The sequence below is a fragment of the Argiope bruennichi genome, chromosome X2 (assembly GCF_947563725.1).
Source record: "Argiope bruennichi chromosome X2, qqArgBrue1.1, whole genome shotgun sequence".
NCBI lineage: Eukaryota > Metazoa > Arthropoda > Arachnida > Araneae > Araneidae > Argiope > Argiope bruennichi.
The window spans coordinates 66,858,220-66,930,308 of NC_079163.1; the positions used below are offsets into that span (position 1 = coordinate 66,858,220).

Genomic DNA, 72,089 nt, shown 5'->3' on the forward strand with positions numbered 1-72,089 from the left:
GGCACACCTAGTACAAAACGTATTCAAGAAAATGAGAAAACTTGATTCTTTTGAAATCAGTTATGTTTTCGTCTTAAACCATTTCAAGAATCACTCTTATAAAAAGCAAAATACGATTATACATATTTCAACCGTGGCTCCTTCCGAATGAAAAATAATAGTTGAATCTTAGTAGATGGTTAAAGGTAATTGAGGAATTCGAGACATGCATTCATAAAAAGAGATTAGCATTTTTGAATGATATCATCAATTCATAAAAAGAGATTAACATTTTTGAATGATAACAACATTACAACATTTAAGTCTAAAGAAAGATTTTATACAGATCACTGAAGATATATATCACACCCTCAATGGCAGAAAAGTATAATTTATTTCATCAGTTATTCTACTTTTATGGAAAAGTGGCATGAAAATGTTTAGAAGAGGTACAGAAATTAGTCTCTTGATGGATTCATTCATTTTAAGTAAAAAAGTAGTCTTTTTCTTCAAAACAAAGAAGCAAAACTTTCTGCCATAAATCAAATTATAAGAAGAAAAAAGGGTTAAAGATAAAGGAAAATGCCATCGTATACAAATCGTATACAAAATACATCGTATGGATCAATTTTCATCATTTACAGAGAATGTAAATTTACAGTTTTTCTGATTCAGAATAAGGGAAAAAAAATCTCAAAAATGTTACTATCTGATATGACAATTGCTTATTTAGATTTGTTTTTACTTTCCGTAACTGTATATTTTTTGTTTGCACACTTATGTCCATTTAAGTTTATTATGAAATCTTGGTATTTAAATCTTAAGCTGGTTAGAGGACCCAAGACGTTGAAATTTTAGGTAATAGAAAGAATCACGCATGCAAATTCCAGATGTTGTGTTTGAATATAGTTCAGTTTTGTACACTATTTATCAGTGAGACTATAATTGCATTAATAATTATTACTATCGTGTTTACAAACTTCTAGATAGAGTAGATCATTCAAATATGAATCGAAATCTGACTGACCGAACGTAATTCTACTTTTTCTTTTCTGGAAAAGTGTGTATAAATATTTAATGAAAATTTGTTCAATTTTTCTTACTTCCATAGCAATCGAACTTCAAAAACAACTTTTATATACCCTTTGAAATTCCAATCTAATTTTATAGTTTATGACATCAAGACAAAAATCTCGAGAAAAAAATACGATAATTTTTCCTAATATGCAGCAAATAATTGTTTTCTTTTCTGTGAAACAAGATATGAAATAGATTATTTTTCTGATGATAGAGAAAAATATAGTCATTAATAGATGCATTACTTCCAACTCAAAACATATATTTATGCGTTTAAAAAGTAATAAAACAAATATGTTTATTGTGAAGCGAAAAACAAATTACCATATTTTCATCGTTTATTGGAAATAATTTGATGGAGAAAAAGACATTCATATTTTCCCTTCAAATAAACTATCATAAAACCAACAAAATTTCAGATTATGCCCTTGATAAATTTCAGATTAATGCCCTTCAGATAATGATAGTCTTAAAAAATGATTTGAAAAGCCTTGCTTCTCAATTACTTTCTGAGTTTCAGAAGCCTGTACCATAGTTTATAAAGTTGGAGAACAAAGTTGAGAGAACAGAATCATAAATTGATTAAAAGGAGAAACTTTTATAACGCATAATTCTTTTATCACATTTGATGTTGTTAAGCTGTAATTCAATATTTATGCAATTATTTAATATTTGCTTTTAACCATATTAAGAAACTGAAAAATTCCATAACTTTATAGAAAAACTCCATCCTTTGGAAAAAAGTCAATGAAAAAAAAACCCGAAGAAATATAAAAAATTAGAAAAGGAATAAAAATTCTCTGAACACTTAACTTGAATTTTAAAACTGAAAATCACAAATTTTGTTCTAAAAAAAATTACATAAAAACAACCTTTTGGAGCAAACTGGAATTTTTTTTCTAATCGTAATGAAAAAAAAATCACATTTGTTTGCATATGGGAAATGAAATTTAGTGTATTTGAGATCGCTGTAGCTTTTCCAAGAAGGAGCCCCCCATATTTTTGTAGATGCCCTAATCAAGCATATACTCAAGCAAGGAAGCATTTTTCTCTTAAAATTTAAAAGAAAAGAACAAGATGAAGCACTAGACCGACAGAAAAAAATTTTATGCATTGAAACAAAATTGTCTGCTATTACTTGAGATTTCTGTAGCTTTCGTCATCTTCAAAGTTTCTGTCATTGCTTTTCAAAAACTCGTACTTCTTTTAACTGCAGTTTGCTTGAAAATACAAAAATAATATCCTAAAAATTTCGATTTCTCAAGAATCTTGTCTGTTTTGTCTTACATAACACCTGCTTATCCTTAATTAGGAAATGAAATGGCTTGAGAATCCCGAAGTTCCTTTTGTCATAGGATATTGTTTTATAAAAAAAAAATATAAATCGGGATTTGATATATCAGACTTACGTCCAAAGAGAAAGGTTCTAACAAAAACATGAATTTGATCCAAATGATTAAAATGATGTTACATGTTGAGGCTTGAGGTCCTCGAACCTTCTGTTACAAGATAAAAAAGAAAAAAATATTTGGGATTTGACATACTAAACTTACATCCAAAGGGCAGGGTTCTAAAAACAGCATTAATTTGGTCCAAATTATTAAAATCATGTTACAATTATCATGTAATAAGGCTGGACATTTCTTGTTTCGAAAGAAGAGCATTTTTTAGAAGAAAAGTTTATTAGAAATAAGGTGTCGAACAGATGCAGCTCGGAAAGTCAAATATGAACAGCATCGCAAAAGATCTAAAAATATCTTGTAATTTCTCTTTAAAAAAAAAGTTTATGTTTGGGTGATAAAATTTTTTGCATTTTAACACTAATAAATAAGTAGAATTTATAACATATTCAATTCGTCCCTTTTCCATTTAATAACCAACCAAGAGTATTGGTTTAAAAATGATTTCCGAAATGCTTACTTTTCTTTCTGAAAAAAAATTATCTTCATTTATATATATTTATTTATAGCAAGAACGAAGAAGAAAAAAATTTAACTTCATCGAAAAAAAAAAGACGAAGGTTAAAGTAAGAAAGGGAAAAAAGAAAGTAAGAAAATACGATTATTACAGCGAAATGATTAAAAAATAAATTCGAAGAAAGTGAAACACTGCATCCAAATATTAAACAAAAAAAAAAGATAACTTTTATGTAAATACATTGCAAGAAGAAAGAAGTAAGAATGCTAAAGCGAAATGAGTTTTAAAGAAGCCTAAAAAACTTAAGGAGAAGGGAAAAAATCATTCACAAAGGAAGAATACCTATGACTGAACTTACCTGTGACGAAGGATAGTACATGACAGAAGTCATCCGATACAATCAACAGGCCATTACGAAGCAATAAAAGCTGTAGAACAAAAGCTCGAATAAAACCAAAGGTCACGAAAAGATAAACCAAGACCATCAACCGACGCTTTCACATCTAACTCCTCCAGATCAACAGTTTGAAAGATTCATCTGCCAGAAAAGCAAGCTTGGTTCAACAACTCGTCAGAGGACTGCCAACCCCATCGGTGATACTTTATTTCTATTTCAATTTTGTGAAAACAACAGTCCAAAACTATGCATGTACTTGGAAAACAATCATAAATTTTAAAAAGGGAAAGAAAACAATATAGAATTATAAATTAGAAAAATAGTAAATACAATGATTAAGATGATTAAATGCAAAGAGGTTGAAAAGATTAAAGACAGATGGAAGTTCAAAAAAACTAAAATATAGGTATCTGTACTTAAAATCCCTGCATATAATTTCCTCACATTTTTACATGCGCTATAATTAAGTGTCAGATATTTTATGTCTTTACTTTTCTAATCTTTATGCAGGGACAATTTTATGTTCTTCCAAAAACTCATTCTTTGATATAACTCATATAAAATCACACATAATAAACATACATAAAAAGAAGAAGATAATAGGTTCTCTCTTTTCAAAAGCTTCTTCTTCGAGATATTCATTTGATTATAATGCAATTTTTATTTCATTCTAACATATTCTTTTATTATTTCATTGTTGATTATGCTATTGAAAAAAGTATAAAATCTCATAAAAATAAGTTTTATGATGTAGATCCTCTTAAGTATAAAAAATAGTTTAAGATTATAGATACTCTTTACTCGCACTAGAAAATAGCGAATTCATTAACGAAATTAAGCAGAAAAAGAAAAAAAAAGAAAAAAACACTCAATTATAGTGGAAAAGAGTTCATCCGGAATTCCTTGGAAATGCTGATGAGCTTGCCAGTAAATAAAAAAAAATGCTAGTAAACAAAGAAAACCGGCAATAAATGATGACGAAATAAATCACATTCACATATATTAAGTGTCAGCTTAAGAATGAAGCTGATAGGAAAATTATATTAAATGATTCAGCATTGGACTTTGATTTTTTAAAATTTATAATATAATTCTGTTTATTATTACTCTAGATATCTCTTCTTTGTTTATTACAAAGTAGAAAATTACAGAAATCGGTTTCATTTTTCTATCAACTCCTTCTTTATTATATATATGCGTAATTTCTGTAATTACCGTTTCCTGTTATATTTTCTGTTAATATCCAGGTTTTAGTAAATTTCTTGTAGCATAATCATCAAACCACTCAGTGACCGAAGTGGTTATGGATACAGAGGTATGATACGGTGTTCTGTTCTTTTGGGTACCCATAGAATTTATATAAGAAAATTGCCGGTACTAGACCACTTCACAACAAACCTATAATCCTTTTTAATTTTATGTATTAATAACAAAATGTGAAGAAACAGTAAGTGCAACGTTGTTCAAATGAAAACAATTATAGTTAACAATTCGCACCGGATCTGACAGACTGAAATTAAAATATTTTCACATTAAGAAATAATGTGGTGGATTTGTGGAAAGTGGAATTCAATTTGTGGAAAGTGGATTCAATCATACTAAAGTTATTGATATAAGCATTCATATTTCAGCCAACAAAAAATCATATTCACTCAATTTTTAATCTTTATACAAATGTTTGACACCTAAAATTGCTTATTGCTATGAGAAATTTAAAATTTTATTTATATCATGTTGAGTGACTAATTTAATATATAACAAATCTGAGATTTGTGTAAAATGCGAAAAAAAAAATCTTCATGTATTAAAACATAAAGATTTCAATCAAAAAACACGAACAAATTTTCTGAATGCGGGACTTCTTATTCAACTTTACATCAACAGTGACAGCTCCTGTGAAATTGTAAGTGAAAATTAATCTTTCTTGATACGACACATTAAACTAAAATTTTACAAATTCGTGTATTATTATATTGTATTTCATTTACTTCTTTTGTTTTTCTTCATCTGGCATGAGAGAAAAAAAATTTCGCTCATGTGTGCAGTCCGATGAAAGCAGCGAATTGAAAAGTACCCCTTTTTTTAACAGTCTGAATTCGCTACGAAAAAGTTTGCTTTCTCCCGATTGGACGCTTTTCAACGAGTGGCTCGTTTTAATGCGAGTTCTTTATCTGCTAGCAGGCAGACAAAGAGAAAGATGCGAGAAGTGTGCGGCATGGATCTAAGCAAAGCCGTTTTAGCCGAGTTTCTAGGCACAGGCGTTTTGGTTTTGGTGGGATGCGGCTCATGCATCGGTGGTTGGGGAGAACCTACTATTGTCCAGATAGCCTTAGCTTTCGGAATCACTGTAGCCACTGTAGCTCAGTGCATAGGAGGGGTGAGTGGGGGTCACATTAATCCAGCAGTCACCTGTGCCATGATGATTACAGGACGATGTTCTTTCCTTCGATCTGGTCTATACATTGCTGCCCAGTGCTGTGGAGCTATTGCTGGTGCTGCCCTTTTGAAAGCTGTAACGCCCGAACTACAGCGCGGTGCTCTCGGATCCACACAGGTGAGCGATGGTCTCACTTCACTTCAGGGCCTGGGAATCGAATTTTCCATTACTTTTATCTTAGTTCTCACTGTCTTCGCTGCATGCGATGAGCATCGTCTAGATGTGCAAGGATCAGTTCCTCTAGCAATTGGATTATCGATAACAGCTTGTCACTGCTTTGCGGTGAGTACACAAATTTCATAATTTTATTAGATGATACAAAAATTTTGCTTCAATATATAAAAGATGCATTTCTTATTTTAAAAAGAAACCATTTTTTTATTATTTTTATTAGTTTTATTTGAATGTTTAAATACCAAATGAAATCTGATTCTGTCTACTATAATTTTAAATATTTGCAATTTTTATTCCAATCTGCAGATTTTCTTTGAGAATTTTTCTAGGAAGCTGAGAAGAAATAAGACAAGACGTAAATTATTTTTATAAATGAAAATTTCTGAATAAAATTTCTTCAAAAAATTTATTCTTGCTATAAACTATACCGAACATACTCTTAATATTAATTGTATGCGATGACATTTCCAAAGTCACAAAGAAGAGATCTCTTATATAGGTTTAGAAATTCTTTTGCGTAATATAGTGCAACATTCTTAGTTTAATTTCTTCTTGTAAATCACATAAGTCTATCCAATGTCATCATTTCAATTACCATAAAACGTTATTTCTGGTGAAATGTTCTTTAGAAAGAAATTGATGGTTGAAAAGAAAAAAAGAAGCGAGAAAAAGGTTAAGACCGAGACCCTAATAAGCATATTCAATGTGAGACTTTTTTACTGAAATGCAATGCATTAAAAGACTTGGAATCCGTTGTTTTTAGAGAATTATCATGAATGTAAAAAAAAAAAAAAAAATGCAAGAATAAAACTCACATACAAATATATTTTTTTATCAAACGAAGTACAGATTTATTCAATATGGTTTATAAATTAATTCAAACATTTTTATGGTAAATATATGATGGGAATGAAATAATTGAATTATCGAATACAAATTATCGATTGCATTTCCTCCCGCCCGATGCTGTTTCAATGTAGAAAGGAAAAACTGTTTTCCATGAAATTTCAGACCAGTTTCTAAAGTGTGTCATACAGAGTGACAGATTCATTCTGAATTTTTTTTTTCTAAAAATTCAGAATGAAAGCTAAACAAAATTTGAAATATTTGTTTGTTATATTAATGTTTCGATAATCTTAATGGATATTCATGTTTATCGAATAAGCATTAAGGTTTTTATCCAATATCTATGGAAGAAAGAAATGTCAAAAACTTATTTTTAAGCATGTGAGGAAAATATTTATCGTTAAAAGCATTAAATGAATTAATTTAAAGCGATTGATAACAAAAAAAAGCTTTCATTTACTAGAAAAAAATTATTTGATATGATTCAAAAATAGGAGAAAACTGGAAAAAAGTCTGTCTTAAATCAGATACCTTATCTTCTTCTAGTTTGTTTTAGAAGTTTTTATCTGTTTCATGAAAGAGAACTATCTTCTACTGCAAATACTTAAATGATAACGGGTTATAATGTCACCGATTTATGAGGCTAATAGTATTTTTAAAAGCAAATATGGATGATAAATATATACTGAGAATTTTCAATGTTCCTGCTATCAGTTGTCCAGTACTTTCTCTCACAAATTATACTTTTTAATTCTTTTCTGATAAAAAGAAATTGACTGATTCAGACTTATTGAGAACAAAAGTTATCTTTTGCATGAAATGAATCGAGCTTAAAGGAAAGGAAAGGAAAAGCTATTAGAGTGAATACACATTTCCCTTAATAAAATGATACAAGAAACAATATTTTAACTTTATCTTCTCTTCAAAAGATCTTAACAAGAACTATATAAGAACGAATCTCGATATTTGGAACCATGATCATGAGCCATGACAAGACATGACACGTCACTCTCTAAACTTCGCCACCATGTCAACTTCCAGGACATTTGAACGTGAGTTAGATCCTCGCCTTCTCTTCCATGGAATCAGAATTTGAAACAGTTATAATAACATCATGCATCCGATATCTTACCAACCGGTCACTATTATGGATGAATTGGGGTCTAAAATGTTTAAAAGAAAAGAAGCACTTCTTTTCATAAAAAAAACATAAAACTATATATATATATATATATATATATATATAAAATAGGTGAAAAGAGTATAGATTGTACATTATATTGTTTCCATCAAAATCTCTTTATTTTGACAGAATTGTAGTTTTTAAATGGATTAAATATTTCTAAGTATTTGGTATTAGTATTTTGTATTGCAATTGGAAAACTGAAATGAAAATAAAATTTTTGAAAGACCAACGAAAGATATTTTTTAATAATGTTGCAAAAAGATTACATTGCAATTCTGGATAGAAGAAAACATCTTCAAACTTCATCAAGTCGATTAAGGGCAAAGAATCCTTTCAAGCGGTGCAAAGTTACTCTTCATAAGAAAAAAAAAATACAAATTTGGAAATAAGCATAATTGGCATTCAGTGCAGCAGAGTGGAAGCTAGGTTTATCATCTTTCACAGTGAAATGCACTTATTTTCAAGAGCTTCACCAGAGGCAGATTTTTCAACACCTTTTTTGCAAAGCTGATTCAAAGTTGATTCCATTTTAGCATCCTAAATTACTTTTAAGCATGTTTAAGCAAGGAAATATTCTCGTTGATATTTCTATACTATCGCTTAGATTTTTGAAATTAGATTTATAATTGGTTTCTATAAACTATATTCAATACTTCTGAATTTTGATAGTCCTTAAGAAGGTTTAGTAACAAAAAACAAAAGTATTGATTCGCAACGTTTTCCGTGATTTCTTTTTTATTTCAAAAAAAAAAAAAAACCCGACTTAGTATGTTCCAAAATCTTTTCAAAACTTTTAAAGAAATACAAACACACACACACATACACACAAACACACACATATATATATTGCTTATTATAATCCGCTTCACATAAGAATTTCTTTCACCTTCTAATAATAAATTATGTTTGGAAATGCATTTTCATCCCGTTACACTCTAAACAATAAGTGAAATGTGTCCACGTAATTTTAATTAGTTGCTAAATTATGTAATAACAGCTATCGGTGTCAATATTCTCTTCTGGCATATGATGAATGGCGAATAAGTTATTCATTTTCAGGAAAAGAAATTCTGGAAAAAGTTCTCTTTGTAATATTATAAATTTCTCATATTTAATTATAAATAATTGTTTGAATCTTCGTTTTGGAAAAATGTTCGAATACAGTAACTTTTATCAATTGAAGATTGGGAATATTGAATGAATCTTGAGATTAAAAAATGTATTTATTACTATAAAAGAAAGCAAAAATATTGAAAAATTAATCAAAAACCTTTTAATAAGGTGTAGTAATGATGGCCAGTTTTATATAGAATAGAATTTTAAAAATAAGAAGAAAAAAAATGAAAAGATTAAAATAACTTCCTCATGGTATCCAAATAATATTTTATTGTTAATATTTAAAAAAGAAATGCCATTTTGTTACCTAAACAAACATCCAGCAGTAGAGCTCCTTTAAGATAAAGCAAACCACCATAAACAGAACAGAAATTTGCTGTTCTAGAAAACCAGCACCATAATGTATATTCGTAGTATTAAATAGGGACTATGAAAACTACTGAAATAAATGAAAGTTGTGGTTAATTGCATTATAATAATATCAACGACCTTTTAACAAATTTCCATAGCGCGCACGCAGAGGATTACCGCCAATGCTAAGACCGGATGATAAACTGTCCCAAAAACAATTCTCAGTGGCCCTCGTTTTTCCGAGCAATAGCAACTGGCTCCTGGAAACGATATAAGTTTGTGGTTCAATTTAATACTTTATGACAGAGCTATCTGCAAATTAATTCCAGTAAAAAAAGAGATAAAATAACAGAAATTTTATCTTCCATATTTATTTTAAGATTAAATTTACACCTCTGATTCGTTATTGCTATCATTACGTTTCTGTTCCTTCTACTAAAAATAATCTCCACAGGAGAATTAGGAAGGAACTTATTTAAATACTGCCTTTAGCATATTCCTATCCTTCTTAGCCGGTTGGTAAGCTAGATCATCCTAAATTCTACTATACAGTGAAGGAATGAAAGTATAATTGATATCGGCAGAGATATCGAATTTAAATATTCTCGTATAATAAATACATCCGTTTATACATCCACTGCAGTTTTTCAGACTTCTCCATTTTATCTCTTTCTTTATGTAAACTTTTTTGCCGTACGCTCCGTCCTTAACTTGGACAATATCAGGGGTTGGCAGACTTTTCCAGGATTCAGGCTACTTCTAATTTTTTCAATGTGTTGCGGTCCACCCAGTGGCGTAAGTGTAAAGGTCTACATTATTTATTATAACTTAATAATAAACACGGAATATGTATTTGACTACATAACTACAAACATAATAATAATTGCAAGATACAAACATAATAATAATAACTACAAATATAATAACATCAAATGATGCATTTCATATCAAACAATTCAAAATACATTGAAAAAATAAATCAATTTCATCTAAAATTAGTTCTCGAAGTTATAGTTAGTAGAAAACTACATACTGTCCACCAATCTTGAATAATATCTCGGTATATAATTACTAACTGCTAATCTTACACTGGCTTCGAAATGATCGTCTGTGTGAGCGGAACATTATGTTGTCTTAAATATAATCATCTTTGAAAATGCAGATTCACACAAGTAGGTAAAGCCACAGAACGATGTTAAATGATACACAACTTTTTGAAAATTAGTGTACTTAGCTTCGTTCATTAGATTTCAAAAGTTATTCTTAGATTCTGAACTACTTGCTTTTAAAATTATGTCATTTTGAAGGAGAAAAACTTCGTTTTCTCAAGAGATAAAAAGAATATATAATTTATATTTTCAGTTATTTTTTCCAAATCAATATTGCCAAATGGGTAACACATGAATGTAACAATTGGTTCTAGTCTAGTAAATTCTTGAAAACGTCCCTTAAATTGTGAAGTTTTATTATTTCATCATAAAATTTCTCTTCGTTTAATGTACCACCGTTTTTAAACAACTCATCAGAAATATTTTTGAAATTTTCCGTCGGTGTTCCATAAATATGTTTTTTTTAGTATGCGCGTCTTATGTCTTAGTAAAGACGGTTACCCCAAAATGTCTTGGTGGTCCACCGGTCGATCGCGATCGACTAAATGCCTACCCCTGCACTATATCATATCTCCATAGATCAAATTATCAGTAAAGCAGAATTTCAGTAAATCAGACTCTATCAATCAAGATCTCTGTTAGCAGAGATGATAGCAGGTAATCGAAATTTACTTTTCTTTCCTTGATAAATTCACCAAAAGTTTTAGAAAGAGTGTCAACGTTAACACTGGAACTAATTTTCACAAAACTGCTTTTGAGGTGACTTTCCTTTTACATATTTTCTAACAATGTAACAAAATTAAAAAATTTAACAATTGCTGTTTTGTTTGTAATTAAAAAAATTGACTGCAACAGATATCAAACGAAATATTGTTCTTTGCAATTTTTTTAAAATGGGAATAGCAATTGTTGTTTTCTGGATTTGATTATTTAGGTATCTAATGTGGATAGAATTAGTAATATTTTGACGTCTTAAATTATTTTGGAATTTTTTCATTCCTTTGAAAATTTGCTTAATGGCAACTTTAAAATGCTTCAAAGCCTTTTGCTAAACCAAAAAAATAAAAGAAATAATCCTTCCCATGCCTTCTACTAAGACAAATTAAGAGCAAGATCCGAATTGCTTTTTGAACAGTGTCCATTTTAAGAGTACAATGAAATTATTTTCGAATTATTATCCAGATTCGCCACAAATTTTTGTTTTATATTTTAGATGAATCATTATAAGGACAAAGAATGAAAAATATTATGCGTTTTTGTATATGAATATACCACTCGATAATAAATGTAGGGGACAAAAGTTGTTTTTATGTATATCGCAAAAAATATTTCAAATGATTAATCATATTCCAGTATGTTTATTTCACTTTGAAACGGCGAAATTTCACATAAAAATAACTAAGATAACTCAAAACAACTGGTCCATCCTTGCAATGCAAATAATCGTTTCTTTTCGTGATATACGAGTTTTTATGTTTAAGATTCCCTTTTGTGTTGTTGGAATTTATATCCATCTCAAACATCAAAAACTGTAATAAAAATACCAGAGAATAAAATTGAAGGGAGGGCACTTAAGTCTTTGTCAAGGTGATTCATGATAATGTCCTTTTTACGGAAGGATGATTTTACAAGGTATAGGTAAGATTGATTTCAGTTTTCTGGCAGCGTGATATATTGAAAGATGAGACTAAAATTCACCATGATTCACCATGCTCTATTCGCAAAATAGTAAATACATTACGATATGAGCATTTCGATTGTGTTAGAATAAAACTTAAAATAGCATATAATACGCCACTATATAAACAGAACCACTAAATTAATTTTATTAGCGAAAGACTTTTACAAAAATTTATAACACTTTCTAAAAAATGCAGAAAATGACATTAGGACACTTTCATGAAACATAACACTGGTGAAATGTCACTAATTTCTAATAAGAATTATTTTCAGCTTTGCTTAATTCAGAAACATTTAACAGCAGGCTTTATAAACATATTTTAAGTGTACTTTGCATTGATTTGCATAGAACATCATTCTTATCGTAACATCGCCGTTAGTGTAGATTCGAATAAATTTTCAATTAGCAATTGTAATTATGAAAACATTTTTTATCAATTTATGATTTCTGCATTTATTGAAGTGTTCGATAACTGACAGTTTAGGCTCTTTCTCGGTCATTGTTTGTCATTTCTCTCTTCTGTATCACCACGAGTAGTTGCTTATATCCAAATACACTTGAAATACTTCTCTTAGTTATTGCAGACAGAATAGTTAGATCTGTGAAACTGCATAAGTTTTTAGTAAACATTTTTTTTTCTGGTTTGCAATTTCAACATCTCAGTTACTTTATCGTAATTCGAATTTTATTTGTCGGGTAATGTAAAAAAATGTTCAAAAAATTATACTAATTTTTCCTGAGATCTCGTATGCCTTTCACATACATAATCCAGTAACTTGATCATTTTTCTAAAGAATAATTTTCAGCCAAGATTATTCTTCACAGATACCATATTTGTGTCATAATGCCACAGAACGTTTCCCCGTGCCGAAAACGGCATCTTAACAATCTATGCACAGACTTGCGACTGGTAATTTAAAGCAGGAAAAAAAAGGATGATTAATACACAAATTATTATTAAACCTTATTGCTTGAACTATTTCAGCTAGAATCCAGTATAGATTGCCTTCAATGCATGCCTCCGACGAGGCGAGCTTTGGCTGCAAATTAAAATTAGTGGGTATCCACGAAATTTTCTTGCATACTCTCCAATAAAAATCTTATCCTCCCACTACCACCACTACACGAAATTGTAAACTTGGCGAACAAAAGTTAAGAAATATAGATCGTTAGTGTGAATCCGGAAATTTTACTGATTCTATCATGCGTTTTGAATGACTTTTTGCAATCATACACCATGGTAATATCAGTTAACTTTTCTTTTCTTTTCTTCAGCGTTATCTGAGTCATCACCTTCCTCATTCAGTTGAAGCATTTTGCAGTGATACGATCACCATCTCTTGTAATGATCTTTAAAAAAATTTCAGGAGGAGCGTTAGTGCCTTTGCAGTTCTCATAATTCATTGAACGATTCTTTTAAGTCCAAATGGAGTGACACTTTTCGGGGCATTTGCAGAATGAGGCCATCAAAAATAACTTTGGAGAAACAACCATATTTGATATTTCGATATCCTCATTCCAGCGGGTTAATCGCGTTGCCTAACCACGTTTGAACCTGCAGATATATTCAGTTCTGACGTTGCAGGTAATGAAGCTTAGTTTTTCAAAGCCTTTTTGTGAGAAAACGAAATTTCAAGTCATTCTAGACATTCCTTACATCCATATAATGTTACCATAATTTTTTACCTTGGGTGTACTATGTTCGATTAGGCATATTTGTTGAAGAAAACTTGAAAGATTTGCAAAAGTTTTTCATTACAAAGAATCAACTTAACAAGTTTCTTCTTTCCCAGCTTATAAACAGATCATATCAGAATCACTATAAGCGCGAAAGACAGAAGAACGCCTTCTTACATACACTCAAGAGCCAAAACATTATGACCACCCCTATATTTTGCAATGAATTAGCCTGGATGACGTGGAAGTCACGTGATCAGGTGGAAGTGGCATTTAACTGCTGCTGGAGAGTCTGAAGAATCATTCTTTCACTTACTTCTGTGTGTGATGGGAAAGGCTGCGGATCTAAGCTACTTTGATAGAGGGCAGATTGTAATGACTCGAAGGCTCGGAACAAATATTTCCGAAACTGCACGACTTGTGGGTTGTGCGCGATATACAGTTGTTAGTACTTATGAAAAGTGGATGAATGACGGTGAAAGCAGCAGTAGGCGACATGGTGTTGTACGTCCACACGCTATCAAAGAAAAAGGTCGTTGGAGACTGTCTCGCATGGTGAAGCAAAACCGGAGCCAGACAGTGGCTCAGCTGACAGCCCAATACAATGCAGGGCCAAGTAGAATAGTATCGGAGCACACTGTTCAGCTTACACTGTTGGATATGGGGCCACGCAGCAAACGCCCCACTCCTGTGCCTTTGCTGACCAAGCGTCATCGCCAACTGCGCCTGCGCTGGGCCCGGGAACATCGTGACTGGTCCATGAATCAGTGGAAGAGAGTTGCCTGGTCAGATGAATCACGGTTTGTCATGCATCACGCAGATGGCCGTGTCAAGAAACGCCGTCTTCCAGGCGAACAGTTGCTCCCTCAATGTACAGTAGGTCATACACAGACCGGTGGTGGCGGTATTATGCTTTGGGGGACGTTCTCTTGGGCGTCTCTGGGACCCGTAGTTGTGGTAGAGCATACCATGAATGCTACAGGGTATCTGAACATCATTGCGAACCAGTTGCACCCTTACATGGCCTCTGTTTTTCCAGCTGGAAATGGAATGTTCCAACAGGACAACGCCCCGTGTTACAAGGCTAAAATTGTCTTGGAGTGGTTCCAGGAACATGATGCTGAATTCCAGTTAATGTCCTGGCCGCCTAACTGACCGGATCTCAATCCGATAGAACACCTTTGGGATGACATGGGATGGCAGCTCAGAGTTCAAAGACCACCAATTCGCAATATCTCGGATTTGCGTGATCGTTGCTTAAACATTTGGTACAATCTGTCTCCGGCCATCTACCAAGGACTTGTGGCATCCATGCCAAGGTGGGTTGAAGCTGTGTTGCGCGCCAAAGGTGGGCCAACTCGTTATTGACAGGTGGTCATAATGTTTTGGCTCTTGAGTGTAGTTTGAAACTGTTGTTCAATATTTGAACTGCTGGAAGAGAGAAATTGCTCTAAAGGCATAGTCACTATTATCAACTCTTTCATTGATTGAATTATGCCTCCTAAGAAGACTGATAGATCTTCTATATATGGATTAAAAAAACACGACACTGGTGACTTTTTGAATGTAATTTTGCGTCTCTCTCTCTCTCTCTCTCTCTTTCTGTGTGTGTGTGTGCATATGCAACATATTTGTTTAGAATTGCTGAAACAATCTCACCAATAACGGTGATTTTCTCCTTAACCAAATTATAGGGTAACGAAAAAAAAACCACCAGCTATAACGTAGGTTTCCCCGCTTAATGGATTTTTCATTTAATGAGGTGAATAAATCGTTAAAAAATTAAGAATTTTTCTCATACAGCATTCATGAATAGTTAAAGGGCAAAAGTAGTTAATTCATAATCAAAGTAATCCTGTTTCTCAATAACTGATTTCTCCAAGAAAGTTATCTTGCAAAATAGCGTTGTTGGATTCGCAGGCATTTTTTTTTTTTTTTTCATTACCGTTTTTTACTTGAATTTGAGTCCTTAGAGTGAATACGCCCGCTTATTTTCATATGTTTCTCTATGTCTATATAATTGCAAAATAATTCTATTGAGTGAGGAAGATCATGACGCTGATGATTCTGAAGAAAAGGAAAGTTTACTCATATTATCTTGGTGCACGAATGAATTGATAATAAATGTTCAACGAATGAATGGTGCACGAATGAATTGTTTTCCAACTTTCTCAATTTCTTTTATCTTACTCATATTTGTTCATCATTTATTACTTAATTTGAGCTTACTTAATATACAATTACTATACCAAGCGAAAGAGAAAAAATCTTGCGAAAAAGCGTTTTATGATTTACAGAAATTTCTTCATTACAGATTTTTATTTTAATTCGAGTCTTCGGAGCAAATACGCACACTTGTTTTCTTATATTCTCTTACATGTACTAACTTATTTTGCATATTCTTATCTTGTATACTCCTCATAAGTAATTATAATATCTATTGCACAAAGCTAACCAATTGCCTAATGTAATGGCAACGTTTCATGAGCCATAACTTCCTGTTTTCTCCTTTCCTTCAATTCAAGTTGATATCAGTAAAGGATAACGAGTTTTTTTTATACAGATTCAATCTACTGAACTTAACTTCTGCTGTGGGAGGTACATGAAAACCATTTTGGCATGAATCTCATTATTATGAGTCGTGGTCAAATAAGCCATGTTTACTGAAACGCCAAAGTTCCATACCTCACTTGCGCTCTGGTAGTTTTGCCCTAACAAAGATATATATGCATATAATTTTTTTTTTATTAAAATCTTTATTTAAACAACTTTTTTGACTGTATGTGTCATTTCTTGAAAGAAAAGCGAATTATTTTATTTGTTTATTTACTTTTTGAAAACTGGAAAATCATTACAATTTTAATAAGAGCTCTGATGCTTATTCTTTTGCAGCAAAATATACAATGTTGATATTCATTTTAAACTGATTTTTATGCTCTATAACTTTTGTGTAAGTCATTTTAGAATTGATTTCATTGCTTTAGAAACATATAAGAAAAATTGAAAAAATATTTTTCTTCACTTCCGGCTTTTATTTATTTTTTATTTAGCAACCAAAACTCAGCTGACCGGAAAACTTAAAATATTCAAACTGGATTTTTAAGACCTTTGGCATATTTTTTCCCGAGTGAATTATTCAGTCACAGGCCTGTGCCCATATTGCTAAAGGCAGTTCTCGCCACCCTCCAAAAACATGAAAAGTGTCCACAAAATATCGAAGACTTTAGAGATATTTATAATGATATAAATAAGGCTTATGTCATTAATTCTGAACGATTTGCGTATATTACTACGAGAAATCTTCTTGAAAATCTTACTGTATAACATACAGAACCAAACTCTTTTTCATTCATATTCTTGATTGATTAATGCACTTAGGATAAATAAACAAGTTGGCAGATTTGAACCTTTTAAAAAAAAGACAATACCTGCTTTGACAGATCTTTCTACGGTAAGAGCTGCTCTCTCTTCCAGTCATTTACGTAACAAAAAGTAATTGTTGTTTACTTGTGTTCAAATGAAAGTAATTCTAATGAATAGCAAGTTTGTAGTTTTAAGTCGCCGTAGGGAAAGATCAAAAGAAAAATATACAAAAAGAAAAGCAAAGATGTCATTTTTTTCTATAAATAAATTCATTTTAATGCAATTTGAGACGATACAAGTGGACGATATAAATTATATTATGTAAATGTGTAGAAATTCTCAGTACTAAAAGGACGCAAAATAACTCATTTTTTTAATATTCAGGCGTTGAAAATATAAATAATAAATGCCAATTAATTTCCTTATTTTAGCATTAATTGACTTACTGAATGATAAGAAATGGTGAGGATTTCTTTAGATTATTATTTCATTGACTTTACAAACGATAACTGCTAGAAAAGATTAAAAATTGACTATGTGTTCCTACGGTAAATCATCCAGCAGTCAACTTTTATATCGTTTTTATTGGGGGAAAAGCCTTAATTTTCTTTAAAAGAAAGCAAAATGCATCGTAAATGAAAATTTTTTGGTCTGAAAATAAATTTAATATTTAGCCGTGATATTATAATGGGCTTTGAAACTCGTGTTTCACGCAGAGTAGATCCATAAAATTAAAAAAAAAAATAATATATGGTCTTGTAAGAAGTGGGCGTTGCAAATCCATTATGGGAATTATTTAACTTTATTAACTTTTCACATATTTCGAAAACTATTTAGGGTATGCTCACAATTTTTTTTGGATTCCAACATTTTAGCATGTCAGCTTTGTTTCCATGCAAACATTTTGCTATACTACAATTCACTTTTTTTCTGCATTCGTGTTTAAAAATTCCTTGAAAAATATTAAATTAGTGTTATTTATTCATTTATTTTATGGTTTAATGAAATACAATAATATTCAAGTTGATGTCCGCGATTTGAATGTCTTCCTCTCATATCAAAAGGTGAATATTTTACAATTTAATCAAGCGTTGAACGGCTTAGAAACAGTTAAGTACACTAATACAGACACTGCGACACATTTTTACTGTACGTGAACCTTTCGTAGAAAAGTATTTGAAAGAAGACATATATTCCTTAGATTCGGCTGACGAAGAACGATGTCTGGCAACGTCGTGTCTCTCTCTTAATCCGATAAGGTACGTATCTTTTTCATTTTTCGGACGTTCACCCTAAATGGTTTCAACGATAGAACGGCAAAATTCGCCGTCCGTGCATTTTTTATACAACTGCAATCCAGGCCGGCTATTTCAGCTTTAACTAATTACCGTTATGTGTAACAAACTCTTCCCCTTTTGTTTTGCCAATTTTTCCATTCCCCCTCCTTTTTTTTTTTTTTTTGTAAAGTTCCTTATTTAATTTTTCCTTTTTTAAAAAATGTGAATTGATGCTATTCTTCTAAATTTAAAACTTCTAAAATCAAGTTTATAATACAATATTTATTTAACAATCACTAAAAACTAACTTCCCATATCCTTTGTGCAAAACTTTTAAAAACTAATACTAATAAGTTTTAAGCCTTGTGTTAACATGACAAAACTGTAAGATAAATAGGTTTGCTGCTGTTTCAGACGCTGAAGTTTGTAGGGTGTGAATAGAATAAAGATAATACTCCGTGAATATCATTCTTTTTCCACTCGACGACAGAAATATTACTGCAATATTACATGAAGATATTTTAAGCTACTTGTGTACCGCAAGTATTGGTCAAAAGGCTGTCTTTCTTTATTTTTGGAATCTTACTTTATGTCCAATCAGTTATTTCTTTTAAATATATTCATAACATAAATCTGGAAGAAATTTCATTTTTTTTTCAAATTGCTCTTCTTTAACTATCTCGCAGATCACTCTACCGTTAATTAATGAATCGAACTTCAAACCTACATCGTCTTCGATTTGCCAGATTTCTGGGAAAATATGAGCTCCATTGACTGCTAAATAGCCTATATACAAGGATAACTGCTAAATAGCCTATATACAAGGAAAATATGAGCTCCATTGAGTGCTAAATAGCCTATATACAAGGAAAATATGAGCTCCACTGAGTGCTAAATAGCCTATATACAAGGAAAATATGAGCTCCATTGAGTGCTAAATAGCCTATATACAAGGAAAATATGAGCTCTATTGACTGCTAAATAGCCTATTTACAAGGATAACCATATTAAAGTAGCACCGCGCTGGTAAAAAGTACAAAGGCAGGAAGGAATTAACGATAATTGCTATCCGTATGAAATACGGCTCTATCATAAAAGGGGACTAACTCGACTTTAATGTATACACTCGAGAAGGTTAACTATCAGAAACTCTACAAATTATTTAATAACGTCTGCAGTGAAATTTTAGATTCTTAATTACTGTCAGTGACAGAAAACAGCCAAATACTACTATTTGTTTCTAAGATTGTAATCAGCATTCAATAGATATAATGAGGTAAAAAATATGGTATTTTAACATTTAAAAATTGCAAATACATAGATTCAAATATTTGTGCTCTAATACTTATGCATATTAATTAGTTAATGTGCAACCTATATACACACCCTAAGTATAATTATTGCCTATTGAAATTTTATGAAACAAGCTTTATACCTTTAAACACATTAATAAAAATGCCGAAAACGAATTTATTAAACAAGATGAAGACAGAAAGGAAATCTTTCATGAAAACACTTTATTAAAAATCTAAAAAATGAAATTAAATAAAAAGCTTAAGGCGCCACATAAAACTACTTGGTGAGAAAAGATGTTTTCAACAAAAACGTTCGTATACGTTTATATGTCTTTATTCCACGCTTATACTGATCGTAACTACACCGCAAAGGTAAAAAATAAATAAATGAAACATTGTATACGAAAATTATTTCCTTTTTTGTTCGTAAGAAGTATTTTATGGTTTAATTAAAATTTAAAAAATAGGTATAACCGAAAGCTATAAATTAAAGCTATGTTAAAATTAAATCTTTCTGTAAAATAAATTTTCTTAGCGAGCCATTGGTGTAGTGGGTTAAAAATTCGTGCATACTGCTTCTCGTGCTCAGCCCTGAAAAAGGGCACTTTGTTATGAAGGGGATCTCTTCCAATTTCTGCAGAAAATATGCGTCTAGTGTTCAAATTTCCCAAAGGTACGTCTATAGATATTTCCCTCTCTAAAGAGTGTGTCAAAGTGAGTGTTAATAGCTGCGTTAAGTTATTGATAATGGATTGGGGAAAATTAAAACAGGGACTGAATTAAGTTAATGATTAAATTAATTAATTGATAAACTGAAAAAAAGCTGAGAATGCTGCAATTTCACAGTTCTTGTTTATAAATAACTTTCTTTGACCAAAATATTCAAAAGAATAGGAAAACCTAACTCCCATGAATATATTATATATATATAGCAAATCCAAAGTTTTATTGTTGGATAATGAATTAAAGAAATTATAAGATATTGGACTAACTATTCAATGCAGAAATATTCCCACCAAAACAAATGGATCCCTTTATAAATTCATTAAGTTACTTAAAATAAGAAGGTTAACTATAAATGTTACTACATTTTTTTCCTACCATGTAATGAATTCTATTTCATAATGTGAGATCCGAATGAGCAGAAAACGGTTTTTATTTCTTTGTTTGAAATGACTACTTCAGATGACAAAGAGAAATGGAAGTATAATAAGGATGTAATTAAAGTTATTCTTGCTCATTGTAGGAAGGAACATCTCATGAAATATCATAATATGTGAATTTTTCATCTCTTGTTAAAAACGTTTCAGAAAAGAGGTGTTGTAAAAACTATCCGAAAAATGCCTTCTGTTATCGTGAAATGTTAATATTCAGAGCAAAATTTCAAATTCTTTTACGTTTTAATATTTTTCAATTAGAAAGTTTTAATGTCTGTCTAACATGCTCCATTCCCAGGTCTGGGTTTCAGGGTCGCAAGGCTCCAAGTAACATTGAAAGATCGACATATAAATGAATTTGGTGCCCGTTAAATACGTCAAAGCCAAATATCTTCCTACAAGTACAGCGCAGGAGTTTGAAGATAGGCTGGTGGCTCAGATATCGTTCTCCTCTTCTAGCCACGGTTCAAAATTACTAGATGCAACTCAAAATTGCCTTCGTATTACTTTAAAATGGGACACAAATCGAAACCCAGGTGTCACACCGAAGACCTGGTTTCTCTCTGGAATTAATTTTCTTTTTTTTGATTAACTGTTTTATAACAAGTGAAATGTTATATTTTAACAACATCGCAAGAATATTATTGCGAATTTATTAAAAAATAGACAAACAGATATTGAAAGATTGCCAATTTTTGAATTGCCCTGTGATTAGAGAAATATGCACAGATTTTACTCTCAAGCACCGTATTCCCCTATTTAAGCATAATTTCTACACGCGGCAACTGATTTTTAGGTGCATTCCAAAGCTACAATCGAGAAAACATTTGACGCTAAGTGGTATTTTTCAGAACGCCCACTAAACTAAGTTTATAGGATGTGATTAGAAGATTATTGCTTTTTTTTTCTTTCATCCCTTAAGAAATCTTCAGGAAATAAAGGATTTATCAATAACATTGATAAATATAGATTACTGATATATGCAGGGTGTCTCAAAAACCTTGACCGCGACTTTTATTCCTTAAATATTGATCACAGACATATACTATAAATTACAAAGTTGCGTAAAAAAAGTGCAAAATGTTATGAAATCGATTAAAATTTTCAGGGGATTAAAGTTTTAAAAAATACAAAATTTAAATTTTTATACAGATTCCGTACAAAAAAATTCCCAATGAGTAAAATGTGCCCCATCCTCTAATAAGGTCATGTACATAATTTCAGAATTTTATCATAAAAACTCTCAAAGATATGTTAAAACAAAGTTGGTGAAGGGTCAATCACAAATTAAAATGCAAATATTTACAGCTTCAGTGTAGATGACGCAACACAGGAATGCATCATAAGGAAATAAAATATGCTTTATATCTTTAGTTTTAAATACAAATTTTAAAATATATGCTTCCTGAAAAATACTTTAAAATTTTATATCATGAATTACAGAATATAACTTAAAAATAGCACAGTCATTGAACTTGTAAAAAAAAACTTATGTAATCTTTCCTTGTGTAATCTTTCCTTTATGTAATCTTTCCTTTAAGTTATTATTTCTACAAATTTTTAATACTTTTGAACCAATAAATAGCAAAATTATTATTTATTTATTCAATCATGACTTTCTTTGTTAATTTGTGTACGGCCCTTAAAACACGAACATCCGACAGGATTTTTCCTCTCTGCGAACTCATTATCCAGGCATCGAAAAGTGGTTTAATTCAGCATTTATGTAGTTTCATATCTTTGAGAGTTTTTGTGATAAATTGCTGAAATTTTTTACATGACCTTATTAGAGAACGAAACACATTTTACTTACTGGGAATTTTTTTGTACGGGGTCCGAATAAAAATTTAAAGTTTGTATTTTTTTAAATTTAATCCCGTAAAAATTTTAATAGATTTCATAACATTTTGCACCTTTTTTTACGCAACTTTGTAATTTACAGTATATGTCTATGATCAATATTTAAGGAATAAAAGCCGCGGTCAAGGTTTTTGAGACACCCTGTATATAGATTATTGATAAATATATAGATTATTGACATGGGTTATTGATAAATATAGATATAATTGTCTAAATCTATATAGACTATTTTATAGATTCCTATTTTAGCGCCTCATAGAATGGGGACGTCAAAAATGTTCTAAGATCTAGAGCAGAAAACTCTGACGCTCTTTTCATAGTTTGAATGAGATTAAATAAATAATTTCCGTATTAAACTGCAATAAGGGAGTCGATCCATGATGAAGTTATAAACGCAACGCAGGTTCGAATCGTTTTATCATATTTCGCAACTACTATTGGTAAAATAAATAAAAAGAATTAAAAAAAGTTTAAGAAATATATTTTGTTTTTGTTTTTTTCAATAGAAATTTGCTTTAATGAAATATTTTAGCGTAATCCCTTACTTCTTAAACTTTGTCAAACTGTTCATTATTTTTTTTTCATACTAATTCGTACTCGTTAAATTTGTTAGAATAAGTCTCGTCTCAACTAGAATGATGTTTTCTCTCTTTATTATGTAACAGTTGATATACCCATCCTTGCTTGGAGTTAAAACATTTTCATATCTTTTATTCGTAAAAAAAATAACTAATTAATTAATTATTACGAAACCCACCTCTTGCTTTAGTATTTGAGCAAAATTTCTTCTGAAGTACTTCTAAAATAATAAAGATTATAGTGATCAGATATAAATCAGTTTCTAACGAGCATATAGAGTATAATGCCAAAAAATAAAAAAATATGTATTATATAAATACTCAATGAAATGCTGATGCATTCATAAATAAATACATTTTTAATATATATATATATATATATATATATATATATATTTAAATATATATATATATATATATATATATATATATATATATATATATATATATATATATATATATATATATATATATATATCATATTTTAATTCAAATAATTCTTTTATATAAAATATTTTACTACTCAAAATCGACTTCAAGTTTGTTTTTGGTTAGAATGGGAATATCAGTTGCATTAAACATCTTGCATCTACTCAAAAAAAATCTTTACCGTAAAACTTCACCATTATTTGCACAGAATAATTAATTTTATTGAAATCCTTTGTTAGATCAATTTTTATTCTTTATAATTTAGTTAATAAGTATGCACTAACTAGTGTGACATCTAAAAGGACTAATCCTCAACGAAATATAGATTAAAAAACTTCCTCCTCAAGTTTTCATAGATCGTTCTTTTTATAACTCAGATTTAAAACGGTCTATGAAAAAATGTTTTCATGTTACAATCCTCGTTTTATTTTTATTTCGACTTTTTTTGCATTATGACAACCAAATGCTAAATAGTAAAGTCTGTTTTTAGAAACAGTGCATAAAATGTAGACATTGCATAAGACTTATTATGTTAATGACGATGAATATAAAATATGAACGACAAACGTGTGAGCAACATTTAGTTCCATGTTTAGAGGACATGAGCAATTGTTTTTGACATAAGACTGGATATCTCGTGAATTTTTTCCATTTGATTCTTCAAACTTTGTTCATTATACTCATCCAAATATTTAAAAGTAGTAAAAAAAAATTTTGTTCGTATACGGAAATATGATTTTAGATTTTTAAGGACAAAACCTTACTTTGCTTATGGCCAAACTTTCAGTCAATTATTTTCCTATATTTAGAATATTAACGTAGAGAGTTACAGTTTTTTGTGTCTATAGACTAGGGCTGAAGTTTATGTTACAATGCTGGAGAAAGAAAATGTTGGAAATGAAAACTTTCCATCGATGAAAAGTGAGAATGTGTAAATCATAATAATTCATTGCTTAATCAATAAAAACTGAAACTCTCAAGGATCGTGAAATAATATTCTGTGATATTTGGAAATTAATCATTACAAAGTTTCAGGTCTAATACTAAAAGAAAGAAATTAGTTATTCTATGTACTTTTCTGCATATTTCATATGACAATAATTACAAATATCAACCTAATTCACATCAATAATTTTTACTAAAGTATTTTAGGAAGCATTCTATATAAAACGCGAAACAAATGCTATACGTTTCGAGCGTTACAGCAGTTACGTTGCGAATGTTTCTGATTACCTAAGCATTTCGTAAATAACAAAAAAGTTATAATTATTTTGTAGCATTTATTTGACATTCTTCCAAATTCAACACAAAAAAATATAATTCGACCACAAATTAGTCAATATTTCTTCATGTTGCATCTCTTCTAGTTACAGTAAAAACAAATGCAAGGCAATTTAAAATTCATAAGCAATATGTGAAGAGGTAGTAGTTTGCACAATAATCTCTCTCTCTCCTTTTTTGTTATATGTACGGACTAAGCGACCTGTTAAGTCAGAAATACAAGAACCACAGATATGAAAACCAAATTTTCAGTTATGCTATAAGGAGACAAATAGTTATTTTTAGGTTCCTTTCAAAACTGCATCCACATACTTGGAAGTGTCCATCGCTCGAATATTCAATGCGGCTGCAGGTTCACGAGAAATGTCAATTGGCTGCTATTTGGTAGACAGACTTTCGTAAAAAATTACTGTAAATAAACATCTGCAATAATTTCATTTAAAACTTTACTTGAAAACTTACCGCTATAGTATAAACTACCAGCCTATAAAGTTTTAAATATAAATTCTAAATCAGTCTATACAGTAGGGGACGCTGGGGCTCTTTGGCATCAGGGGCAAGATAGCAGTCGGCTAATAGCAGAGTTAAAAGCCAGTAGATGGCAGTAGAACAGAGTTGGAAGGAAGTATGACTTCATGCGTTCAGAAATTTTTAATAGGTTCCATATGGATCTACAGACGTTAGAGGTCAAATTGTTTGTTTATATATATATAGTATATGAGAAGTAAGTACTTAACAGTCACTTGATCTTCTTCTAGAGTAGAAAATATTAGCAATGAAGATTATTACGTGTTACATTTAATATTTTGACGTTCATGAATATATTCGTGACAATACGTCCTTTAATCAGTTTAAGATTGCTGAAAAAATGGAATTAATAAAATGGCATGAGGGGGTATGTTGGCACTAAGCTAAACGGGTAGGTTGGCCTTGTATTTTGAATTAAGTCGCCGATTTAGTCTAATATTTTTTTTCAAAGCCATGACTAGAAACAGAAAGAGGACGACAAACCGAGCTTCAACTACCGGGGACGTCACTGTTGAAGCAGTAAAAGCAATTTCATAAATACTCGTCATATTCAAAGGCTGCTGAAAAATATGGAGCACCTTTGCGTTCCCTAAAAGCTTCAAAAGCCGGGGATGCCTATACTTTGACTTTCAACTACCTGCCAACACGAAAATTTTTCAGCTGTCAGGGAATAGCAGATATTGCAGAATATGTAAAACAAGCATCAGATGTTTATTTTGGTCTCGGTTTGAAAGAAATACGCAAATTTGCTTACAAATTTGCTATTTCATTAAAACTGAAAGTGCCTAATTCATGGGAGGAAAATCAATAAGCAAACGAGGATTGGTTGAGTTTATTTTTAAAAAGAAACTCTTCCTTATCCTTTAGAATACCTGAAGCAACGGGTCTCAGTCGGGCTACCTCATTTAATAAAACAAACGTTGCGGCATTTTTTAAACTTTTGATGCAGTCTTACGACAAATACAGTTTTGGACCTGCAGATATATGGAATATGGATAAGACAGGGATCTCAACTATTCAAAAACTCAACCAAATGGTAGCTCGGCGGGAATTTAAACCGATTAGCAAAATGACTTCTGCTGAAAAAGGAAGTCTTGTCATTTTGGCTGTTGCTATATCTGCTATAAAAAACAAGATCCCTCCTTTTTTTATTTTCCCACGTACTAATTTCAGAGGGGAATGGAACATTTGCGCTCGATAAATTATTCCCTACCCCTGTTGCATCGTAGGTTTACTGGGATTTGGACCTTTGGCAAGAAAACTTGGCGCGGGTGACGGTTTTTAGTCTTCCATAGCTGCATTTCCGGTCGGGCAAATTGGTGATAATGGAATGGTGATAATTTTTGTAAAAATTTTATTTGATCTTGTATTTATGAGATCTTGTACATACATTTATCTTATTCATATATCTTGCAATAAATGATAATTAATTCTATTATTAATAGAAAAGTAAGGCTGTTTTTATCAGAAAAATAAATAGCGGAATTAAATGCATTTATTTCTGCTTTATTAACTTTATTTATTCTGCTTTATTTGTTAAGATAATTTATATCTGCTTTATTAACTAATATTTAAACAATCTCATATTTCTAAATGAATTTTCTTGAAAATCGCTATTATCTATACTCATAAATGGGGAAAAAATGTATGTGTATGTATTTCACTTAGCAATATCTTTATTAAGAAACTAGCCGCCTTTGGTGATTGCAAAATATTTAGCTATCAAAGTTTCAGAGTTTGATAGTTATATAATTCAGTCATACTACTAAGTAGGCCTTAAACAGTTCTGTTCATTGTATTACTTACTAATTTCTGTCAGAGTTCATAAAATGTGCACATTAAATTAGAGTGGAAATGTTAAACTGCAATTAATATAAAAACATTTTTTACTGAAAACAAGCACATCTTTTTTTGAATATGAAAATTGAATGTAGAGTCGCTCAGCATTGAAGTTGTATATGCAATGCTGAATAATTTTTGTAATTCATACAATATCTTAAAGAATTACTCAACAAAAATTTCTCTAATTCATCGTAAAATTCAGTTTTTATTTTTACTTTCAAAACATTTAAATGATGCAAATGAAAATATTTTATTTGACTTCAGTCAATAAATGTTCTTATGAAAAAATTATGAAGTTTAAATTTTACACAGACCTTTTGTCCTAAGGAGTCATATTCTGCGAAATATTGACACTTCAACTCTTAACTCAAGTTCAATAAATAAACTTTCCATCTTCTGCGATCAAATCTGTCAGTTTTTACATATCAATATTAGAACAATCAATATTTTCATAATCATAAGCCAATCATTGTTGAGATATCCTGGTAAAAGATTGGCGTATCTACTTTGAAACGGATTATGAAGTTTTCTAAAATCGCCAATTTTCTATAAAAATTGGCGATTTTAGAAAACTTCATAGTCCATTTAAAAGTACTAAATAGTACTAAATAATTTATGAAATTTGAATATCACTCTTCTATAAATTTCATAAATTATTTAGTTTTAATGAATGATTTAGTTGATTGAAGTTCAAAGATTTTTATTTAACCCTTAGCGCTCCGAAAAGTAATTAAATGCATAAATACTTGCCGAATAAGAGAACTTGTTCATTGTTCCGAAAAATTAATATATATGAATTTTCCCAGATAATTAATCTACATATTTTTACCACTCGTAAGTATTTTTACCAGTCAAAATTCATTAAAATAATTAAATAAAACGCCAAAATGATGCATTGCCTTGAATGGTTCCTGAGAGGAGAGATCGAAGTTCTAAGTATTGAAATATTGATGTCCCAAAAAAATTTGTTAAATAAGATTCAAAGGTTAATGTAAAAGGGTAAACATGTAAAAGGATTACAAAGGGTAATGTAAAGGACCTATGTAAAAATTTTAAATTCTTAATTGATCGGAGCATTTATTGACTCAAGTAATATAAAATGTAATTGTTTAGCTCATTTAGACCATTTTGTTAGTAGATGCGTGCCCCTGATTAAAATTAACTGATGGGCGCTGATTACAGTGATTATCCAATAGATATATTAAACCATGTTTGCCTTAAATTTAATTATTTGATTTAATTAATACTATAGATATTGTAAAATGTCATAGAAATCTTTTCCTCCATTTAATTTTTAGAAAATATATTTCAAATTTTTTCGCTTCACACAGACACTTGCTGAAATTTACACTTTTATATATTTAATTTACAATAATAGTTGATTTATTTTTTTTAAATTTGAACTTCTGTCAATGTGATGGCAACAGGTTTATAAAAGCTAATTTTTTCCCATTGACGTGCTCTTGCAGATTAAATTTTATTTTTATTTTGTGCGAAATACATTGTTGAAAAATATAGTTAAAATATTTCTTTAAAAGCTTGTTAAACATCGAAACTTAATTTGTAGATTAAAGCATTGATATCATTAAAAAGAAAATTTTTTGAGTTTTATCTTAATGCAAAAATCAATTTTGTGCTGTAATTTTTCGGAAGTTATAGCGTTGTAATTTTTAGAAAGTGTATCCATTTTTAAATCCTGTTACTCCTTAATGCAGTAAATTATTGTTTTTATAAAGATCAATGTTAGTGAAATTAATTAATATTAGATAAGACTGTTATCTGTAATGCGCATAAACAATGCTGAATGAGAAAGTTTTTGTATTAGTTGAAATTTAAACATTTTCGTTTTTCAAGTTCCCATTTTTGTTGAGATTACAGAAAATTAAAAGAGATGCATTGCATAAAAAGAGGAGTAGTTATAAGGTTTTTAGAACAGTAGTAAATGTTACGTCCAATAGAATTTGAAGTTAGATATGCTTTTGTGAGTAAGCGAACAAGAAGAAGTAAGTAAATTTAGCAACCATAAATCTGAATTATAAAATTAAATTGGTTACTACTTTCATAAAACTTTTAAAAAATGCTTTTTAATGTGTATTAGCATTTGTGTAACAATATATTTTACAACTATTTTTCTTCAATTCATGGTTATATAGGAGTAATCATAATTTCTATTTTGAAAAAAGTAACATTCCTACTAAGTTATTTAATTGAATCTCTCAAAACTTATTTTTTTAATTTTAGTTATATGCAAATGAACAAAAATTGCGAATAAGCTTTCAGAAATGCGGAACAGTCTTCACTATGCTGAATGTCAGAGACAGAAATGTTTGTAGTTAGTTTATTCTTTTTGTTTGTTAAATGTAAGTGACCATATAATGCATATTGTGAAATATTGAAAAAGAATTATTTAGAAATTATATTCATTTTTTAAAAAATTTCTAACGCCTTTTTATTATTTTCATATTATTTTTTTATGTAGCCATTTAGATGTTGCATTTAAATGTGGTTTCCAGTACATTGGATTATGTATAGTAAAATCTGACAGTAAATAAGCTAGAAAATGAAGTAATATATTTCAGATTTGAAGGAATTTCAGTAGTTATCAAGATTTTCTGATTGAAAATATGCTTTTTTTTTTTTCCTACTGAGAATTAACCAGCAGCTGTTTTTAAAATTATTAATATGATTTCTATAATTTATTTTAGTCAGCCAAAAAGCTTATTATTTTGCAATATATATAAATATATATTAACAGCTTTAACGTAAACAATACATTAGTTCATTTCAAGTATCAGCTTGTGGAATATATATACATAAAAGCATACATACATATAGAAAGAACTATACATTATTGATATCCATTTAAATTTGAATTTAAAGCCCTTTCTATGTATTTTTTTTTTTTTCATTTTGTTAAATAAAGTTAAAACGTAAGAGATATAAAGATTAAATCCTCATAAAAGTAAAATTTATAATTCATTTTATTAGATTAAATTTGTATTATGCACATCAGAATTATAATTTTTATAAATGTCTTCCGTGTGGGAAAATTATAAACGTATTCCTTTTAATAAATACATTTTTAAAGCAAATTTCTCACACTTTATATTTATTATATTCAACACTCGTTTGAAACGTGGTAAGGGTCATCAGCATTTTTCTCAAGGAAGTTTCGTTTCGTTATCAGAGACAAGGAGTATCTTTCTCATTCATAGTGAGTTGATTACCATTTGGCGTACATTGTAAAATCGCCAAATCTTACATGCAAAGATAAAGTTTATAATGTGGAAGTCTTTCTTGACACTTGAGCGGAAAAGGGGAAATTTATCGAGCGCAAGTGACATAGAACCGAAACGATCCTGGAAAAATAATGACGATTTACGGTACCCCAAGTATTGTAGCGACTGCTCTCCCACTGGCTACCACCGAAGGCAATATAACAGCCGGTTTTGCAGCTGCTGGAATAAGTACAATGAACCCGATTCGGAATTTCTTCCCAGTTGCGTAACGGGTCGTTCTCAAGCCACATCTAATGTATCTCAGAGTGATTCTTCGTTTTTGGATTGCTTTTGCTGTAATCTGATGTCCATTGATACCGCAGCAAAGCATAAAAGAAATGGCCCTGAACTACTGCAGGTGTTACCATCTCCAGATCCTGAAATTTTGATCCCACATACATGTTTCATCGTTGGAAGAATTGTGGCTGTTACCAAAGGCTGGCACAAGACAAGGAATAAGAAAATGACGAAGGAAGAGGAAGGCTGCTGTTTTGACAGTTACACCCGTAAAGTTTGCACTGCAGGCAGAAAAAGAAGCCATTGCGATAAAAAGATTAAAAAATAACTACGAAACAAAGACAAAAATCTTACACTCTAAAAATGAAGAAGGCAAACTAAAAAATAGGAAAGTGGTAAAAAAATCAAAGGAAGGAAATGAAATTCAGAAGACAAATCTTGCATTTTGAGATTCGAGAAGAATGAGTGCCTCCCGATGATAAAGACGATTTTGATATCAATTGTGATTTGAGGACTCGGATTATTTGAATTTAGAAAAAGATTCAGTGGTTAATAATTTTCTATTAGTGAAACTGTTAATTGAAGACAAAAAAAAAATTCAAAATTTTTTGTGCTTAAAGTTTTGAGCTAAAAGAGTTCCCAAAAATGGAAGATCGGGGGAAAAAATGTGCAATTTTTAATAAATTCAATTATTTAAACTTTAGTTCAATAAAAGTTCCTACTTAAAAACATTTTTATTTCCTTTTTAGATAAGTACCTACACTATAATTAAGAAAAATACAGTGTCAACCTGCCCCGCGCATGGCACCAATGAACCCCGGCCCAGGAGCAAGTTGACACTGGTGTAATTATTTCATTCAATTCAATTTTGTTCTCTTATTTTTCAATCAAACTGTTATTTTCTACGCTTTGTACTAGCTAAAGGATGTAAGAATGTGTTGAAACGCATATCAGCAGTTTAATCATCACCAATTTTTTTTAAAAAATTCGCAATCAAAATTGGTGTCAACCAGCCCTGGTCTCCCCTACAACTAACTCCATCTAACTAGATGTATTTTTAAAAATGTTGAAGGGAATCTTGAATCTGTTTTATACTATATGTTTCTAGATTGACTCTTCAATTTTAATAAAATGAAATTTAAATATTTATATATGCTTTCTTTATCGCAGATCCGTTATACAGGTTCCAGTATGAATACCGCTCGCTCTTTTGGTCCAGCTGTAATGACAGGAATTTGGGAAAACCACTGGGTGAGTGCAGAAGAAATCTGACATTATAAAATTCTTAAATTCCTGAAAAAATAAGGTATTAAGATATTCTACTCATAAACTCAGAGGAAACACGTTTCAAAAGGAGCAGGTAAAATCACATGAAACAAAAATAATATAGTAATAATATAAAGAATTTCACTGATGAAAATCACGAAAGTATGGACACTGATTCTAACATCACACAAGGGCGTCAAAAAGTATAATAATAGCAACAAAAAAATAATTTTCAGCATTTAATAATTTAAAATGTCTGTAAATGAAATTATTATAAAAGTTGTTGGGAGAGGCGGTCGTGAACATTCTTCAACATCGTTAAAACTATTGTCGAATGTACACGAGATTACTGAATTATACCCTCCAATATGTTCGTCAGCGTTTCATAAATGCGCATTTTATTCTTTCAAGATAGCCTGAACGCGTACGTCCCGTTAAATTTAAAAGATGCTAATGGTCATGATCTACCATTTTTTTAATTAGTTCATTTAAAAGCATGGCAAATGTAGTTTTTTATTTCATTAATATTAAAATATCTCGGAACCGTTAAAATAATCAAGAACAAATAGTCCAGAGGACTGGATTTGGTGAACGCGGAAGCCAAATAACGGGTCCTGGACGTCTAGACTCCACCTTGAGAATGTAGAATCAATGCAATTACGTAATCTGGAAGAAAATGTGCCGAGGCATCATAATGCACAAATCAAACGTCTTACAGCGCTGCGATTGGCACAATCTGTAGCAAATGAACAAAGACGTGTTGAAGGAAATCAAATTACGTCCATCGTCTGATCAGTAAGTATCGATCAGTAAGACTGATCAATCACGCTAAACAAATCCGCCTTTTCTGGGCCAAAACAGATCATCATTGGGGAAACTGTTCAGAATTGAAGTGATGTAGAACACAATTCAATCCGTCAGAAATATCATCGCTCTGTCTCTTTAAAATGGATGCTCGGTAAAAGCTGGGGAGGGGGGGGGAGTGAATATGAGTAATGGTGTCGCAAGGAAAGTGCTATGAAAGGTTTTGATTGAAGCTGACGTGGTGTTCCTGAATTACTGACCTAAATGGAAGGTCATTCATAATCATTTCACCACATCTACTCTTCAACTCCCTAGGTAACAGCTTAGATAGAGAACACAGTAAGCTTCCTCCTATTCACCTTCATTCAATGAGAGCCCACTCCAAATGGCGTGTGCATTTCTATTTCGCCTACTTGTTCTTTCGTGTGGCTTGGAGAGATCGTGAATGTCCAGCACATTATGATGTCTCAGCACATTTTCTTCTAGATTACGTAATTGCATTGATTCTACAGCTTAAGAGATAATCATTTAGGATTCTTACTCGCACATCAACATTTTAAACTTTTTTTGAGTATCAATATATTCCGAGTTGTAGAAGTACTAGTTTTAATGAATGTCACTCTCTAAACATTTGTGTTCCTAAAACCTTTGTTCCTTTTAACGTCTAACAACCTTTTGTCACTGGAGTATCTGAAGATTCCGAATGTACAAGGGATATTTAAATAAAAAGGTACGAAACGACACTGTGGGTATAAATGAAGACTTTATTCAAAGCATACATCATAGGAATGAATACAATGATCCCATTGAGTAACGAGCCGAAGGATTCCTTGTTCCCAGAATCCCTGTGGCGGTGACGAGACCCAGTCCTTCGCAGCATCCTTGAGTTCACCGTCCGAGTTGAAGCGCTTCCCTTTCATATTTTTTTTCAAGGGACCAAACGCATGAAAATCGCAGGGCGACATGTCCGGGCTGTAGGGCGGATGGTCGAGCTGCTGGCCACTTGAACTTGGCCAGTTCCGCTTATGTGACCCTGGAGACGTGTGGACACGCGTTATCATGGAGCAGAACCACACCCTCCGTGAGTAGCCCCGATCTTTTGTTCTCTATGGACCTGCATATTCTTCGGAGTGTCTCACAGTACACATCAGAGTTAATGGTTCTTCTGTGCTCGAGGAATTCAACAAGTAGCAGACCTTGGACGGCGAACTCAAGGACGCTGTGAAGGACTGGGTCTCGTCACGACCACAGGAATTCTGGGAACAAGGAATCCTTCGGCTCATTAATCAATGGGACTGTTGTGCTCAGACCTATGATGTATACTTTGAATAAAGTCTTCATTTATACTCACAGTGTCGTTTCGTACCTTTTCATTTGAACACCCCTTGTACAATCAAATTTTCCGACATATTATTGAATCTGGAAAAATCGACCAAGTGATCTGTAGTAAATTAATATATAATGTGCCTTTCAAATGTAAATTCGAGTAACTGATAACAGAAATTAGGGAAACTTTCTTTGGAAATTTTACAAGACAGTGTGCTTTGAAACAAAATTACATTTTATCGTCATTTTGTAATGAATTTAGTTGCATTAACTTCCTGTTTTTTGGCTAATTTGGATGAAGCAGAGTCGTTTTGAATTCTATGTGATCAGATAAAGAAGACACATTAACCTGAGAATATCATCAGATTCCAAAACAGTGAAGATTAATTTTACGAAAGTACAAAATGCCTAAAAGATAATCTATATCTTACCGTTTCCCATTACTTATGGAAATTATGCACACTTCCTTATACATAGAGAAATTTCCTAAATAAGAAAAAAATATTCTACCTTTGCAAATAAAAATTATTAAATAGAAGTGCATTGTTTTGGATACAAATAAAGTGTGAAATTTAATTTCAAATCAACACTTCATTTTCATTGGTTTTTGTATTTAACCTTTCTTTTAACCAGGTCTATTGGATCGGACCTATCTTAGGAGGTATAACAGCTGGTCTCCTGTATCAACACGTCTTTGCTTGCGCTCCGCCCGAGCCACAAAGTATTGAGCGGTTGAAATTACTCAGGATGAAAGAAAGAGAAATTATCACAGACCGAACAACATGCATTTAAGAAAGCATTTATCTTTGTTTTTATCCATGAAAAAATTTATGAGCTATTTTTCATAAAATGAATATCATGACATCAGAAGAATCGAACTCAAGTGTCTTTTTTACATATTTATTCTTGTGTAAACATTATCATGTTTTTCTTAACTGATTTTTCTTTATTTTCTTGAAGTATTTATAAAATGGATTAGAAATGATATGTGAAACACAAAGACAAATAGAATTATTTTTGTATCATTTATCATTTAAATGTTTCTTTATTACTTACTAGAACTTACAAAATCACCTTCTTTTATTAAGATTATTTACACACTACCAATCCTTCATCAAAAACAATTCGATAGAAATGTTCAAGATAATTGTTTAGAAAATATAGCAATAAATTAGAACTTGTTTCATGTTCTGAGTAATGTGTGTCCACTCAAATTGTATAATTTCTAAACCTTAGCGAAAGGCATATACTTCCAGTATATGCCTTTTAAAAAAAAATTCTCTAAATGCCATAAAAAACTTAATTTTGTGGTATTATAGTCGATATATATATACTACTAAAAAATTACAAAGACTAAATTTTTATATAGTGCCTCAATTCTATTAGTCATATTTCATAAAATAATTTTGACATGCTAAAATGTTAAATTAAAAGTTTTACTCTTCTTTGACCAAAACTACCCGAGTAATGAAGCTTTGAATATTACTATTTTAGAATATTTTAATAACATTTCAACAGCTGCCTCTAGGAAGATTATCGAATCAAACAGAATTGTGGTGGTTGTTAATTGGTCAATTTTCAGACGAATCCTTGAGAGCATTTTTAAGACAGAGGCTCTGATGTAAAAAATCGTTTAAAAATTCTGAAATTCGAAGATATTCAAAGCACCATAATTTAGTTAGTTTTAGTAACATAAGAGTGGAACTTTTTTCCTTAAATTGTTAGTGTGCAAAAATTATTTTAAGGACTAAATATCTATATAAAAATTTAGATTTCAACTTTTTTCAGCAATACTTCCATTGACTGAAATAACGCAAAATATTATTCTTCAAGTCATTTAAAGCATTTTTTCAATTGGAACTATATACTTACCATAAATGGCATGGAAATCAGCTGTTAGGTAAAGCTGACCTTCCTATATATATCATGGCTATTTTGAAGTACGAAGAGTTGAGCTCAAAGCAATCGGATGTATTGATTTATGACTCTCAGTAGGCAATAAAATAACTATCGGATTTCAGAACTTTGTAGCACCAAACCAAATGTTCTTATCCTATTTTGAAAAATTATTAAACTAAAGAATTGCACTTAGCTAAAACTCTAAAATTTGCAGAATTACAGAAAAAAATTACATTTCCCTCCTATTCCGTAATTTAAATGAGAAATAAATTTTAATTTGAATAACGGACGGTTTTTTTTAAGAATATAAATAATGAGTAGTTTTTTCTTTTCTTTACTTAACTAGAATCAAACAAAAATGAAAACATTTCTACGAATAATTTCGAATAAATGTAAACAGAATAAATTGCTATGCATAATATTATTAATTTTATGGATAACTGTGTAGTTGAATACTTATATTAAATCATTAATATATTTGTAAACACCTACAATATCGTGAATAAACCATAAATGAAACTAAATCTATATAATACTTTTAAACCTGCGTTGAGTTATGGAATTAAATATCCGCACTTATCTATTTGAAATCTTCAATCTTATGAAACATCTAGCAACTGCATTCTGTTACATTTAAAAAAAAATCCAATTCTGAGAAGAGCTATCTATTCAGACCAAGTATCTGAATGCTAAGCAAATATAAATATTTCTCCCGTGAAGGCAACGTTTCAAACCTTGTTCCCTTGGCATAAGACGACATTTCCTGTGAAATGCGCAGACATCAAAGACTAGAGATAAATCTCAGTATTGCTTGTTCCAACGTCCACTTGTGAATTGTGTAGATGAAATTAATTGTCATGTAATTTCCATCTGGGAGACGATTTTGAAAAACTCCTTCATTTTGTGACAAATTTCGTTTCAAAAGATCAAACTTTTGTTTCATTCAAATAAAACTAACACATAAGTGAACTACAGATTTAAGATTGGAAAATGTACTAGAATTTTAAAATTAGAGTTAAAAAAAATACGGATTTTAAACCAAATCGAACAATTATCACCAGATTTTAAACAAATTTTCAATGTTACTTTTGAAATAAAAGGCAATAATGTAAAATATATTCATATATATAAATTATTCTAATGTACATGGAAGAATTAATCCCATTGGAGGCTTTTCAAAGAAGTACTTTAGAAATGCCACCCAAAGCGAATACAAGAACTGGGTCCTCTTTTCAAAAATTTGAACCCACATTTTAAGGTGAGATTTCTCTTACTTAAATTAGTGAAGTCTTATTGCTTGATAATTCTAAATATTCCGAGGTAATAGAAGGTTTTTCAGAACATGAACCATCTCTTCGTGATATGCGTGTTTAGGAAGATTTTTAAAGCCTATAAATGTCATATGCCAGCTTCAATTCCCAAAAGAAAAGCAACTTATTGCATCATTCATTTGGTTATTTTCACACAAAAACCTTCCAGAAATGCAAACGGGTCTTCCTAAAATCTGAAGTCTTCGAAATTTTTATAAAAAATAAATAACTGAAATTTTTTTTAATTAAATTAATTTTTTAAATATTAAATTGCTACGTTTCGGAAATGCAGGCTACAGCTATATACATAGATACAGCTTTACTGGAGTTAAGTTAAAGTTTCGCTTCGAAGATATTTCGGACCTGACTGCCTTGACCATGATATGATGACGAAGACGGCGTCTCAGCTGGCACCTAAACTCCAAACTCCTAATCCCTACCAGAGGAATGATGTTTGACTTAGAGAAATATAATGTTCATCTTCAGTTATATTTTGGAATTGGGTATCTAAACTGTGAACTTCAAATCTTGAATCTAAGATTGCCACAAGGTCACATATCGGCCCAAATTTTTCACTATTGAAAATTTTTGTATTAATTATAGAATTAAAAATGCTCGAAACTCTATTTTAAATCGACAACGTTTGGAAAACGAATATGTAATAGAAATACATATTCATTATCTTAGCGTTATCGATTTAAAAATTTGTTTCACTAATTTACATTACATAGATACAAAACTCTGATCAACCTTTTCGCATACTTACACACCTTTTGTATTAAGTATCGTTACGATTAACTTGGTTTTCTAGAATTTTTGGTGATCAACTGATTGGATACAGTTATGAAATTTTGATCTTAACACTTCATACTGAAATTCTCCCATCTAAGTTGTTCTTTTTTGGAGTTGTTTCATTCACAAACATATTGTGAATATCATAAAAATTTCTAGGTCGAATTTTATGATAAATATAATATTTTCGCTTTGCGTATTTCGCTTACGAAAGAATAGAAAGTTGTTAAAGAAAAAACTAGTGTCCCAATCGTTTTAATATTTGTACCATGAGATTTAATTATTAAAAAATGAATCTCTAGCTACATCTGAAAAGTTTCTAAGTACATGTTATTGAAAGTTGCCAACAATATTCGTCACAGTCTGATTTACAGATTCCATTTGCGTTCTAGTCTTGTCCACCAATGCCCGTCACCGCCCGTCCTCAACTGACAGGTACACAAACATTAATGAAGAATGTGGAACAAGGTTCAACTGAGACTCCGATAGGAAGTAAAAATAAGTCTGGAGTGCCTGAATTTTACAATTATCAGCCAGACAGGTTTGATAACATTAGAATTTCTAATGTGAAATTATTGCAATGTTTTATAGCATTTACTGTTGCGGACAGGTTTTTAGAACTTAGAAAGGAAATAAAGTTATTACTGTAATGCAACTGAGGTCAATTTTTAAAATAAATGTTCAGAATAAAATTATACCCAGTGTTGAAATTGGGTACTCATCTACTTGTGTTTGTGGAATTTTAGACAGATGAGATTTATAGTACAGGCATACCAAATAAGCACAGATAATCAATCCTCTTATAACATAATGATAACAAAGAACAAATTCTGATGAATAAAAATGTTGATTAACAGAAAAGAACACATTTCAAAAAAGAATAGTTGCTGCAAGAATAAATAAAAGATTTCAGAATGAAAAGCTACAAAAATACTCAGTTTTAAATAAAGAGAATGTCCAGCACATATGAAAGAGAGTGATAAATTTGCCCCTCTAAAATTAGGTGTTAAATTAAATTATGGATGACACATAGAGAGACCATCATTCCCATGCTCCAGTGGAGAAAAATTGTAAGAATCTGCTTTCATGGACTCTGATAAGTCATATCACTGACTCTCAGCCCCGCCCGAAGGCACACGGAACTGTGGTTGAGTCCTAAAGGCCATCGCCGGCCACAGAACCTTCCATCTCTCCCCTAAGGAAGTACGTCCCGTCATCAATGGGAATCAGTTAAAATAGATTCGTCTTATCCACAAAATGATTCCTGAAGCATTTAAAAATGCAAACTCAGCTTCCACACAAATCATTAAAATGAAAGTTTCGTCATAAAATATTTACATCCTCAATTCCTAGAAAGTAAACCTCTAAAAATTTAGGTTTGATTTCACACTAGCCAATCGGAAATATGTTTTTATTTTGTTATATAAAAATGATTTCGGGATAACTGAATTTATATATATATTTTTTTAATTTTCATTCCAGGGCACTCTTTCAGACTGAGGTCTTTTCTTTTAATCTATCCTCGCTAACACATTCTCTATAAAATTATTAGAAGACATTTTGATGATATTTCAAATCAAACTATCAAGTAAATCTTGAATTATCAAGTTGATAATAAATTTATTTATAAAATCCAAAATGCATTTTTTACAAGTAATATGATGAGTCTCCACTCAACAACAAATAACCTGTTGCAGCACAAGATACTTCCTCGTCACTGTCCATTCCAAAGCTTCATTCAATTTTACTGAATATTATTTCCAACAAAAAATAAGACACCGAGGAACTAAACAAATTAAATTCTAGCAGAGCGTCTAACAATGGTGTATTGATCGAGATTTACTAAATAAACGTACCATGGGAACGGCAAGACTGTTCGGATTCCTCAAGTCCCTAAATACAATCTCGAACAATTCAAAAGAATCTACCGAAAAAAAAGCTGTAGCTACATGACTTCATAGACTTTTTATTAGGGTGTCCCAACAGTTTCTTTCTCATTGCACTATGAATGGCCTCATCTGGCTCTGCTTGTGCAAACATGCAGGTTTATCTACTAGCCGTCTATGTGCAGACAATAGGTATTCAACTGTCGCAAAGCTGGGACTACACCCCAAAAAAGTTCTTTTGTCCATTTGGTGGGATTGGAAAAGCATAATTTTCTACAAGTTCCTTCCTCAAAGTGAAACAATAAATACTACAAAATACTATCATTAATTAGATCAATTAAAAGCTGCAATAGCAAAAAAAAAAAAAAAAAAGCCGGAATTAATGAAACGACGAGGCGTTGTTTTTCTTCATGACAACGCGAGACCACATATTGCATTAGTCGTAAGAGAGAAGCTCTTACAGTTTGATTGGGATGTTTTATCTCATCCTTCATACTCTCCAGATCTCGCTGCATTTGATTATTACTTCTTTCTGTCCTTAAAAAATTCTCTTCGCGATAAGCACTTTAAATCCATCAGCGAAATAAAAGCGCAGTTCCAGGTTTATTTCTTATCCAAAACACAACAATTTTGGAAAGAAGTCATAATGAGGCTTCCTTGAGATGGAAGAGCAAATAGCAAATAGGAATAGAGCAAAAGGGTTCTTATATAACAAAATAAATAATGTTTTAAACATTAACTATTGTGTATTCGTTTCATATTAGAAATAGGAAAGAAACTTATGGGACACCCTAATACTTCGTGTGGGGGAGGGAGAGAAGAGTATCTATCATAATCTAATCTTTTGAACTTATAGATATTAACTATTTTTATAACCCAGGAAACTTTTTCTTAAGCCTTGAATAAAATGTAATTTTTCCTTTACAAAATACAGAATAAATTGTTTAAAAAGAGTGCTTGCCGAAAATTCACATATTTAAATTTTATATTGGCGAGTGAAAAAATATATATATAAATAAGAGATTGAGATCTCTTTGAAAGGAAATCGAACCATAATATTTGGAATAATATTTATTAAAAACAAAATTCCTTAACACGAAATTATGAGTAGGAAAAATCATTGTGATAAAAGATGGTATATACGCAATACTAAGGTACTAATCTTTCTGTTTTTAAACTTAGTTTCAATAGCTCTTATCTTTAAATTTTAATAGTGCAAAATAATAGAAAACAAGTTTAATGCTCTCAGAGAGGCATAATACACTAAAAAAGTTGCTTTCTTATTAGGCAGATTTCTGAATATTCCTTCGGAGAAAACAGTTAGAGGAAAATGTAGCATTTCTATTTTTTAGTGAGCAAACTAAGATATACGCAACCTGCAGGAGAAAATATTTTTGTTGCAGAGGTGAGCTGAAATTCTCTATTTTTACTTTGCTTTTGTTGAATCAAACATTGGCCGCCTTCGGTGACAGCTAAGTTGCCCATTTTTATTAATGGTGATAATTTAATTATATCAATTAACTTCGCCATCAATTATATTCGCTAACTTAATGCAACATAAGTTCAAATAATTAAATGAAAAATTAATTAGTTACACACACACAATGAAAAAAAAGAAAGTGCATTAGTACTTGAACTAAATTTTTTTATGCAGAATAAAACATACTAAAAATCAAGATATTCATTGATGATTATTTTTATTTTCTTTAAGCATAAAACGAATATAAATTACAATTATATAAATTATTTATCTAAAGTTAATATTATCTCTATTATTAATAAAGATGAATGTCTGTGTGTGTTATGTTGCTCTACAGGACATAACTTTAGACCATAATTTCCCAATGAGACCGGTACCGCTAACCATGAGGCGTGGGAGGAGTCAATGAATACAGCTGCGGGTCCAGAGGCAAAAATATCTTAATAGTTGATATGATTAACAATCATATAAGAGGGCTATTTGAAATATTGTTCTCTTGTTAAGACGATGACAGACTAGAAAAGTATGAGAACCTCTGTGTTGGATTAAGAGTTTCCAAATTTAGCCCAGATATAGATTGGAAAGTGCAAATGTACACATTATAAACATTTTTTTATTCTAATGAGAATTTTAATTAATTAAAAATTGAATGAAATTTTTGACACTTTCCTCTAAAATCTGCCAAAAGTCATAAAAAAATAAAAGAAAAAGAATTTCACACCATCTTGAACTTCAAAGAATTATTTTTTCAATGATACTCATTTAACTCTTTATTTATTGAAGGTACTTAAAATTACAATTAAAATAAGGCTGATATCTTCGTAATATGACAATTTTTACTGACGGTATTCAAAAGAACACGAAGAGCATAGCTCTGATAGCAAGTAGCAAATATTAGCTAAAAGCAGAAATTAAATTATTTTAATTAATTCAAAAGTTATTTCCTCGGGTTTATTCTGCACCAAAACTTAACTTATGATACAAAAATAAAATTGAAAAATAGATGGTAAAATAATTCGGTAAATAAAGGTTTGATTGTTGTGCAATTCTTTGTCTATTTTTAATTGAATTTTTCAAATATTTTAAAATATATTTTATAACAATATATTCCATTGTTATAAAGAAACTCGTATTGCTTTTATTTTTGCTACAAATATTTCATCCAGGAATTTTCTTTCATTGTTGATGATGAAGGTACGCAAATATGTTTTAATTTTCCATCATGAGTAGGTATCTAACTAGTTTTTAAATAACTTTTTGAAATTTCCTTATACATACAACCAAGTTTAACTTTAAAAATAAGCAATGACGAAAATTTCTGATAGGGCTCCCATTTTTAACTAGCTTCTGCAAGAAAATATTTTGTATTAATCACAATTTAATCATTTTCCTTTCAAATTAAAATTCAAATTTCAAGTAAGATGATAAAAAGTTAAGGTATAGCATAATAAGCAAAACGTTTCAAGACTTCTTAAATAGAACATGCTATATGTCTAGCAAAATTTGAAGTTTAAAAATAATTTGCTGAAGAAATCATTAACAGGAAGCAACATAAAATAATTAATTGAAAATTTAGCAATCATCAATTCCTGTTCCAAAATATTAGTACACTATATACCTATCAAAAACAAATTTAAAATTCAATATAAATTTGCATTTATATTTGATATTCCTTACTTCCGTAAAGGTATATAATATTTATATACTGTAATTGGTAATATATCTAACACATTTTTTTAGACTAAGAATAAATTATGTTAATTTATCGATTTTATTCATACATATCAGGGTAATCTGAGGGGAAATATCCGTGTTTTCCCTGCATGTATATGCAGTATAAGAGGAAATGCACGAACGGCATTCATGTGCTAGTTAGAATAACAATACCTTAGTTTTTATCAATAAAAAAAAGTAAGCAACAATTCAATATTACCTGAAATAATAGTATAATAAATGGAATTTATATTTACACACAAAAAGACAATTTCTTTTTATTACTGCTTAGAATTCAGCAAGATAAATTCACATATTAAGACAGAGAAAAAAAGTTATTGATCACTTCCTTATGTTATAACTTTAAACCAGCAATTCTTGTATACAGAAATTTATTTCGTGTATCTCGGAAACGGCTCTAACGAGTTAAATCAAATTTTATATTTAGATAAGATTTTACTTTTTAAGTTTATCTATCTACATAGGTGTCTTTTCAGAAAAAAAAGGGGGGGGGATTTTACACACACACAAAAAAAATTATAACTAAATCGTGACATATGGTATCAGAGATGGAGTAGTGGTTAGAGCTTCGGATAATCATGCATTTTTCTAATGCTCTATCCCGCGTTTGCAATTCAATTAGATTTCGCATATAATTTTAAACGAGCCATAGGACAAAATTTTATTTACGATTTTTCAAAAGCTCTGTTTCTTAGGTGCAGCTCTCTAATTTAAAATTACGCAAAATTAGGGATTTAAGTGAAATTAAATACAAAAGAACATTCTTTATTTATACAAACCATTTAAATGCTAACAAAAAGAAAAAGAAAAAAAATATTACAAAGCACCCTCCCCCTTCACATATTTGAGCATCGATTTTGACAAAAGTAACATCTGTTGATTTTTCAGTCTTCAGTTTCCTTTCCCCCTACCACCACCACCTTTTGCAACTGAAATTGTTGCAAAAGGTGGTGGTGGTGTTTTGCGCCTGTTGGGCTCTTTTTTTCCCTTGGACTTTCTTCTGCTTTTTTAAAGCTTCATAGTGCTTTTATATATGCTAAATTTGCACACTGTAGCAAATCTCATGAGATCGGAACATTTAAGACACCTCCATAAAATTTATAGCATCATACACAGTTCTTAGACATTAAAGAATCTGATTTCAGAATTTCAAAGCAGAATATCCTTCTTGATACTAAATCCACTTTCCACAAACGCACTGCAATATGACAATACAAGAAATATTTTTGCGATTTTCTAAAAATCAGAAAATTCTGTGGACCTTAAAACATTAGAAAAGAAATCATCTAAACGAATTTCTTCATTAAATGAATCAAACTGTTCTTGTATTCACTTTTTAGTTTTGTTCAAGAAAATTTCAAAATGGATCCTTGCACGTTCTGAACATACAATAGAAATTTGTGCTTTGGAATTAAGAAGTTGAAGTAAATCAGCCAATCGCTTTCCACAAAATTCTGCATTGCTTTTTAATAAAAGTGGATTTCTTTAAATATAAAACACTCTGCTAAAAAGTGTCTTTTCAAAGTTTCAGTTACTCCCATTAGTATTTTAGAAGCTGTAATCACTATTACATTATCGATATTTTTTTCCCATTCTTGGAAATTGGACAGATCTATGCAGAAGAAAAGGGATGAGCTTGGTTAACCAAGCAATACCATTCGCGATTTAGCAGTCGCGAATGGTGTTGCTTGGTTTTTACAGTTATAGCGATTATCTTTTATTCTTTTAGTGTTTAAAGAGACCGGCACTTTTTAGATGAAAAATCCAAGAAATTTAAAATTCCCTGTATTTCCACGGTTTTTAAGAAATTTTCAAAATTCCCTGCCTTATTCCTGTTTTATATATGATTTTTAAATTCCCTGTTTTCCTGATGCCGTGGCAGTCTTGATATATATATATATATATGAATGAATGTCACACCCCCCTGTTGCCTCCTGGCAACCACTATTTTCAGTTCTAATTTGCCACTGGCAGTAGGGTCATTTTAGGATGGACCTCGTAATTCTAAATCACGGTTAAATGTCGAAGACAATACTGTGCTAGCATTCATTCTCCAAACTTCCTAGCGGAAGCCCATTTGGTTCGACCAATTTAAAAACATCTAAATTCGCTTACATGGTGGGTCTTCAAAGAAATTGTGTTCCGAACCTGGAACCCTCCTTTCTCAAGATCTTGCCAACACACAACAGCGAGCTTAAATCATCGTGGATTAAAAAATTGCAATAAAATATCATTAACAGCCACATTTAATTACGTTCCCTTGTAATTATCTCTATGTAATACTTAATTTCTTCGTTTATTTTCCAATATCGGGGTGTTGGCATGAATTTTGCTCATGAAAATGGAGTCACAATAAATTCTTCCATCCGGAAAAGAGTCGGGGGAAAAAAACATTTTTTAAAAGATGCTCTTATTAGCGCATTAAAAAGGAGAAGCAATTTCTTTATCAAAAATCTGGAAGTCTAAACAAAATCATAAAAACGTGAGACACACAAGAAAGCATGAAAGAAAAGTTTCCAGTAAACTGAAACCACAGTCACATTTATAATGTATTTTAATAATCGCATAATGAATAATTGGGATTTTCTCTTTATCATGATATTCATTTTGTTTTTGAGATTTCTCCTATTCATACTTCTACACTTTTTGTTTTGATTTCGAGATTTTTTTTAATAAAAAATTTCCCTTTTAATGCAATTACAGAAGGGTATTATAAAAGTTTATTATTTTCTTCCTAATATTTAATTCGTATGATATGGATTTAAAAAAGGCGTAAAACAAATAAGCCTTATCTGGAAATCGAATGCGGTCACGCTGGTGTTGCAACGCCACAAATTAAACATTACCAAATCAACCGGCTTTCTTCAAGTTTACATCCAAATTCTAAAGAGTCACATAAAATGTCTCCAAGAAAAAATTACCTTCTATTAATATAGATGTCAAAACAAAACACAAAAACACGAGATTCTAAAAGAAATTATTTAAGCAAAATGCAATTTAAATTACATCTATAGCATATTTTAACTTCCAGAATTTCTTGCATATGATTGATTACATTGTGTCTTCTTAATAATATTACCCGATATTCAATTTCTAAAAAAATGTCATCTCCTATTTCTTACTATACTAACAAAACAGAGTCTAAAAGCTTTTAATTTTTAGAATTTTCCACTTTTCAGTTTTTATTATATTTCATATAAAAAAATATGGAATATATAAAAAAAATTCAGTCACAAATATTTTTGAATTTAAAATCAATATCCCTCAAATTAAATTCTAAATGGTTTCTCTCTCCTGTGAAATCCTTTTTTGCTAAATTACTATATTAAATCATAATTAAGAAATATAAAATTATTAGAACATTATGTTGTCATTGGGAATCAATATACAGAATTTCAGAATGTTTATTGTAGAAGCAGTATCGTGTCGTGTGTGAAGTAGCCAGTCTTGTAGTAGTGAGACGGCAATTGGATACAGCTAAAGCGATAAGACAGTGCTGATTTTCTAACGTTTCGAGAGGCCGTAGAGTGAAGCTACGTGAATTCCCTTCTGCCGAATTCTGTCTGGCCGCTTTGTGTGCTGTGGTTGCTATAGGTAGCAACTACTACTTGTGAACTACTGTTTGTTGTAGTGTGCTGCTGTGTGTTTCCTGTGTTCGTCTTGGCCGTATATCTGTCGTCTTCGTGTCAATGAAAGTCGTCGTCCGTCACTAAAGAACTGCTCATTTCATCAATCAACAAATTAAAAAGAACACCGACGGAAGAGAAAATCCGTAACACCATGACTAAACTTATGACTAAATCGGCTAGAATAGTAGAAATTAAGTTAATACTAAAATAAGTTAATTAAGATTACAAACTTTCCAAATCATCACTGGAATTGAGTGCCTAATTATTGTCCAAAATATTATAAAATCAATATCTTCAAAGAAACAAACTGGAATATATGAAAGTCCCAAAATAAAAGACGAGACTTTCCTAAATGGTATAAATATACTCTTAAGTTGGGAGGACATGGATGACTTTTTGATGAAGAACTATTTTGTATGTCGCTTTTGTTAATTTAGTCTTAATCATACAGAACACAGTCTTAGAGATTGTTTCCCGGTCGAATTTGAGAATTTTAGTTCTGTTAAAATCACATCAACAAATGGTCATTTTACAAAATGCAGGAGCAGAAAGTCGTGACCATACGGTCGATATATTATTTTCGGATCAAAAAATAGCCAAGCTGTTCCATCGGCATGTATGCGTATCCACGTATAATTATACAGACTTCATTAGAAAGACAAAATAGTTCCCCACTAAAAAGCACCCATGCACATCCAACATAAAATTATCAGATCTATTCTATAATTATGAGTATCCACAGACACCCAAAAAAAACCATATACTCTAATTTCAGGCGAAGAATTCAATTTGATAATCTTCAAGGAATTTACTTGCTAGTTTCAAGTTTATTACAATACTATTAAAAAAACTATTATTTCTAAGATGATTAATTCTTAAGAGAAAAAAGCACCCAGGTTAAGTTAAAAAAACATGCTTCTTTCCTTGATTAAATTCAAAAGATATTTATTAACTTAGTTTTATAATGACTGCTTTTATTACATTAATCTGATATATTATGTATTTGTGGATCATAAGATCTTTAATGCCATTGATCTTTAGGATGCCATCTCTCTCTATATTTTTATGTATTAAAATTTATGAAATGTGACTAATTATGAATAAAATAAAGAGATTTTCAATGTTTTTGCAATGCACATCCTGCATTTTAGATGTTCAGTCCAACTGTCAACAGACATTTTGTTTGAAAAAAATAATCTTTATTTCAGTAAAACTAAATAATCTTTTCAAACTAAATCTTTATTTTATTAAACAGTTCCATTTTTGTTTTCACAAAATTTAATTTTAAGATCCAAGTCAAAAAAAACTTTTCCATCCCATTACTTTTTCTTAAGTTTTCTTTTACATTTCATCTGCATCTGTGATAAGTATAACAAAGCTGGTATGTATCATTTCAAGTTGCAATTAAATATTTACTTTAACTGTGGGACTGGAAAAAAAGGCTATTAAATTTAACAATGAATGATACAATTCAGAGCAGATAAACAAACAACTTCTTGAATTAGCTGATATTTTATACACATGCACAAAATGTCGTTGTGATTACTGACCAAATAACACAGTGACAAATCACGATTTATCAGATTCAAATTTTTTCGCAGACCATTTTGCAATATTTTTATTATATCTTTAACAGGGGAAAGTAAAATGTACCATATCTACATTTATTTAACAATAAAGTAAAGTAAAAACTTGAAAATACTTCAATTTCTCTAACATACAAAAAAATACAGTTTAATTGTTATCATGTGTATTTCAAATCAGTATTTATTAAAATAATGCAGGATCACAAAATCAACAAGTAAAATTTGCAAGTATCACAACATAAGAACATAGTATAATTTTTCCTCGCAGCATAAAAATAATATGTACACAATTGTACAGCTCCACCAGTCTAAGTTGTAAACAGCGACAAAGAAAATGCCATGAAAAATATCAATTCCTCAATGCAGCAAGCCTAAAAAATACAATATCATTCAGAAATTAATTTTATATAAATTAAAATACTTTTTAACATTAAATATTTTACTGCAAATGCTAAGCAAGAAACTAAAACAATACTCGTCTAGTGTATTAGAAGATTCTATGTTTCAGTAGAGACAAAAAATTAGCAATGAATATGAATTTCTAATCATATACGATAGTCCATAAGAAATCATATGTTTTTGAAATAGGTATAAATAAATGGTACATGTTACTGCAGAAATCCAGTACAATGTCTTCACATGTTGATGGAATCGAATGGGGATAATTAGAAACACAGAGGAGTGAAGGCCGTCGTGGCTGGAATATCGAACGACAGACAGAGGCTGAAGTGGACATTTTTGTGATGAAAGTTCAGCTTACAATCTATAGAGGTATAGATCAATTTTCTATAGAGGTAGACGTAGTTCCAAACGATAACATTAATTGTTCACTTCAATTGAAGCCAGGACACCATAACTGAACAGAAAACAATTTTGGAATTATACTTTAAATATAGGTTTAATCAAAAACAGAGAGAAATTTATGACAAACTGCTGGATAGCCTCTTCCACAAAACTGAAGAAAAGAACCCAGTCATTAAAAAATACCAAAATATTCATATACAAAAACAATCCACATGTTTTCAATTGGAATAATAATATGAAATAGTATTATTTTGAATATATCCTATTAAATTTATTGATATCCTATTCAAATAGAAAGGATATCAAAGATAACCATAAAAGATTAAAAGATAACCATATTTAATCATTTATTTACTTTTCCAACTTTATTCACATCAAGGGCGTTTATAATTCTATCTATATTAAGAATGCTTCAAAGCTGCTAATATGAGAACCTCTTATAATAAAATTATCAACCTGATTTATCCTCAAGTTATTTTATCTTATATGAGCCCTTCTAGTGAATAATAAACATAACATATTTTTAAACTAAATATTAAAATGTACCATTTAAAGAGTTTTCATTTATATAAAGATTTTTTTTTAAATAAAACATTATTTAAATATTAAATAATGTTTATTTTTATATGTGAAGATAATGCATACAGTTAATATAAGAATTTTGAAAGACAATACTACATGCTTTAAATGACATCTTAATTATTCTTACATCAATATATTTTAATAAAATGCCTTCTACAAATCGTTATTACCTTCGTGATAATGCATCCTCTTCAGAACGTGACCTATCAGCTGAAGCAGTGGATAATCCTTCAGTTGGAACTGATTTTGCAGCAGCCAACTGATCCATTATATCTAAGCCATTTTCTTCTGCAACTTGTTGAATAAGACTATCAACCTGCGCCAATGGAGTAGAAGTTGTAGTTGCACTACCCATAGCATCTTCAACCACCTAAAAATAGTAATTCACAGCAAAAACTTTGAATATAAAGGCAATAAATAAGAATATTCTTTCTTAATGTTAAAGTTGTTTATAATTATGCTTTGTTACGTTATAAAAGCTTTTAAAGGGTTATAAGCCGAAAATGAAGTTATTAAATTTACAAAATTTATGGAATTCAACTGATCAGTCTTTTCTATAATCTAAAACAAGTAAAGCTGACCTATGATGCTGTCCAAACATGTATGTCTCAGAAGAAAGAACTAAAGAGAGCCTAGATCTTTGGTTAACTTTCAATGTAATTAAAAAAAATTAATTTTGCACACAGTACATCTATCTCCAGCCAAAATTCAAAAAGAAAGAAAAAAACACTAACTCGAGTATTAATTTGACAGCACAGTGAGATATTTATTATTCCCACAATCAGAAAGGCTTTATTTATTTATTTAAAACTCCAATTTGGAGTACTTACATGATTACTTACATAAATTTATCAAAGATAAAGCAAGTATTTAATTTAGCTAAAAATAATTGAACATATGTAGGTATTTTTTTTATTGAAAAGCAACACAAGTAAGAAAAACCACTGTCGGAAATCAACTATTAGAATACTTACCAAATCACAAGAAAAATATTCCTGATTTTCTAAAAATATTTTTTTTAAACTAAATTTTAATAATCTTTTTAATTGAATAAAAATGTATTGTTAGTGCGTATTAGATATCAGATCTCAAGTTTCTACCACAAACATTCAAAAATTATTTCTGAAAGCAATATTTCTAATATTTTCAAAGACAACAAACATACGTTTCTAAATACTACAACAAACGTTCATAAAAAATATTCAAATTATGCATAACCCATCTTCATAATTCATATGAAGAAACTTAAAACATAAGACACATTTCAGATTTCAAGATTGAAGTTTCTTGCAAAAATACAAGTAATTTGTTTAATGTTTTAATAATAAAACAGGCACCAAATTCAGTCAAGGTTTTTATTTTTGTACCTTAATAGCGATAGAAATACATGGTGTCTTGTGACTTTAAAAAAGATTATTCATCACACATACGGTACTCGAACTAAATTAAATAGTTTCCTTTCAATTTAGCACATGCCCACAAACAATTGCAAGAAGATATATATTGAGATTCTGAAATAATTTTTAGTAGCTGAAATAAATTAATAATTTTATGATGATATTTAACATTTTCCATCACTGATATTGAAATTTGTATTTCTTTGTGACTGAAATCAGGGTATTTTTTAAAATAAAATTTGACCATGTAAACATTTCACCAGTATTTTTTAAGCATCTTTAGAGAAAAATAAGTACCAAAATCAAATATAGTATTTCTTAATAACAAAACTACAGTACATTACAACCCAGCTAATGAATTGGATAGTAATTAAGTAAGTAATAAATTTCATAAAATATAAACATGAAATATCATCAATAATTGATGAACACTTTTCACCAATATTAAAACTAAATTATTAAAAAATTTTATGTAAGTTTCCTTAGAAAAATTTTATTAAAGCACTTTGATTGCATATTTAAAATTATTTTACTATAACACAGTCACTAATATTTAAAAAAACATTATACCACTACTTCATTAAAATAAGATAGGGACATAGGTAAACACAGTTTGGTTATGAAAACCATGCTTATTTTATTAAATGCATAAATAAAAATTTGATTCTTTATTTCAGAAATTATTCCAAAGTCTTTCAGTTTTCTCACTAAAAAACTTTTCCCAATTCCTTATGTTGTGCTAGTAATGAAAAGTTTCTATTTTGCTAAACAAGTTTATTAGCTTTAAATTTAATTACAATTTCATTTTCCATAAAGACATCAAGAAATCAGATAACTTTCTTTGCCATTTGCAGCTATTTCTTTAACCATGTGTTCCTTCAAATGCATGTGATATTTTGAATCAGCTGATGATGATATTCTCAATTCTTAGGTTTTGTTTCTGAGTGGATTGCACTAGACTGCTTTACACAGTCATAGTCTATGCCTTGTGAAATATGATATTTCATTCAAATTTTCGACTTCAATATTTCCATCAATGCTGAATCCTATTCTACCAGATGCTTTTACATGAAAAATAATGAAAATCATCTCCGACACTCTTTACAGTTTTGTACATTTACTGTCTCCAAAAAAGGGGTTAAAAAAATTATCTCATTTCCCTGACAAAATTCTTGATAGTGAATGAAGATGAATGATTATCATGAAATAAATCTATGCACTCCATGAGAAAAGCATCACTCTTATCTTCATCATTTTATCCTTTCTAATGTAAGAACAACACAGAAAATGTTTCATTTTTTTCACACTTACTAATTTTCTTTGCCAAAATATTTTTTTTAAACTAATGCATACTTTATTGGAGATCCATTCATTGTGTATTCCAATAGTTTTAAAAAAAAGCTAGTGACAATCTGAACATTTTTCTTTACGTTATATTTTTAGATGAACCATTCACTGTAAGCACTTTTGTAAATCCACAGTAAATTAAATACAATTTTTCCTGACTTATTATAAGAAGTTCTAAAAGCTTTTTTGTGCCACAATTTCCTGCAGAAAAAACATTTAAATTACTATTGATAATTTACTAAATGATGTTGAAACACAATTAACAAATGCTTCACAAACAAACAAAAAAAGGGTAGAAAAATATACAATGATGAATTGAAGTCACTTTTAAAAACTACATGAATACATAAAATTATCCCTAAACAGCGATTATTTTTTCCTATCTAAATAAGAAAAGGAGATGAAAGAAAAAATCAAATAAATGGAGGAAATGCATTTTTCCGAATTATTATTATTTCCCTAAACTGAGATTTAAAAACTTTTACACAGACTTCCAGATTCATCAAGCCCCATTCAGAGAGAAAAATCACACATTGCAAAGAAAATGCAATCATATACTAAGACAAACCTAACATGGTTCTGTGATAGCATGATTTTTTTTTCCCTTCCTTTTCATTCACAAAGAAAAAATGAACAGTTACTAAATACTTTCAATAATGCTATGAACCTTGGATAGACACCCTGACTCCCAAAATTAATTGGAATGAAAGGCAAGAGGAAAAAAAAATTCAGACTTACATTTTTTACACAAAATTTTGATTTCAAGAACTGAAAACATGCCAAATATGATGATTACACAAGTACATAATTTAGAAAACTTTATTTTATAGTAGGATGTGCATGTTAAGATAAAAAATAATTGGTAATACTAAAATAAAAAAGTTTGTTTAAAAAATCAATATTGCAAATAATGTTATAAAAATTAATAAGAATTTACTGCCATCATGCATTTCTAAAAATTGGAAGAAACACTGTGAACATACAAAACAAGAGTTAACTGATGTATGAAGACAGTCATGGTAAAAAAAGTTGGGTCATTTTAAGCCATGTTTCAAAAAATAAATACATACTACAATATGAAACAAGAGAGAAAAGATGATTCTGTAGCTACTATGTTCTAGTAAATTTGCTGGTCTTCAAAAATATACTTTTCTTTACACATGATGAGGAATTTTAGAAGTTAATGTGCATCTTCTAGGCAATTAATCTTACATTATAGCTCAGAAACGATACTAGAGTTTCTCATAACCCAATAAGGATAACCCTCATTAATATCAAAGGGAAAATAAAATCTTTATCTAATGGTGACATCTCAATTTGACAAATCAATCCTGAAGATTGACCCATTTGTACTTATGCAGTAACTCATATATTTAAATTGAAATTAGCTTTACTCCTTAAATCGATATTCTACTTACACAAATTCTAAATTTTAAAGTGACAAATTGATTTCATTTGATTTTTTAAAGCCTTAAAATGCATAGAAAAATGCTCTATATCATTCACCTGAGATGAGGTTGCTCACACTGTTTTCTATATACTGCAAACTTGATCCACTCAATAAATGCTAAGGTAACTAATTAAACATGCCTTTTTCTGAAGAAAATGGCTTTATATCAAATGAGATATACGAAATTAAAATTATCACAATTTCAAATGGAAAGGAAATGTTGCCGATACGAACACCATTCTCCACATTAGTAACCTCAAAACTGCACTCAAAGAAATTGCATCCAAAGGTATTTACAACCTACTGCTTTGCTATATCATTCCAGTAATTTGTACTACATTCTCTTCTTCTTGAGGCATGCTACATTCATTATGTCTGTAAAACATTTATTACGTTGGAATGTTTATCCATTATTTTTTATGTAATTTTTACTGTCCTGTAAATTTCAACATACCATTAAACTACATGTGTGTATGCACCAATATTTTTATTTTTACAATCATAATGTAAAATCTCCCGTTTCCCTAACAATTTCTAAAAATCAGTAGATTATAAAGTCGATAAAAACTCACAGATGTACGGACATCAAGATCTTCAAACTGCTGTTCAAACTGCTCCATCACAGCAGACACCTAAAATAAAGCAAAACTTTTAATTATAGCACCACTATGATACACACACTAAACAACTGTAATTTTAAATTAATTCTTTAGGTAAATAGATAGTATAAGAATTTCAAAAATTAAATCATCTCTATAATATATACAATATGCACCAAATCTGAATAGACGCTTTCAGAAAGAACCAACAAAGGGACAGCACGAGGTGCAAAATTGAATTCTAGATGAGATTTAATATAATGATAGTACACATTTAGAATTTTCTTTCATGAAAATATTAAAGAACAACAGAAAGCCAATTTCGAGAAATTGGCCCTCAAACGTTCAGCATAACTTATATAATAATAATATGTCGCCGTTGCTGAGCGGCCAAATAGTATAGTGGATAAGACGCTGGCATAGCATTCACGAGACCCGAGTTCGATCCTGGACTAGCATTTTTTTCTTTTTTTTTTTTTCTTAACATATTTCAAATTAATTTAGAAATACACAAACTGTTTTAATTAATATGTTTTTCATCTTTTAAGCAAAATTAAATATTTATTCTCCTAATTCTTGGATTATAATATACTTTTTAGAAGAATAATAATTATAAATACGAATGTATTTTCTTAAATATTCAGAATTATTTAAATTAAATTAGCAATTTCAAGATGGTTTCAATTAACATGATAGTCGTTTTTTTATATAGAAAAATAAATGCATTTTCTCTTAATACATAAGTTATAAATTATTTTTCGAAAAGAAAATAATTATGTCCATTCATATGGTTCTTGAATTATAATTTAATTTTTAAGCGTTAAAATAATTACACATACTACAAATAATTTCATTAACTATTTTCACCTGAAAATCATTAAAAAATTTCAATTTCTGGATTTTTAATAATAATGAATTGTTTGTTATGACTCAAACTAAGTTATATTCATATCGTTAATTAAGGAGAGCAGCTGAAATTAATAAAATTATATCAGAAAACATTCTCAATATTAATAATCGAAAAAGAAAATGTAGAAAGCAGGTGTTAAGTAATGGAATGCGAAGGAAGGTGGTTCAGAATTTTTAGTAGCATTACATGGCTTGCTTTATATACTGCCCGATTTTCTGGAGAAAAATAAATATATTTTTAAGATAAATGAAATTTGTTTTCTATTCAATTCTTCTAAGATTTATCTTGTGGATAATCATTATTTATCAATTGTGCAATATGTCAAATAATATCTATCCTACTTCAACTGTTTTTACATAATTACCATTCTGGGTCTTATATGTAACAAAAAATTATTGAAATATTTTTATGATGTCAATAATTTAATTAACATTTATCATCATTTAATTATATTTAATAATTTTTCATGCTTAAAAATAAAGTTATGATTCAAGTATTAGGTGAATAAACATTTGTTTTTGAGAGAATTTTCTTGAAAATACCTATTTTTGATTGATAAAAGTGTTACATATTAATTAAAACTCTCTGAAATTTTATTTAAATATTTAAAAAAGAACAACGCGTTCATATCTTCGCTTTTTTTTAAGAAAAAATTATAACTCAGGTGTTAAGAGAAAATATATTTATTTTTCCATACAAATATGAGTATAATATTGGTTGAAATCACCTTTAAATTATTAATTTAAAGAATTATGAATATTTTAAAAAACGCATTCATACTTATAATTTTCTTCTAAAAATTAAATTATAATCCAATAATTAGGAGAATAAATATTTATTTTTGCATAAAAAATTAAAAACATTAATTACAGTGTTTATAAATTCTTAAAATTTATTTGAAATAATTTAGAAAGAAAACAAATAAAAGCAAAAAGATAGCCTAGACGAAACTCGGATGTCGCAAATGCTATGCCAGCGTCCTATCCATTATATTATTTGGTCGCACGGCAACGACGACACATTAGTATATAAGCTAGGCAGTGAGTTTGAGGGTTATTTTCTTGAAATTGACTGGCTATTGCTTCTTTAATATTTTCATAAATGAGCATTCTAAAGGCATACTGCAATTATACTAAATCTCATCCTAACTCAATTTCCCATCTCGTGCTCTCCTCTTGTAATAATAAAATGCAATAGTTAGCTAAGGTTTCAGTTTAATGAACAGAATTTTTTTAATTTTTCTATTTTTTGAAATCTTGAGTATAATTTTATTTATTAAAATTTCAGCATTTACGTGTCATTTTCCATTAGCAGATAAAATATCTAAAAGCAGTAAACACAGTAAAAAAGTTTTTTAAAAAATGCATTGCCGAAAGTCGCCGTTCGTCGAAAGTCAATGTTGATTAATGCATCGCGGAAAGTCAATGTTGATAACATAAACCAGAGACAACAACAGCTACATTGACATAAAACAACATCGAATTCAGGAACTTTATAACTGGGCCCAAATGTTGATAAAAATAAAAGATAAAATCACTTACTTCTTTTCTGAGAAAGGCAATTTGAAATGAGGAATACTGTTTCAATTGAGATAGAAACATTAATTTTCAAAAACTATCACGTATGGAATGGTAAAAATTCATTTCTTCGTATAAAAAGTTCATCATCAATAGAAATTATCTAAAAAAATTTTCTATTTCTAGAAATTCTTTACCATGTTCCATTTTATACAGCAGTATGCTGGATGGTAACAGATATATTCAGTTAGTTTTGACGAACATTATGTCTGAAATATGGGATAAATTGACATTTTCAATACACACTCTATAGATCTTTGCTGACGAATTAAAAAAAAAAAAACCTTTATGTCACATGTGATGAATTCAACGCATATGAACAGATTGTTAAAAGAATGCAACTTTATATAGTTGTCAAAGTGTGCATTTTGGGCAAGACTTTAAATACTTCGACTAGAGTATTTATTATCTATCTATTTTTCTTTTTTAATTTAATGAAGGTTATTAAATATATTTTCTAATTCTGCCTTTTGAATAATCTTTCGTATTATGTACGTAACACTTGCAAAATATGATGAAAGTGTTCCTCAAACTACGGTCACAAGTATAAAAAAAAATCGTCAAGTCAATGAATTTGCCTTATAATATCCAGAGGAAATTATTCAGAGAGAAACATGAAACTGCATAGATAACTAATTGGCACTTTCTCGATATGGGGGATTTTCATATATTTCGGTACCTTATTTGATAAAATTCTTCAACTGGAAGTATACATCTAATTGCGATAGTTAAGGAAATAAATACTTTTCCACTTTTTTGGGACACTCTATATATTATGTGATGATATCTCTTAAATCCTAGTTGTTGTTGTTTTTAATTTTATCTTAAATTCGTTCTAAAATGTTCTCTTATTTCCTGATTAAAATCCGACTTTCTTTAATTATTTCTAACATATGCTCTAAAAAATTGTCAAGTTGGTAAATACCAAGCCAGGAGTTAAGGGATAAATATCCCTAACACCTATGCATTCCATTCAAAAATACTTAAGGTTCCCTTCCCTAAATTGATGTCTCAAAAAAATTCCTATCAGAATCTCATAATAAAATCACTGAAGGAAAAATTTCAGGCACTCTGCTCTAGAGATCTGATGCGCCCCTGTATACAAATAATGCTCCCCTTGGAAAAATAAATTGAATTTCATTCCAAAAAGGAGGAATTTTTTTTCACCCACACATCTGCAAAATTATGTTTACATACGTCTATCACATTGGTTAACCTCTGACAGGATGGCACTTATCACCACAATTGAAAATCATTATTTTAGACAAGGTAATATAGGTGTTGTCTCTATAATCTTTAAAATTAACAGTTAATGAAAAAGAATAAAAACTATTACAAAAATGATACACCTTCAAGATCATAGCCTGAAGAAAAAGCCTAACACTAAGAAACACCTATAAAGGTAATTGAGATATGTCAACAGAATAAAGTAAAGCAATGAAATACTTATGTGCATCTATTAGTATTGGTCTAAACAACAACATTTTTTTGAAAAATAAATAAAATAATAGTAAAACAAAATTAGGCAATAATGTAAAAAAAAAAAACAAATTATTCTAAAGATAAAAATTAGATAAATTATTTATGTCTGAAGAAACAAAACATGAGACTTTTATCTGCTTACTTCTTTCTTAGAATTATAAATAGTATCAAAAAAATTATCGATAAAAATGGGGGAAAAAATGTTTTTAAAAGTGAAAAACATAAAAAAAAATACCTTTTTAAATTTTTAATAAAACAAAATGCTTCAAATCAATTTTAGATATTATTTTCTGAAGGAAAATACATTATAACAATCACATCATTATCATCGAAAATAAAAAATTTCTTTTTTCTGTCTATATTTCTGACAGTTATTGATAAAAAAAATACAATTTTTAATTCTTCTGCCACTATTTTTGTCACCATACAGAACATTTTTAAGCCAAATATGGGAATTCCAAATCTAAATCTAATGTGTATGCATTCAGAATTTGCTACTACAGATAATATCTTAAGGAACATTTACCTTTTGAAGATCCATGGAATTGATTGCTTTATCTAAAGCTTTAACAACAGAACCCATATTTTTAGTCACCTTTAAATATATATAAAAAAAAAAAAAATATTAGCAAGAATCTTTTACAAAATATTTTTTAATACATAAAGCATATGGAATCAAAGAATATGCACCCTAAAAATACAAGATAATTATGGAATAAAATTAAACTCTTTTTGAAGCTACAGGGAGAAATTTAATTCCCTTGATATTCAATTCCATCTCTCATTTCATTTTAGCCCTTTTGTCCTAATGCTTTTTGTTATTAAATATAAAGTGCAGGAAACAAAATATAAGAATCTATAATGAAATGTATAGAAAACTTAATATGCCTTTTTATACTTAAAAACAGCAAAACATTAATGATATTTAAATAAATAAAAATATACTATTAGTCAAAATAACATCAGAACCATTTACAAGAATTAATAATGAATGTGAATTTGTTAATGAATGTGAGCCCAAAAACATCCCATACATTCTAGTTACAGTAAGTATTTCATCTTTAAATATTACAATTAATGTTCAAATAAAAATTTTAACAAGCATTTATCAGATATTCACCACAGACTTTTCAAAAAACAGGATATGAAAAATTGAATGAAAGCTGAAGTTGAGAATATTTGATATTTTCCAACAGTAGCTCACATTTTACAGGAAATAATTTTATTACTTAGAATTTTTAATAAATATTTTTAATAAGGTAAAAATCAGAAGAGAAAAAGTATAAAACAGATTTATCTCACAACTAACAGAAAACATTAAAAGAAATATAAATCTGCCTGATGTCTGAAGTACTTGTAAAATACTGAGAACTTTAATAGTGCATGAAATTATTTTAATATAAACCAAAATTTGAACAGATAATAAATAATAGATAATAAAAAATAACAGAATAACAAATTCAAAAATAAAGAAATTTGAAACAATTTTTTGCTAAAAAAATTATTCAAAACAACTGAACCAATTGCAAAAACTATAACTAATGATAAGAAGAAAAATTTTGAAGAGAATGCAAAAAGAAGCATAGACATGGAAAGATCTGTGCATGTTGTGCATTTGTTTGCATGGAAAGGATCAGTGCATGTAGTTTTACTGTCATGCAAAGCAATTTCTATGCATGATTTCAGTTCTCCCACAGTAACATACAAAACAGGTGTTAAAATAGAATCTATGACACATCCTAATGAAATGAAAGCATAAGAAATATTTCAGAAGATTTCGATAATCACATGTGGAACATGCATGTGACATTCAAATACTCATGAATGATTGTGAAGATGCTTCACAATGCCTTGCAAGAAATGGCTTCCATACAGGTGTTAGCCTAGAGGTCACAGAAGGCTATTGTTGCATAAGTAATCAAAACTTTAAGCTCTCTTTTTTATTGTGTTCAGAATTTTTCTTACTGTAGATGTTTACAAGGACGTTAAGTCATTTGTAATCGGTTCAAATGTTTTGAATAACATGAACATGTAATTACATAAAACAAACAAAGATAAATATATATATATCATACCCCTTTCATTGTTAAAGCACTTTGAACTTTAGATGAGACTGCATCAATTTTAGAGGACATTCGCAGATAATTCAAAGCTTCATTTTTTTTACGAATAGCATTTTCAGCATAAATTTTTGCACCTTCCATATTTCCTTGCTGAATTGCCTAAAATATTTGTTAAAAGAAATTTAAATATCCTACTTCTAAATATAAGTAAAGGATCATGCATTTAATACTGAGCATATATTAGATCCTTATTTTTGAAATAAAATTAGTTGAATAATAATTCAAGCAAATAATCAAAGATATAATTGTACACACTAAAAAATGAATTACTAAAAAAACATGGCTAAAATAAATTTAAGTGCATAAATAGTATATAATAATTAAATAATTAAGTACATAAATAAAATAAATTTAAGTACATAATAAATTTTAGTACATAAATATATATAACTTTGAAATAGCATCCATAGTAGCAAATGTTACTTGAAAACCAAAATCACTTTTTATGAAGAGAATAAATTACTTTTATGAATAGGATCCAATAAAATCCCCCAAAATATTACCATGAATGGAGTTACAAAATGATTTTAACAACAAAAAAATAATCCACATCAGAAGCAAAATAAAATAATGGATTAATGCATTTAAATAGCTATCAAACAATGTAATATTTTTATATTTTGCAGCTATCAAACAATGCAAGATTTTTATATCTTGGAATAACTTTTGCGAAAAATTTTATTGTATATTCATGATAAATCTTTCTTCTTATAAAACTGTTTCAAAATTTAGTACTGCTTGCTTTTGCCTTCTTTAGATTACTTTTAAACTAAAAATCTTCTAGTAGGTCAAACTTTATCATCAGCCTCTAAAACAGCACAATTAAAGAAATCGTATCACATTCCAGAAACTTCCCACTTTTGTCCTATGTGTCCTCAGTTTGATCAATGCAGTGGATGCCTCACTTGTTTGCAGTTTTTGCTCATGTTCTGCCAAACTATCAGATGTGGTGCTCAACGCTGTAAAAAGTGTGGTACCTATACTTTTGAATGGAGGGCATCAAACGGAATATTTTCAAAAACTTATTGCCTTATTCTACCCAAGGAATTACTTCAACAACTGCACAATCTGAAGATTTAAATTGCAAACTATAAATAATAAAATGCTGTTTTGTTATAAAATTTCAGCTTCATATTCACACTTTTAGTGCTAATAGTATCTTACTATTTTAATTCGTTTGCAAACAATTGATTGTTAAAGTCGCTCTGAATTTTTAAAAAGCCTTGTATTTACTTTTCTAATTTTCAACTACATTTGCCATTGATTTGGCAACTAAATAATTGTGAAGTTTGCTCAAAGATGGCTTTAGCACACTCTTTTTTGTCAACATGTTCAAAAAACCTACATTGTTTTCTTGTTGTTTAGGCTTCCACCTTTAATTAGTAAGAAAATTGCATCGATTAGTTTAGTTTTGTTTTTATCCAGATTTAAATGAAGAATGAAAAGCACATTTCATATTTTACTGTACTATTTTCAAAAATGCGGGAATGCATCACAAGGATACAAGTTATGTGCCGTGTATGGGAATGAAGCCTTGAAAGAAAGGCAGTGTCAAAATTGGTTTACTAAATTTCGTTCTGATGAATTTTTCACTCAAAAATGCATAACGATCTGGCCACCCAGTCCAGACTGAAGATGGAGAGCCATTTCAAATTCCTTATCAATTCATATGGTCAAAGCACAATCAATGAAATAAAACAGCTTAGCTAAGAAACTCGATTTATGGGTCTCTCATCAACGTAAGGAAATTCATTTCTAAAATGCCCGATTACTGGTAACGAAAAATAGACAACATTAATCGAAAAAGATTGAGAGTAAAGCTGGATGAGCCAGCTCAAACAACAACAAAGCTGAGATTCACCAAAAAAAGATGCCAGTTTGGTCGGGTAATAAAGAAATTCTGCATTTTGAACAAACTGAGTGATGCAGTTCCTGGGTTCTTACTCTTATAAAAGAAAAGAATTTAAGAACTTTTTTTAGAGAATTCAAGGACCATAAAATTAACATAGTTTAAATACAGAAATGTAAATGAAAAACTAAATATTTTCACTATTAATGTTCAAATGATTTTTTTTTTTTTTTGTTTACAACTAAATGCTTAATTAAAGAGCACAAAGGGAACTTATGTTCATCTTCAATTAATAAGCTAAAACTTACAGCTCAGAGGTTTTCACGATCACATTGTAAGCGCAATTAGCCACCACACAACAATAAATAATGCAAATTCCTCACTAATTACTAATGGGTACAGACTTCACAAACACATTCACAATTTAACTGAAACAAAATTCTTTAAAAAAAATGTTCATTCCATTAGGATCTCTTAACCATACTTTCGACCAGCGCTTTGCAGAAATAAGGGCAGATAAACATTTATTTAAACAACTGGAATGGAAACAATGTGCCGTCAAAATATTCTAAATTTACATTTTAAATTACTTTATTTAAGTTTTAATTCTAAAATTATTCGATTCTGCTATGCATTGAAAATTGCTATTATCTTCTATCTTTTCCACTAGTTTATCAGCGGATTTCTGCGGTGCAAAAAATGTGTGCAATGACTGTAATCTTAGCTAGACCATTTTTTCGACATATTTTGAGCAAATTCTTAAACCAGACCAATTCTTAACTCCACCGCCTTTTGTTCAATTCAACTGAAACCAAATGTTTTGAAACAACATGTTTCTACTTTTTCAACCTCAATATTTTTATTTGATAATGATTTCCTTTCAACTATGGTCAGATATTAGGATTGTATCATCAGAATCTAAATCACTTCCCACAATTTCTGATAACACTTTTGAACTTTCTAATATTTTGATGAAAACTTATCAATTCGATTTTTGGATACTTTAAACTCCTCAAACTCTTGACGGCAAACCACAACATTCAAAAAGTTGGTCAATTCAATTAATATAGAATCATGGTTTTTTTCCCCCTGGAGATGTTTGTAATTTATAAACGCAGAAAGAATGGCTTTCATCATGTTACAGCAAGATTTGTTCGGCTTTTCTTCTCGGATCTCAACACTCGTACTTTTGGCAAGTACAAAGTTTGAGAAGGAGCTTATATAACACTTCATTAATGAAAGTACATATTCATATTTCAAAACTGTTGGCTATTTCACCAAAAAAAATTTTTTTTTCTGATAAATAAACCTTTTTAAAGCTCATCCCCATAGAATACCATATTAACTTTTCTGATATTGGCATATGAATTTTTAATTAAAAAATCAAAGAAATGCTATTTACAGTTTTTAAATATTCAAGAACATGAATTTTCATGACAATGAAAGTTTTCAAACAGCCAGTGACCATCTTTTTCAAATCCTGCGCAAAAGACGGTAAAAGTGGATAGTCCCTATAGAAGAATACGAAAAATGGTTGGATAATTTTGGCAAATGATGAGTAAAACTTCTGTTTGACAGGTAGGGCCTTTGCCACATTTAGCAACAAATTTACATGATTTAGATAAGACTATGGTGTTATAAATGCTCCTTTTCAATATATAAAATTAAATTGTTCCTCATTTCGAATGCTTATTCAGCAGTAGCTGCATTCTCTAGATACCTAGGTTCTCCAAAAACTCATGGAAAGTTTCATATTCTCTAAAAATCTGCAGTATCCTGCTCTCTCCTTGCTGGAAAATGTTTGAATAGATAACACACATTAGATAAAAAGAAAAAACCAAGGTTCAAAATCCCATGCAGGCTACAACTAGCCATGTTTCCTAACAAAGTGAGAGGTGGTGGAATTTCATCATTGAATAAATCAAAAATTTCCACTTCATTGATGGCTTATCCATCGAGATAAAATCTTTCTCAGGTCTAATTTTTTGCAGGACATGAAAGTCTTGGTAAAAAATCCTTGGCTGTGGAATGGTCCATTAAAGTTAAAGCCACATATCCAGTTTCAGCCTTGTGGTATTTTCTTTTCTTTTACTTTTTGCCATTCCAAAACAAAGCGCAATTTCATTTGTTTTGTTTTAAGGATTGACTGAATTGTCATCAAACATTAGACTACATACATTAGGATCAACCAAACACATACCCTAAATGTACAGAAAAATGCCAAATACAAATGCATCCTTACTAGAGCTATACGAATAATAACTTTCCCCATACTTCAAAGACCATTTCAATTTCGCATCTATGAAAACGTAATCCCGTATGTTGCATCCCCTTTTCCCTCCCCTTCAACCTACACAGAGAAAAAAGATTGGAGATTCACAACTTTTTTACATCGCTTTTCTGTTGGTAGAATTCACAAGACACAGCCATTTTATTGATTTAAGTTATTGAGTTGACAATTGAAAAAAAGCATCCGAATATGCATACGAAAGCACTTTGCATCCGATTATGTTTCTGGATTAGGGGTGGAGAGGATGGGGTGAAAACGATAAAGCATCGGGGTTTTTTTTTTTTTCCCTTCCTTTAAATAAATCTGAGAGGAGCATTTTAAAACGAAAAGCTATGGATATTAAAAGGATTATACAATGAGCTGCCGAATGGTAAGATAGCTCAATTATACCAGGAATAGATTTTAAAAGTTTAAATTTGGAAATTTTCCAATCTGAATGAAAATTTTATAAATTACATTTAAAGATTGGTTAAACAGAAGGAATTTTCAACTATAACTTTTAAACTGATGTTTGAATTATTCTTCGAAGAATTCACCTTTGACGAAAAATGACAATAGGAACTTTTCTATCTGTCCGAATTTTTGAACAAAAAAAAAATCCTATTCAAAAACCATAGTTCTACGACTTCAAATGATATAATAAAATAGTTAATTGTCAAAAAAAAAGTGATGAAAACAAAACTTAACTAATTAGAGTATTATCCCCCTTATCCTCCGGCATAATTGAGGTCCTTGAATTCAGCATTTTTACTAAATCTATCGTGTGGTGCTTGGTGATTTTTTTGGCAATTAAATCCCTTGCATTTAGCAATAGGTATCTGAAAACCGAATTTGTGTTTTAGAAGAGTTATTTCAAACCGGCTTAAACCAAAATTTGAACAGAACTATAATTGTAGTCACAAAATCACATATCAAATTTGATGTATTTAAGTCATTACGTTTTTAGCAGCAATCGTTTTTACATGAATGTGAAAGCACAAACAAAGAGAAAGTCAACCCCTTGACAGATTTGTTTCCCGATTTGATAGGTATTCATACTTCAAATGCTAAATTTATGTATCAACTTTTATCCATCTTCTTCATTTTGCATTTATTGTGTTTATATGTGAACAGTCAGGTTGAAAGTCTTCGTTTAAACAGACTTTTAAAGATTACAAATTTCGTGTTTAGAACATATACCAGTCAAGTTCAAAGAAACTCTGAGTTATCTTTGTCACAGACATATAGACATAATTCATAAACCGTATTTTTCAAAGTCCAAGAAGTCTCAAACATGGAGATTCGACAAAAAGTAAGGTTCACATTTTTGAGGATTACAATACTTTCTTTATACTTTGTATACAAGAAAGTAAAAAAGAAATAAATTCTTACAAAGTGAGGGCCAGTTTTCGAAAACCATTAAATAGTAGTTTTCACAAGCATGACCATCAGAAAATGTATTCAAACCTGAACATTTGAAACAAAATGTTAGTTCCAAATTTACTTCTCACCTCTCTGTTCTTCAAATTGATTATTATAATGCCATCTGAAATCATAGAGCAGCATTTTTAGAATATAGTAGTCATTTTTTTCGGTAGACAGATTGAAAATAGAATGTAAAGTTCATTTGTTTTTCAAAAACTTTATATACGTCTAACAAAAAAATCAAGTATTTTTGTTGTACAATAAAATAAAATTCAAGGAATTTTCAAGGTCCATTGGAAGAAGTTAAAGAAATTGACTATTCATAAGGGTTCTGTTTTCCAACATAATAATGCAGAGCCCCACATATATTTGGTCACTTGGAAAAAAATATTGGAATTAGAGTGGGATGTGTCCACTATATCATTTCTGCTGAGATTTGTTTAAAAGCAGAAAAATTAGCTCCAAATATACAAGCATGTACTGAATTGGTTAATAAAATGAAGAAAAGCTTATTCGCTAACCTCTTTAGCGAAGACTCAAAATACATTGGTGTTTTAATGATGTGGTTCTTAGTAAAACATAGAATGGGTTTTATAAACTTGGTACTAAAATGGGCATTTTAAAACAATTGTATGCGAGATCTGAATTCAGTGTTAAAGAGATATTTTTAATAAAAGAAGATGTCCCTGCTGTGGAAATATCTTTATGTCAAACAGCAATAAAACAATCCCTTAGTATCGGATAGGGCTTCAAAAAATAAGACTACAGATTTTAATGTGCACAAATAAGTGTGCTTGTCGCAAAAACCAATTGCTATGCAATTCAAAGTGTCATCAATATTTAGATTGCACTAATAAGCATGTATAATTTTATCATATGTTTCGCAAATTCATTTCCTTAATTGTAATAATACGTTAAACGGTTTAATTTTTTGTATTATAGTTTTCAATTGACTGATGATTGATTCTATGAACTAATGTGTTGATTGTTCGCTTATATTAACTTGATTCTTTAGATATCAAAAATTAAATAAACATTTAATTTAAGCATAGAGAAACATTGCTGTTGTTCGAGCAAAGACCTTATTTTCATTTTAACGAGTGCCTAGTAAGTAATGTACAGATTAACGAGTGTCTAGTAAGTAATATGCAGATTATCTAGATAATTCACAGATTACCAAGGCAACCTGAGAAATGAAACAATTTTTTGCACTTAAAGGATCATCTTAGTTAATGTGTTGATTAGCTAGCTAATCTGCACATTAACTGATTTCTGCACTTTAGTGTAACATACATAAGTAACAAAAGTATACATTAAATCCTTCTGTTAAAATCAAAACATTTATATACAAAAAAATTATAATAAAACAAACCTTTTTAATTTTATTTCTCTGCAATTTTTCATCCTTTTCAGCTCTTTTGGACAGTCTTTCTAATTGTTTGCTGCTAAACTAAAAGTAAAACCATAAAAAAAAAATTGAAATCTTTAAATTTCAAACCAAATCAACTGGATTCTTATACAATTAAAAGTATGACTTTTCATGTATTAAATGTGTCTTTATATAAAAATTATGTTTTTCATTCAAATATAGAAACTGTTTCAAAATTAAAATGAAAAAAGTGTTTTTAACTACATTTATATATTTAACATGGCACTTTTGTTCAAAATTTTAAAATCATGAAATAGAAAAAAAAAATTTATAAAATACATAATATGGTGTCAATTCATTTCACTATAGCAAAACTAATGAAAACTAGCACTCTTCATTTCAAGAAAATAGCAAAATTAATAAACATTTACTTAATCGATCATGAAAAAAACTTTTTTAAATGCAACACCTTTTTTTATTCATTTTTCATTACATTATTAAAAAGCTGCACATGCAAAAGAAATCAATGAGATTACTTGCAACTCATGCACCTACATTATAAGTTTAAAACTAATGTTTCCAATGCTCCATTTACTTGCAAATTGTTAAATATTGATTAAAACTGATCAATTCATATATTTTTTCATTACAATTTGAATCATTTTTACAACACACTATAGATATATTTTTATTAGCTTATACAGTTATTTTCTCTTTTCAAAAGTAATAAAGCAAAATATAATAAAATAACTTTTTGATTAATTACTTAGAAATTGAAGAAATTGCAGTTTTAGTTGAAATAGTATAATTCTTTCAGTAAAATAGCATTATTGGCTACAGCATGCATGCCCCTTTAATATATACTATACAACAAGAATGTAAAGATAGTGTTTTTCATCAACTCAGTATCAGAAAATGAGTATTTTAAATATGCATAGGCTATTATATTAACAAAAAGCTGAGGAAATAAGTATTCTGCAGTTGATGCAGATTCAATACTTTGTTTTTCAGAATTAAAACAATAATACAATATCTTTACATTCTATATTATTTCAGATGATCATGCAAATTTCAGATCCTACTTATTCTGCATACAAGCATTATTTTATTATTTGACATATTTTAACATTCTAATTTTATTAAATGGAAAATAAATATATATATATAATTTTTTCCATGTTTTTCTTCATGGTTGCAATATCTCATCACTTCAATTAACGATCTACTCATGAGAATCCTAGACAAAGCATGCTTAAAATATGAACAATTAAATTACCTACTATGTGAATACAAAACTGTCATCAATTCTACGCCTATCACATATGTATCTAACGATAATGTTCTTGAGCTATCAACACCTTCTGTATTTGTATAAGAAATATGAGAATGTGGTTTATTTAATTTCAACAATCTGGAACTGTTAGTCAACAAAAAAGACATTTGTATGGTGAAAGACTTCATGAAGATTTTTGTAAAAGTTTTAGGATGGAATACTTAGGTCATTTGAGACAAAAATACTAAGAAATTTTTTTTTTTTTAATTCATGGAAAAGAAAGAGAAAAATAGCATTTATAGAGAAAACAAAATTAAAAAGAATCTGCTGGTCTTTAGGAAAAATCACCGACATTTTTTCCAGAAACAATGGTGTTATTCATCTTCTTAAAGTAAAAACATCTAATGGCAAAATCTTATGTTCTGCATTAAGATTGTATTCTTTTTAAATCAATGCAATTTTCTGCAAACCTTCTTCATCACCAAGCATTAAAGGCTACAAGAGAAAAATTTTTAAGTATCAAAAGTCTAAGAAAGCAAGACTACTGTACCTATAGATATTAGAGATTTTAACCAACAAGACAATCAACCTGCACTTAAGAAAACCAGTTGTGGACATGTAAGCAGGACTATTAAGCGAACAGATCTTTGAACATAAATTTTAATTTCAAGATTTAAATATCAATCTCAATAGGTGGAAGAATCATAATATGCAATTAAATTTAAACAAACAATTGAACTCAATGATTTCTGTAAGAATGCAAGTGATAATCAAAATTAAAAGTATACATATTCTTAAAAATATAAGTTTAATTAAAATTCTTCTCCAGAAATTTTGAGCATTATTTTGTTAAAAAAGTAAATTTTCTTTGGTCCATATCTTTATTACAGATTAAAAGAATTTTATAAACCAGTATTTCAGTAATTGCAGAAATTTTATTTTGTCATAATAAATACTAGCACTATATCCTACATTCAATTCACAATAAGAATTGGAAAAAAAAAAAAAAAAAAAAAACCTTGTAAGGGGAAAACTGCCAATTAAATGTGGACATTTCTATAACTGTTATATATTATGTGCTTTTTACAAAAGTAAATCACAAGATTTTTTGCAAACAGAAACATCAAAATTAATCGTAGATAGAAGGAGTATATTATCGCAGCTCAATACAGTATGCAAATGATATACTGAGAGTCTTTAGATAATGTAAACATAAATTTCCATTTTAATCTAAAAATATTTTCAGTCTGTAACAGGAGAAAATATAATCCCATTTCAAAAAATCTGGGAAAACTAGTGAATTAAAAACCAAGTATAATTTTCCAAAATATTTTTAAATTGATCGATATCGAATATATTATACATATTTCTAAAAAATTTCATTTGTGAAGAAAAAAGTACATATTTTCATCTTTTATAAGGTTCATTAATGTAATTTTTTCTATTACATCAATTACATACAACCTGATTAAGTCACATTTAAAAAATTAATTTTAATTACATAAAGGAGGGATTTAAATTCAAAGAATTACTTTACACTACAAAGCATTTAAGTTTTTCTTTGATAACTGAAAGTTTAATATAATTTGAAATATAAAACATCTCTTCATTTATCTTTTTAAATATCTGAAATATGTACATTAACAAGAGTTGCAGATGAGGAAACACCATCAGAAAGAAAATAGTAAGTGGATTCTAAAAATTTAGATAATCTGTTCAGTGATTGATTAAATATAGAAGTTATTCTTTCTAATCACAAACTTCCACATATTTTTTTTATTATCCACTGAGAATAAGCAGTATTTAACAGTTTGTATAGCCTCTAGATTATCTAAATTCCATTATATTCATCATTCTGTTTTTATATCACCCATACAATTTATGTTTTAATGTAAACTCAGAATAGCATATTTGTTCTAAAACAATACTCAAGATTTCATAAATCTGAAGATTCCAAGCATGAGAAAGTATTAAAGCTACAATAATGGTCATTTCTAAATAAATCACCCTGTTATTACCATACAAATTACAATACAAAAGAAGATATTAAAATATCATTCAGCAAATAATATTTAGTACTCACTCGCAGCTGAAACAGGAGATCTGAAACAAAAATCAAATTTCCTTAAATGATTTAAAATTTTAGATTTTAAAATACTTTTCAGACACTGTAACAAATTAAATTTATATTATTACAATTGTCATTATTAAGCTATCACATATATAAGCACAAATTCTCATTAAATTAAAAGAATATATCTTCAGATGAAGTTATAAATTGAAATAAGAACATTAAATGAATAAAGCATTAATTGAAAAAAATTTATAAGAAAGCACACCATTTTGACAAATAATATAACAAAAACCTTATCAGCCATACATATAAATACAATAATTAAAAATGCAACACAGTTTTAAACAGCTTCATTCTACATGACAAAAACAATTTGAATGAAAATAAACATAACACAGAAAGAGGAAAAATGAAAATAAAAAAATTCACAATGGCATACAATGTGGATTTTTTTATTTGAATTGAGGAGAATATAAATTTACACAAAACCTTGATTATTTTAAAATTTTCAATTTTGATTTAATATTAAACTAAACACATTAAGTAGAAAGATGAGATATTTGTCATTTTTTTCTTCAGTATATATTAAAAATTACTTACAACAGCTAATCAATCAACCTTTATATTTTTTTTTCTTTCAACAAAAAAATTCAATAACTGGAAGTTCCCTAGCAATGAAACATTGTAACTCACTTTAAGAGACTTGGAGTTACTTATACATTCTTCATTGTCATTTTATTAGCACATTATTATTTCTAGCTTCTATATAACTTAG

The 72,089-nt window shown here is 29.6% G+C and overlaps 2 protein-coding genes across 3 annotated transcripts in view; one reads left to right on the forward strand and one right to left on the reverse strand.

The window, feature by feature from the left end:
• The first annotated feature begins 5,568 nt into the window (after positions 1 to 5,568).
• LOC129960341 (aquaporin AQPAe.a-like) lies at positions 5,569 to 35,481 on the forward strand. Its single transcript, XM_056073716.1, has 3 exons — positions 5,569 to 6,089; positions 32,243 to 32,323; positions 35,102 to 35,481. Exons 1-3 carry the CDS (start codon positions 5,586 to 5,588, stop codon positions 35,258 to 35,260), a joined length of 744 nt encoding a protein of 247 aa, XP_055929691.1. The 5' UTR covers positions 5,569 to 5,585; the 3' UTR covers positions 35,261 to 35,481.
• A 13,464-nt stretch (positions 35,482 to 48,945) lies between these two features.
• LOC129959984 (charged multivesicular body protein 1a-like) overlaps positions 48,946 to 72,089 on the reverse strand; it is a 24,204-nt gene continuing 1,060 nt past the window's right edge. For both annotated transcript variants that reach the window (XM_056072946.1, XM_056072945.1), the window contains 7 exons: positions 71,324 to 71,343; positions 67,971 to 68,048; positions 61,008 to 61,154; positions 59,459 to 59,527; positions 54,937 to 54,996; positions 50,341 to 50,540; positions 48,946 to 49,155 (listed from right to left, as the gene is read on the reverse strand). In XM_056072946.1, the coding sequence (XP_055928921.1) occupies positions 49,134 to 49,155; positions 50,341 to 50,540; positions 54,937 to 54,996; positions 59,459 to 59,527; positions 61,008 to 61,154; positions 67,971 to 68,048; positions 71,324 to 71,343 (596 nt within the window). In that variant the 3' untranslated portion in view covers positions 48,946 to 49,133. The remainder of the gene's footprint in view (positions 49,156 to 50,340; positions 50,541 to 54,936; positions 54,997 to 59,458; positions 59,528 to 61,007; positions 61,155 to 67,970; positions 68,049 to 71,323; positions 71,344 to 72,089) is intronic.

Coding starts and splice junctions, on each gene's coding strand:
- LOC129960341 (XM_056073716.1), top strand. CDS start 5,586: ATGGATCTAAGCAAAGCCGTTTTAGCCGAGTTTCTAGGCACAGGCGTT. Junction 6,090..32,242: donor CAGCTTGTCACTGCTTTGCG/GTGAGTACACAA, acceptor TCTTTATCGCAG/ATCCGTTATACAGGTTCCAG. Junction 32,324..35,101: donor GAATTTGGGAAAACCACTGG/GTGAGTGCAGAA, acceptor TCTTTTAACCAG/GTCTATTGGATCGGACCTAT.